General features: G+C 37.8%; 3 protein-coding genes and 1 pseudogene across 3 annotated transcripts; 2 read left to right on the top strand and 2 right to left on the bottom strand.

Moving 5' to 3' along the window:
• The first annotated feature begins 15,107 nt into the window (after positions 1 to 15,107).
• Positions 15,108 to 43,182, top strand: LOC122348259 (meiosis 1 associated protein). The gene is given in 10 exon segments (XM_043243563.1): positions 15,108 to 15,612; positions 16,633 to 16,891; positions 17,011 to 17,193; positions 19,269 to 19,452; positions 37,755 to 37,793; positions 37,796 to 37,907; positions 39,480 to 39,653; positions 40,426 to 40,567; positions 40,663 to 40,860; positions 42,184 to 43,182. Coding segments are annotated over 9 exon segments (1,452 nt in total). The 5' UTR covers positions 15,108 to 15,612; positions 16,633 to 16,639; the 3' UTR covers positions 42,352 to 43,182.
• Positions 43,183 to 45,709: 2,527 nt separating this feature from the next.
• dok1b (docking protein 1b) lies at positions 45,710 to 57,223 on the bottom strand. Its single transcript, XM_043245705.1, is given in 7 exon segments — positions 45,710 to 46,504; positions 46,506 to 46,776; positions 46,779 to 47,247; positions 48,200 to 48,372; positions 50,922 to 51,012; positions 51,251 to 51,544; positions 56,890 to 57,223. Coding segments are annotated over 7 exon segments (1,710 nt in total). The 5' UTR covers positions 56,947 to 57,223; the 3' UTR covers positions 45,710 to 46,149.
• Positions 57,224 to 58,466: 1,243 nt separating this feature from the next.
• nagk (N-acetylglucosamine kinase) lies at positions 58,467 to 61,788 on the top strand. The gene is given in 23 exon segments (XM_043245398.1): positions 58,467 to 58,572; positions 58,765 to 58,799; positions 58,802 to 58,848; positions 58,933 to 58,977; positions 58,979 to 59,032; positions 59,115 to 59,130; positions 59,133 to 59,172; positions 59,174 to 59,234; positions 59,237 to 59,255; positions 59,331 to 59,357; positions 59,360 to 59,401; positions 59,404 to 59,429; positions 59,431 to 59,440; positions 60,099 to 60,155; positions 60,158 to 60,210; positions 60,309 to 60,356; positions 60,359 to 60,411; positions 60,494 to 60,519; positions 60,522 to 60,589; positions 60,666 to 60,698; positions 60,701 to 60,752; positions 61,463 to 61,566; positions 61,568 to 61,788. Coding segments are annotated over 23 exon segments (1,026 nt in total). The 5' UTR covers positions 58,467 to 58,543; the 3' UTR covers positions 61,649 to 61,788.
• A 2,463-nt stretch (positions 61,789 to 64,251) lies between these two features.
• LOC122347974 lies at positions 64,252 to 67,937 on the bottom strand (annotated as a pseudogene).
• Positions 67,938 to 72,089: the final 4,152 nt, after the last annotated feature.

Here is a 72,089-nt window from a genome sequence, read left to right as displayed (position 1 = left end):
AATAATATTGAAATAGCCTGTCAACCAGCTGTGGAAAGAAAAGCGCAAAACAGAAAATGATGAAAACACAAATGAGGCGTCCACAGCTAGATCCACCCAATGCAAGGCTTTTTAATGCACAGATATGGGCACACATTTTCAGAGCTGAATATCTATCCATTTCCATCAGTGTGTGTGTGTGTGTGTGTGTGTGTGTTCCAGTACCCCTCCTCCCCAGCCTTTACCTCTCACCTCCAATAACTCCTCACCTTCCTCTGCCTCATTACTCCAGCACTGTTCATTGACTGGCTGAGGAAGCGTGTTGAGTCATCAGCAGCAGAACTGCAGGTCATTAAGCGCTCCTGCCATTCACCTCCTGGTCTTCTCCACCTGCGTAATAACAGTATTACTCGGACCTTCACCTCGGGCAACTGGACCAGCGGGACACAGGTGGTGTGATACCATCTCTAGCGATATCTGTTCACTATCTCTGGTCCACATCTCCAAATGGACAATCGGGTTTGTGGCCCCAGAGTAGACAGGCATGTCAGATGACTTCTAGCTCTGTGCTGGTGCTTGGTGAGGGGGATGGTTGCATGTATGTTTTCCATCCCCCATCTTTGACAAGAAAAGGAATCGCGAGAATATCAAGAGGAGATTCCATGTCATCTTATTAAATGCAAACCAAGAAAAAGAGATTTTGAGTATTTGATAACAATATTCAGAATTAATAAAGAAAAAAGACATTAATGTAACTAAATGAAAAAATGACCCCATCGTGGAATATTCTGTTATCATCATAATGGCTTCTGCAAATGTAAGATGTCGTAGTCTTGATTTAAGAAGTTAGGAATTGTTTTTCAGCTTGAAAAAAAATCACTCTATTTTAGACAGCAAGCAAAACTCTTATGTGTTTCCAAGCAACACAGAGTGGCAGTATTTCATTGATGAATGAATCAGTGTTTTAAAAGAATCAGCTGAATGATTCATTCATAAAGACGGGCTGCATCTGAATATGCATATAGTAGGTATAAAACAGTATGTGAAAGCAGTATTCAACTTGACCAGTAACACCTTAGAATACCGCTCCATCATTAATCAGTAACTACATAAAACACAGTAGTAATGTAATAGAAGCATGCAATGATACTAATATCTGTATCAAGTAGCTTTGTTTCATGAATTAGTAAGTAATATTGTTTAGCCAAATGTGGCAGTTCACTATTAGCTAATCAGTAACTACTATTTTTTCATACATCCACAAGAACTGAACTGGTTCATAATTATAATATAATTAATGCATAATTTACTCTAAAGTAAAGGTCGTGGTAACCCACCCAAGTATTACCAAATCATCCGAAGGAATTACTAATATTTGGATCAGTATTCTGAAATGAATAATGTAATTAATTCTCTAGTAATACCTAAAATCCTTATAAGCTTTTGAGGTTTCCATAAAGTAATGGATAGTAGTTATTCAGGTGTTACTACGTCCTGTTTAAACTCAGTTCCTGGAGGTCCACGGCTCTGTAGCTCCAAACACACCAGATCCGACTATTAAAGCACTCCGGGATCACTAGAAACGTCCAAGCAGGTGCGAGCTGTTGCCCTCCAGGAGCTGAGTTTGAGACCACTGTAAGGAATTACTCATTTTTTTGGATCAGTATTCTAAAGTGAAGATCATGATAGCTCCCTAGTACTTACTGAAATCATTTTGAACTTTTAAAGGTTTTTGCAAGTTCTGGTTAGCAATTAATTTTGCTGGTGGGTTACCACGGTGTTTATTTGACTATAATTAGTCATTTCCTCAGAAGGATACAGTAACACAAAATTATCCAAATGTTTATCTACAGTAATTATCCAAAACCTTACGTGTATCCTCAAAAGCAGAATTTGTCTCATATTTAATTGTTAAAATCACTAATGTTTGATTTTCCTGTTTATTAATGTAAAGTTGTTTTAAAACAATCTCCATAAAAATGAATGTGGATTGTTCTGATTTGAATGTAGTACATCTGGATTATCTTCATCCTGCTCACATTCATTCTATGTAGAACATACTTTTAAAGGCTGCAAAGTAAATACATATGACCCTGGACCACAAAACTAGTCATAAGATTTATACATAATCTTGAAGTTAATAAATAAGCTTTAGTTTGACAATGGTACAACCAAATTTACAAAATATCTTCATGAAATATGATCTTTACTTAACATCCTAACGATTTTGGCGAAAAAAACAGCTGTGTTATTGAGAATACAACAAGTCTTCCCTTCACTATTTTATCTTGACATAAACAGATAACTGTGACCTTGTTTTAGCAAATCGGCTGAAGTCAGATATGATTCATCAAGCAGTCAAAATAGTGTTAAAAAAGACAACCTTGTACTATTTACTCCTTCAAGCAAATAAAGAAATGTCAAGCCATTCTGTGCCAACACAACTTCACTTCTTATGTCGGTTTATATAATTAATGTTCTACCAGTATGTTCTTGTACTGAAATAACTCTGATTTAATAAGCACCTTCTGAAAGAGCCATTTGCTCAATTATGAAGATGAGCTTTCCATTAAAACTAATTAGCCTTTTACTCAGACAGGTAGTCGCATTCACACCCAAATACAGCACGCACTCGAACACATGCACTCGCGTCTGCTGTGTGTTCTCATAGAAAAACCTCGCTTCTACCCATTGAACATAATACACGTGCATTTGGACAGAAAATAAGACACGCCGAATGAGAAACCTGAGACAATGAAAGTAATGTGGTAATGGATTGAAATAGAAAAGTGATGAGAGAGCAAGAGACAAATTTTGAGGCTAAATTAGATTTTTCTACTTTTCGTGATCGAATTTGTGAAATGAACAAATGCGTAAGCTGGATGATTAAATGAAATTTAAATCCGAGAACCATTGTGACAGCATTAATAATTAGGGCATGGCTCAATATAATAAGGACATAAACTAAAAAAACCAAGACATTTACCTTTACCACAACTTGCAATGCAGAAGTCCGCAGTGGGGGGTGTGATAAGGGGATTGTGGTAATCTCACGCCTCGACTGCCACACAAAATATCAAATCATCCACCAACAAATCACTGTGTGATTATTACTGAGCAAACATCAGGGTCTTACAGGTCTCTCAGGAACTAATAAACATGCCCTCACAAAACAGGGCAGAATATTCATGACTAATCTGCATAACCTAAAAGAATGAAGGGTGACCTACAATAATTAAGGGGGAGGGGGATTTTGTGTACAGCTGTTTATGTCAGGTTGTGGTTGTACTGGAAGATTTGCACATGACCTTTGAATAAAATTGGAACGTTTAGGATATATATATATATATATATATATATATATATATATATATATATATATATATATATATATATATATATATATATATATATATATATATACCGGCCTTATTAAAAGAATAAGAGAAACATTATTCATTTATCATTTCTGCATACTTCATGAAACTTATAGGATTGAATAAGCATGTTTTTAGAAGCCAGAACTGGGTGATGAATATGTACAGGCGAGCAGCAGGCATAGATTAAGCAGCACATTTATAAAAGACAAGATGTCAGTGAGTGGTTTCACCATACATACTCTTTACAATGAGTCATTAGTACTAATCCACCATGAAAGACCTGATCTGGAAATCCAATGAAGGGCAGATATTATGCTTTCAGTTTACGCCCCCACTAATTAAGGAATGAATATGCATGAGGTAGAACAGCTACAGATGCCAGGGAAGAGGGTGGATAAGTTTATGGGAAACGCTGTTTACTTTTATAGAGTCGCTATAGAGGGAATCAATGTCATGAGTAGTAAGGAAGGATGATATATTCTGTATCTTGGATTAAATTTAAATGTGGCAAGAGAGAGCCAGTTAACTAGAGCGCAAGCATGAAATAAATAGGGGTTATAAATATATAATTATGCGTCACATTTTAAAAATAAATAAATAACTTTCAAAAAAAAATGTTTTTCACATAAGGAAGGGATTTAGGCAGATGGTTGCTTTTGGGATCATGTTTCCACAAATACACTCCCCAATGCTGCAAACACAAGATGACAGAACGCTCCGTAAAAAACCATAGTCCTTCCCTGAAGCGGCTTTGGGAATGTTTCTCTCTGATTACAGGTCAAATGAAACCAAACTAGGACTCAGTAAAGTTCTGCAGTTCTTCTCCAATAAACTACTGGTTTATGCATGATGTTATGCTGGTTCTGTGCTAATGATGAATTCTGTATGATGGATAATTATAGAATATGATGCATATGGGATTATGAGGGGATATTTCCTCTGCATTATACTGAAATTAGTATAAATGTCTACATATGTGTTTAAGCCCCGCTGTAGCTTAGACCATAAATACTCCACAAAAAAAGTCTTGTGGTTATCACATATTTATGGTGCATAACTGCTAAAAGGAATAAAAAGGGTATGAATCTGGGTTACAGAGATGAACTTACAATGGAAGTAAATAGGGGCTAATTTATATTTAAAACTATTTAGTGTTTCAATGTAGCCACGCAGCACGAACCATATGCATGTTAACATTTTAGTCTCAAAATTGCTTAATAATCTTTTATGTGTAAAGTTAATGTACATTTTTACAACTTTTGCCCCATTTCACCTCCATTGTAACTGCCTCGCTGTAACCTCACATCATGAAGTACAAGGAAACACCAAATGACATACTGCATTCAGCATGGCTACAGGGACTCTGCCAAATACAGATCACAGAAACCAATGAAATCACAAAGACATCGACTAGGCACACAGCTTCATAATCTCCTGCCACGAGCAACATCTATGCATTTTGGGAAAAGGAGGTGGTGTGAAAAAGGGCTAAAGACAGCAAAATACAGCGATAGGGAGATTGTCAAACTCATACCAGTCCATCTGCTTAACGATACAGCAATTTAACTAAAGTTGAAAACATCTTATGAGACTTCTAGATGCCAGAGAAGCTATGAGTAAATTCATAAAGAAATGCACCAGTTAAACATGTAAAAATGGGAAGCAGATGTACAGTAGTGGCTGCTTCAATATCATACTGACTAAAGCTGCTGGTTTAATTGAGAACATCACCCTTGCCACTTTCTTTAGAGAAATATCCTAACATCTGGTAAAAATACTTTTTATATATGCAGCCTAGATAATTATTTAGGTTTTTTTTCAGTGTGGCTAATGGCTCGGTTGCCATGGCAACTGCATGTACACACACTGTAAACTGGAAGCCGTTTAACCAGAGGCTGCTTGGCCTTGGCTGTGTCAAATAAAATTGGCTTTAGGACCCTGAGGACGGCTGAAGACAAGCCATCTGTCACCATGTTGGCTCTAAGCCAATACTGCAGGCCACCCCCTGCAGAGCCAAGATGGCGGAATTGCACAAAAGGCATAGCAAATGCACAGGTGGGGGCATCAGGTGTTGCGTAGATGTGGCATCATATGGAGACTGTCTGGCTGTGAGCAAGACTGAGAGAGCAAGCTGCCAGTCAGTATGACGGGAGGATTGCATTAGCTATGAGCACATGTGCTAGCTGCTAATTCTTGATTTTATGGGGAATATTTTGGTCATTTTAACCTCAAGCCATATGTTGTAAAATATGACATAACGCATTCAAAGGAATTATAAAATAAGAGTTGACATTTTGTTGGACTAATACTTCGGAATTACATTAAAACTGGGAATATATGTGCACGAGCATAACAACAACCAGCCTTCGTTATAATACTTACCATGTTACATACAATGTCGATTACCTTTATTCTGGCTTTAAAATGTAGGGCCATAAAAAGCAATGAATAGGCAAATGATAATTGTGGCCTAGACGTGTGTGGTCAAATTATACAGCTCCGTAGTGCAGGATACACCGTAAACCATTTCCCGCAGTATATGTTTACATACAAACAAAGATAACAGCCCTATTTTCCCATCAACTTGACCTCATTTTCGTCTTTGTTCTTCTTTGTTCAGATCAAAGCAAAGCACCGTGAGAGCAGAGAACCTGTCTATCTTTCAGCTGCTCAATATGAGCTTCATTTGAACAACTTTTTCAACTTCCCTCAATATTTAAATACTTTTAATTGTAAATAAAATGACAGGTACGCTATTCTGTTCTATGAAGCATCGAATATTGAACAACTATTGACTGAAATTTAAATAGTGGACATTTGATGTGTATTATCAAGTAAAAATATTAAGCAATAATCAGTTGTCGTGGATTAGGATTAGGAGTCGTTTCAAATCATCCCGATATTTCATCGTTAAGGCTGTTGTTTGTGTTAATACTCTCTCAGTCTCTCAGACCCTAAACAGAGCGTGAGGGTTAAATGAGATGTAAACAATAAATGTTATGCATGTTAACAGGATATTAAGGACATCAAAGACAATATTCAGTAAAGCTGTTATCACAGACAGAGATTACAATAACAGACAGATTTTCCACATTAAACCTAGTAAAAGTGTCTTGCTGGAGATCATGCAGCTTAAACTAAGATCTTTCTCAGCAGGGATCACTTAATCCCCATTGTAAAAATTAAGAGATGTCACAGGATGATCGCCAAAGAAAACGGGACAATAGTGTTGACACTGACCACGAGAAGATTTCTGTTTAGTAACTTTTGTATTGACCATTTTTCTTTTAGTTTTCATTTTTTTTCTTAGTCGAAAATGATGAAATGTTGAAGCTGTTGTTGACATCAGACACATCATTGGTGCATGTGATTTGTTGTATTCTCAGTAGCCTGTTGTAAAGCAGATGCTCGCTGTCTCGCTGTTTAACAGAGACGGAAATAAAACCTACAGAGATGAGACACAAAAACAGTCTAGGCCACGTCTAGGCTATCCAGACAGGAGTAATCACTTCTATGTCGAATTAAGACTACTAAATCCTGGATTATAATTTAAACAAGGCTAGATTAAGAAGTTAACCATATGGGCCATTTGTGTAAAGAAAACTGACCTTTAATTAATTTCTAATTTGTAAAAGCAAATCCCATGTGGCGTTTCGGTCAAAAACAAGTATAGGCCTACATTTATGCATGCAATATTTCTACAAAATTCTTAGTGCCGCAGACTGTTTTGAATGGTCACGTGATACAAATCTGTCTGGCATTTAATGCTTTCAGACATTCTGAATATTTTTAGACATAGTGGCTTCCCTGCTGGAGGGAGGACAACGCTCACACTGTATTGAGTGACCTATTCAGCTGATGTGATGGCGGCACCATAGCCTGATCCATAAGTCAGAAATAAAGTCAATAACTCAATAAAATGAAAAACACAGTGAAAGTCAGCTCAGAAAGTATTGACAGACAAGGGAGCGCTGTTTCCTGTTTTAGAGGTTCATTTTTAAAAACATGATAGTGTTTTATGCATTATTGATGCGTTGTTTTGTTTCGCCAGAAGATGGATGTAATGGATTTCTTGACAGTTGTTTTAAGATTTGCATTCTAAAAATAAAGTATATGCATCAGTTCATCAAATGCTTTAGAATCTCTGTCTTCATGTATTTACTTAATTATTTAGTAAAGACATTATCGCTAGGTTACATAGTATGTTTTCTCCCAACAGGATGGGTGCAGGATATAATGTCTGGATCAACATGATAGGACTGTAGTATGCATATTTTCTCCTGAACCTTCTTAAAAGACAAACACAGATGGAACAATCACATATGAATAATGGCATTAAAAAACATAATTGGCATTAAGGCCCACAATATGAGGATGACAGACGTTCATTGAATCACCAAGCATATCTTTTTGTGTATGGTCCTTCAGTGACGAGGGCCAGATTCTCAACCATAAGATCCACGTGAGAAATACGATTCCTTTATGTGGTGATTTACGATATTACCACAACTCATTTTGATGTAATTTTTCCCTCCATTGAACGTGATGTGAACATTTTTGCCTGTATGGAAGTTCAGAGAGAGAACAGAAGAAAGGAATTGCGGCAGAAAGAAAGCAGGAATCTAAAAAACACTTCGCTGGAGAGAAGAAATAATTGAACCGCCCATGGAGGCATAATAATGGAATCTTACCCTCACTCTCTCTGGTTATCAAAAGCATTCCCACTCCTCTGCAACTCATAGGCAGAGATAGAGAAGTGCAGCACTTTTCCCTGAAAAGCTGACCTTCTCTATCTGATGGAGACACAAAGGCGCTCTTTCGTGCTTTCTTCCTCTCTCTTTCACTCCTCTTCTCATACAATAGGATTAATGGCCTGATTCCTATTTCCCTCCTTTTACTCTTCCAAGTAGGGAGGTAACTAATCCACTTAGTCAATGCTGAGTAAACCCCATCTCCATCAGGACCCTAAATTGGGCTCTATAGGTTTTAATTGGTCCAGGTTTTTCCATTGTCACCTATTGCAGCTCCATCCAGGCATCAGTTTGATATTTGCATTACATTTGTGGCATGTAAGACAAAACCGCACACAACCCTAAAAACCGATGCAAATTTAAAGAAAAAGAAAAGACATTTTTTCATTCGGGAAGGATCTATTGTGCAATTTTGAGTGTTAATAGCCAAAGCCTGGGGGTAACTGAAATATTCACACAGGACAATGAAGCCATGGAGACCTATAGCTAGAACAGACACCAAAGCTTGAGCACTGCTGTGACTCTATGATGTCATGTCAGCGAAATTGGCTCCTGGCCATTTAGGCTTAGAGATCCAAGCAACGCAATGCCTTCTTGCTGTTTTGGCACGAACAAGCTAAATTTAATCAAAACTTCCCACTGTTTGCCTCGATCTATTTATAAACATCACATATAATGAAATGGGGAATTTAGTAGGATTAAATCACACAAAACTCACATTTTATGAAAGCGATTTTGAGAAACCAGTAGTTTACACATTTCCCGGTCTTGATTATGGTGCGTTCAGAGAGTAGGTGTTTTCACTTAAGAAGTTCTCCTCACTTTGGGCTTTCTTAGAAAAAGAGTTCTCTTACAAGTGTCCCTCTGCTTTAATGTTAGAGCATAACATGATTAATTGATGTGACTCTACTTATCGCTCGAGACAACACGTGTACCCTTTGGGAAGACTTACCCTGCAAACTTGAAAAGAGCAAAAAATAAGCTATGATACATGTAATTTTTATCTGAGAAAATGAAAAAACTCTCGCTATCTTAAAAAGCACAAGAATATGGATTGCCAGATGCTAATATCTGTTTACTAGCATTACATTTACATCACCACAATGGAATCCAGGCAGAAAAGTGTACATTTCAATGGGTGCCAGAGCAGCACAACCCCGTAGGGTCAGAGAAGGGGGATTTTATAATATTTTATCTTCTCTTAACAATATTGATATGTTTATATATCATTTTGTAGAATGTAGAAAATGAATGTTTATCATACCTTTAATAAATTAGCAGAACAGTCGTAATATTGCAGCAGTCTGTTTCAGCATGGTAATAAAAGGACTATCATTACTTGTCTTGTCACAAAAGATACAGCAATGAGAAACACTCAAATAGTGACATGCTTGGAGTTTTAAAAGCACGCATTTGTTAAAAACACACCATGACCTGGACACTATGACCGATGCACAATGACCCCTCAGACCTGTTTAGGTCTTAATCATGTTCTTATTTTATGGTTATGTTTTCATGGATAGTAACGTGACATTCTATGTGAATATATAATTAATCTGAATCAAAACAATATCTAGTAAACTACTACATGGGAAAAAGGTACTGCAATATTAAAAAGGCCTCTCTAAATATATCTAGGACAGGTAAAGTTGACAGACCCTTACAGGGAGACGTCTCGGTGAGAGTCACTAGAGGAGGAGGAAGGAGAGGAAGCTCGACTGCCTCCCTCATCTGTGCAGCCAAGCCTGACCAGACACGTCCACAGTACCAGCATGCATCTCTCTGAAAGAACCATAAGGCCTCACAGCTTGCTGGCAGAATGGTGCGATGTGACACTGCATTAGAATGCTTAGTACCAGTTGGCAGTCTTTCTCTCTCTGCCATTTCATTTCTGAAAGTGCACATGACAGAAGTGAGGGCATAACTTCTGAAGTCTGTCAGTGTTCCCTGCTTTCAGGTTCATTTCCATAAAAAAAAAACCATCTAATTTTGCCAGGCATGACTGCATCTTTCACTGGTCCAGAGCACCATTTAGGGCCATCTGTAGGCCCTTCATGTAGGTATATGCCTGAAGCACAAACACAAGGCCAGTGAAGAGTCTTTTACATTCATCAGTGTTACTTACTTCCCAGGGGTGAATATACTATATAAATGACAAATGTGTTGCTCTTTGCGAGGGAAAAAAATTACGCCAAGCATAAAAATGAGAGGTGCACAATATATGAGCCATATTGGTTATCTGCTTAAGACTGATTTTTATGTTCCATGTTTTAAAGGGTAAGTTCACGAATGTTTGGCTAGCATTGCATTACAATATCAAAAGTAAATTAATTTGTATTCTCTTTCTTCAGAAAGAACCATCTCTTTAACCTGGCATACATGATCAGCTCAGTGCCATATCCAACCTGCTCTGGTTGACCACAACAGACTCGAATGTCACGATACGACGATACAACTAGACGAGCCACAGAGACAGATCTAATCGACATGACAGCCATCAGCACAGATCCTTACTGAAGACGGCAAGAACCAGACAAGTCCTCTGCACAGCTGTAGCCAGCTACAAATCCTTCAGCAGTCAGAAGGAAATATTCAGAATGATACCAATCCACATGTTCATTCACAGTCTGGTTTCTCCCAAGGAGTTATTTTTCTCTGTTTCTGTCGTCAGTGGAGATTGGGTTCCTTGCCGATGACATCTTTTTGCTCATTGAATATACTGTAAGACGAGAATAATGAAGTAATTAAGTAAGCTGGATGATTACATTAATGTTTTGTACAGAGCTGTTTTACAAATGTATTATATTACATTTATAATTGTTGATCTGCAAACAGTTATTCAACAGAACATATTTTTCAGAGCTGCTTTATGACAGAATTGATCCATGATTATATATTGTTTTGTATTTGTTTATCCATGAAAAGCACTCCACAAATACAGGTGAAACTTGACTTGCTGGACAGCTCCAGGGCTTTTGTAAAAACTACAGATCATAGTTCTGGATTTTGTATCACGCTCATCAAACTAATCAAGCCCATTGCATTGTGGGCGTTGTAGTTTTACTACCTGCTTTTACCTGTGTTCAGCATTCAATTACCTCTATAGTTTATAGTATGCTACAATATTGACTGTTATTGCTTATAATGAAAAATAATTATCTGTAACTTATCATTATCTACCAGGATACCAATATCAGCACTCATTTATAATACTTTTTGAATGAAGTAATAGTAAACGTTATAACGGTGACCTCTGCAGTTTAGTATTGTGTTATAGTTCAGTTCATTAAAAACAGTAGTTTAGTCAAAGGTGACTATATTGACTCAGCATTTATACGCTATCCAATTCAGGATGCTGTGTCGTTCAATCATTTGTGTCCCCATAAATCACAAACACCAACACAGACACAGTCACATTTCCTGTTGGTCTTTTAGAACATCAGAATAACTCAATCATGCTGAGGAAGCAATTAGACAGTTTAGAGAACGCTCTTGAATAAAGCAAATAATACCAATAATAATAAAATTCCCCTCACAGACAGCATGAGAGAAAGAGAGAGAGAGAGAGAGAGAGAGAGAGAGAGAGAGAGAGACTTCCTTTGCATTCCAAAAGACCCCGGTGTGCATGTGGTGCTATGAAATTTTATGAACACATTCTCCATCTCTAGTTTGCATAATGTGCATTTCAAATACACTTTGCATTGTATTTTGTACCTGCAGTGCATTCAACACATGTCATGCCCTATTTCAGAACAGAAATTAGTCATTAGCCATGCCCTGCTGCTCTCATTCTCCATACTTCAATCAGGAACACAGTTTGAACAAAAGAAGGACTTCAGAGGTCAGGTTCTCCAGTCAACATTTTCTTATCTTCTGTTGAAAAAGGCTGGTAGACTCCTCAGGGGACATGACAGATAAGGCTGTGAATTATAGAGAACATTAAAGCAACACTTTTTTTGAGAGGTGATTCAACAGTTGGATCCCACTTTTGTTGGATTTTTGCTTTTAACCAGAATGCATGTCAATTAAGATAAGAAAAGCACATTATAAACCACTGAATTGATGATGCAACTCTGGCAGTATGACTCTCTTAAGAGGAAAAATGAGCAAAGTATTTCCATGAATAAAAACAAACATATCTGTGACTGGTTTAGGCCTGCTTAAAGAGACCAGGTTACAACAAAAAAAAAGTCATTCCACAAAATTGATGCCTTTTCCGTCCTCAAGAAATATTTAAACATAGATTTAATATGCTAACAACAAATAATTTAGCAATTTATAAAAATAACAGTACTATGCATTCCTATATTAATATTACATCAATAAAGTCTAAAGTCTATTTTTATAGCATTTATGCTTATAAGGGTTTTTGGACTGTCCCTCAGTATTTTTCTTTTTCAGCAAATTATATAAAAACCACATTTGCATATTATTTTAAACATAGTCTTATTGTTAAGCAATGTTTTTGTTTGAACTTTATATCACAATAATCATTGTCAATGAAATCAATGAAATCAATGAAACACTTTGTTAGGAAAAACGAAATGTTTATATATATATATTAGAATGAGAACATGGTAATTTAGCACTTTACGTGTCAGGCATTCCCCAACACGGCCCCCCAACCCCCCAGCCCAATCTTTTTCACCTTTACTCGCAGCCATTTATTTCCATATATGAGAAGATTACGACTCAAATCCAGCCCCCTCAAAATCATCTTTCATGCAAGACTTTTCAAAAGCTCTATTTGAGAGGAGCATTTCCATGACAACAGGACTGGATTAGGTTAAAAAAAAATACTTGCACCAATTGCAATTGTGAAGACCCTTGATTCTCAAAGGCACTTGATGATTTCTGAGGGGAGTGAGCAGAGGGTGACTGAAAAAGAAACACAAAGGAAAACTGGAGCACTGCAATTCTGGCATAAATTTTTTTACTGTATCTACATGTGTCTTTTTAAATATGGTTTGCATTTAGAGTTCCTATAAAAAAACACAAACCTCAAATGCCTTGGCTATATAGAAGAACTTTTGTATAGGAAGAGGTGTGAAAATGGTCCATTTTCCTATCAGTTCTGCCTTCTCACCTCCCATTCTCTAACAGTATAATCAGGCAGCATGCAGCAGACTCATAAATAGGATAATGAGGGGAACCTATTTAGCTGGCATTCCTGTGAACACTTCTTTTGACACTTTATAGAGCCATTCAATGCAACTGAGGTTGTAACTGTTGGATATATATTTTAAAACACATGTACACACAATTTTATGATCTATGGATGTCACATTCCATGTGAAATATGGGCACCGCACCACATAAGAGATATTTTAAGCAAAACGTAAAGCATTTCTTTGCCACATATCTTTCGAAAATATGTCTGCCTTTTTTTAACCTGTGAGAAAATTACTGAGATAACAACATGTCAAAAGTACTGCGAATCCACTCCAGACACTTGTACCCACATGGCACTTCTTTGAAAAGGCCTTGACTGTGTCAAAGAGAAACGCAATATGGTTCTGATTCAATCACCCAGAAGGCCATGCAGTGGACTAGAAAATGAGGTCAAGAACAGTAAATCTTAAACTGAAGGGTTAAATAGGAGTCGGCAGAAGACCACGAGAATGAGACAAGCCCTCCAAAGAATCTGAGCTCTGTCGCAGTCACTGCGCTGGTTTCATCTAGCCAGAGGAGAGCTGGTCCTTGACTGAGCCTGGTTTCTCTGTGGTTTTTTTTTTCCATTTCTGACGATGATGGAGCTCTGGATCAACTCTGGTTGTTACAGTGTAATGATAAATTTAAGTGCAGAGTAATATTAATTAACTGCATGCACTTACTATATAGTTAGTGATAGGATTAGTTTTTGGTTTTGGGTTACTTGCATATAATATGTATAATATCAGATGGCATGGGCAAGGCACAAGTCCAGGGAACAAGCAAGGGACAGATTTTAAAAACGATTTTCTTCACTTTTTTTTTTTTTTTTATCTTGTTTTATGAGAGTAAAGTTTATTAAACCAAAAGAAAAGTTAAAAATGACGTTTCAATTAGTCAATTAGTTTCTTGCTGTTAAAGATATCTATTTTGCCTTAGCAGGCAGGAAAATAAAGGAAAGAAAAAATAGGTAGGATGAACAAACCTATGCAATATTTAAATATCTACTTGCTTTCAATCTTTAATAAAAAAAAGTTTTATTGCATGGTTTTACTTTTAACATGAAATATTCTTCTTTAATTATCTTGGTCCACTTTGAAAATATTTGAAGTGAAACATACTTCTTCTTCTTCTTCATACACTTCTTCCCATGATATTAAAAGTAATCTCTGAAACAGTTGCATCAGAAATTAACATTAAAATATTGAAAATATTATATTAACATGGGAGAAGGTTTTATTTTGATGCACTGAAAACAGGTTTTAACTTTACAATTGTCAGATAGTGAGAAATTGTTTGGGTTCTTCAGAAACACTGTAGGGTGGTGTGCATCTGAAAAAGTGAGATGCATGTACATATATAAACAGCATTGGTTAAAGCCATGGGACTCTGAGCTCGGTTGTGGTGGGATTTAAAGCGAGGCTTCTGGAATGCTTAGTGAGATGTTAAATTGTTTCTGGTAATTGTTAACATGTTACAGTGGCAAAGTAAGTCCCACAGTGCAAAACATCTCAACGAACTCCATGTTTAAACATCTTGTGTTCCCATTTCCTTCTTAACTTGCAGGCTACACTGTTTTGAGATGAAATGTCCCCAAGCATTCCAAAGCTTGGATTTCCGTTTTGCCAATTTCTGCAACAACGTCACTGCTGGGATTGAAGCCTCTGCCTGCTTTCCCTTATCTCCAATGAACAGACGTGGGAGCTTCACGCTGATTCCTGCCTATAACGAAGAGGTGATGTGTCTTCATGTGTCAGTACTGATTTCACAACACAGCCTTCAGCTAAAGCCTCTTACGGCTTCAGTAAGTGAGTCTGTAACCATTCCTGTGCAAATCACTGATTTTATTCATGCAGGAAACTGAACAGTACAGATTAGATTTCATAATTTGAAATCTTGGAAGTTGTGAAACAGCATCTGGGGAGTATAGTGATAAGAAACGTAAAGTGACCTCAGTAAATTTAAAGAGAAAGGGGGAAAAATATATTAGTATTATTATTAATATTATTATTATTTTGTTAATTGGCCTCATTGCATGTAAAGAGAAAGCGAATATTGTAATTATAATTGTTATTATTATTAATTTTATTACATATTATACAATTATTTACATCTCCGTGATTACGGGAAAATCGACTTTCAATCAACCGGTTTAAAATTTACGACTCGCTCGAGAACCGTTAGGACCGATTCAGTCAGACCAATTAACCGATTCACTGACAAGATCCGATTCAAAAGAGCCATTTGTTCACGAATGAATTCTGAGCGGGCGCGTGGACTGGATTCAGTGGTGGAAATTTTGCTGTGTATGTTATTTACTTGGTCATTCTGCGGCCTGTTAGACGTTTAAGGTAAATATAACGATCTTGTAGATAACTTAAACGCACCGAGCGTCAGAAATCATATTTTTTTTTATATTTTGGAGCATATAATATCTACGTTTTTAAAACTCAAAAGGTAACTTACCCTGGCTGGAGCGAAAACGGGCAAGTATTTTTAAATACGTCCCTTAAATAATGAACAAATAAACGTATATTTAACTGTAAAACTATTTACCTGAAGTCGCGTCTAACGCTGTCGACAGAGAGCGCGAGGGTATCATACCATTAGCCTACTTCTAGCATCTTACATGAATACTGAAGAAACACCTGCTCTCCACTTTCATCATCCTTCCTCAATTTTCTCATCAGTAGTACTATCATCTGCGCATCTCGGGGCAGCGAGTCTGTGGAGCTGTTTTTAGAGCAGACAAAGTGTCTTTTGTCGCCTGTGTCGTGCTTAAGCGGCGGGAAAGGCCCGAGGCGCAGCATTAGCGCGCTCAAAGAGCTCTCTTGTCAAGTGGGATAGCATTGATGAGTCCTTAGATTGCAGAGTGCTGCTGCCTTATTTAACCAATTTGCCCCATCTGCCCTGGTATGGCCAACAATATCACTCTTTGTGTTATACAGCTCTGGAAAAAGAACTTATAGATAGCCTCTTTTCCCCCCAGTCTTTCTTCTTTTCTCAGAAGAACATTTTTGTCCATGTTGACCATGATTAAGCCTAATTTTCCTTCTTATGTTGTTGCGGTGACGTTATAAGACATTGTGTTATGTTGAATCTTTCCATTTGTGTTCCAGTGTAAAACGACACTTAATTACAGATATTAGTTTTAAAATTTTCCCACAAATAAAGTGACTTCCAACACCGGATTTTGATCTCAGTTGCTAGTGATGGAAGAAATTTTGACTGAGTTTCTCAGCTCTTTAAAACAACAACAAAGGCAATCAGTGAATGAATATGAAACAACTTTTGTATCTTTAATGTGATGTTTCTAGATTAGATTTTAGCTTGCTAGTATAATCTATTTTCATGTTCCTCTCTGTGTGTAGGTGAACCATGAGTGTCAGAAACAGATCCTGCTCGTCCTCCATTCTCCAAGCATGCATTTCATCATCCTTTACCAGACAGCCTTCGCGTGTGCTGATAGTCGATGCTTCTCCACCCTGGTGGTCAGAAACATGTACTCTTCTGTGTCAGGCCCTAGAGAATTTCTTTTTTTTGGCCAGCAGTCTGGCAGGACCTGCTCGTCTGCCACTGCTAAGCGTCTTTGCCATCAGCGTACAGCTGGAGTGTCTCTTACCCTTTGTGGTGAGGATAAGTATGTGTGTATTTACACTAATGTTTCACTTGGTGCCGTAGAGTATAGGTTGATTTTTAATAGACAAGTAAAGCTATGTATTCATATTTGATCTCATTCTCCTCCCTAGCAAGTTAAGGGCAATTTGACACGTCTGCTGTCCTGTATAGAGGAGCTGCGATCTTTGCCTCGAGAGGGCTGCGTTAGGCAACGAGGCGCACTTCTTAAACAGGCAGTGCTGGACAGCCTGCAGCAATTTAAACAATACATGTGTCATACAGCTCATGGGGACTTCAAAAGCAATTGTATGGAGGTGAGAACTTTATTTTGTTTTGGCATGTTCACCGAAGACATTTACTTTTTAATTAGATGTAGATGAATCTCATGAAGAAGTTATAATTGGTCACATTTTATACCAAACATCAAGAACAAAAAATAAATAAATAGTATTTTGAAAAAGAAATGTACTAGTAGAACTCTTAAATGTTTTGTGACATTTTCTGTATAGCTAATTTACAGTCTAGTTTGGGCGAATAAATCAAATGAATGGCTTTACTCTGTGAGTAGTGTATGTAAATAATAGCCCCCCCAAAAGATTATTTGTCTTTATGTAAATGAGCAGTGCAGTTTCATCTATTACATTCAAGCTTGGTGTCTGCTGTGTTAATATGTACACTGCGTTCCAAATTATTAAAGCTAAAATTCTGGTCATATTTTCTTGGTCATACCCATTGGGCAGCGAAATGCTCATTGGGTTAACATAACAGAGAATAAAAAACACATTTTAACTGCAAAAGAATTAAGAATTAATGTCAAGAATTTGGTGAGAAATCATGAGGAACCGTTTAGTCTCCAGTGGCATCATTTTCCAGAACTGCAACCTTCCTGGAATCCCCACAGGTACAAAGGTTCAGGTCCTCAGAGGCTTTGCTTGGGTACAAAATCCTAAAAAATAACCCTCATTTAATAAGAATAACATGCTTGAAGTGTAGTGAAATCCTTTAAGACTGATTTTTATATAGGCTTGAGAGTGAGTTGTGAGTGGCAAGTGACTCTCGAAGGAACAGCATTCACAATATCTGCAAGACAGACATTTCAGGATAGGAGATCTCAAACTTAATGCCAGATTCTGACAAAACTTATTTCGTAGGGCCCTAAGTATTACAGGAATGAGAATCATTAAAAAACGATACCTATTGCGTTACGCAAATGAGAATTGCGAGACAGTAAAGTGCGATCAACTGTCCTGAAAGTAATGTCCCAATTTTTAGTGCTTTTATTTACTCATGAATGTCTTAATTTTCTACACAGTAATCTGTCTTCATAAAGAGCTGCCCTGGTAATTCATCCTTTAGTTCAGCAATCACTGCCTTTCGATCTATGCATCTGCCCCCCGGCTCCGTTTTAGAGTGATTCAAACCCACTGCTATGCTTAAACCTCACATCACAAGTAAAGAAATTGTCTTGTCTGTATTGGGCCTTTTCAAAGCACAGGCATTCACATTCAGATTTCCTACCAATGAATCCAAAGCTCATTTGCCTTCTACTATCAGCCTTGAATGAAGATGTTGGCGCACTAACACAGACCACATGGCCCTCAGCAGCCACTCTCCTCTCAGCAGGCTCCATTAAAACCCAGCACTAATGTCCCCCCACAGGAAGCACAGCAGAGGACAAGTGCGTTTAATCAGATTATACAGAATATTTTTTGTGTCCTAAATGGGATTATATGGTGTATATGGGTTTGGTCTCACTTCGCAGTTACATAGATACAACAGCGCTTTTGTAATTATGCCACAGATGTCTATCATAAGATGAGAGTAACACAGAAGCTTTGATGTATGTGATTGTAGCACTTTCTTTGTGACTCTCTGTTGAAATACGAGACGAATCATGTAGCAGTGATTTGTACTTGCTATTTCTGTGGCACAGGGCACATCTTTGATGACTGATTTATTTTGTATCCTTAGGTATGTTAGGTATGTTCATTCTTCACACAGTTAAACCACACAGAAAGATGTTTTTGTGCTGTGTAGTTCATGAGAGATCTCTCCCTCCCATTCTAAGTTGGTATATACAACAAGAGAGACAGCTAATGACCCTAATCAGCTTTCATCCATGCAGTCATAAAAGCAGGGACATTACAGCGCTTTGGCTTTGAGGCCTTATGGGTACTCTGTGTGATTATTGTTTGGAAATGTCAGAAGAATTCTGGCGAAGGAAATGTAGGGTATTTTCTCAAAATCACTTTCTGCTGGCTGTTGGAATCTTGAATCCATTTAACAAAAACACGGTTGATAAACTATAAAGTGAAGGATTACAAACAAGCCTGCTTAGCTAATTTTGACCTGCATGCTAATGCTGATGAATTTACATTTTTTTTTAAAGGTGACGGTGTTAACCTGTCAGCCAGCACAGACGGTCCTCCAACAGCTGGAACAGGGCCTGAAAAACTCTGATCTGATTAGTCTGCGCAGGCTTCTGGTGGTTCAGATCACATTACAGCAGAGTCTCTCAGACGGATCTCCAGCCTGTAGCATTGAGACACCATCTTCAGAACATGACCAAGAAGGTAGGATAACATATTTAGTCATAACCTGACAGATATTCTTAGTCACTGAGACCTATCATCTAACATGGTCATTATGTTCTGCAAAAAGACATGCTTAATATATTCAATAAATAAAAAGGAGTCAACTACATACCACAACAAATCTTAATTCAAAAGGGGTTTCGCAAGATGCTTTGTACTGTGTACACGAATCTGCCAAAACTCTGAGCCCTCTCTTGTTTTCTGCATAATTTCTTTAATTAAGGTTTTGTGGTTGACACTCTCAGGATTTCACACCACAGACTGAGTGAAATAAGATTATCAGGGTAAAAGAGCAAACCAGGCATTCAGCAATTAAAGAAAACTGAGCCCAACATTGAAGTCTCTGTGTGATCTGATATGTATTAATTTAGAAATTTAAGGGATGTGGGGGGAATGGGGCAAGTTTATATCTGCACATTTATAAACAACATATTTTTCTAATAATTTAATTGCCCAGAGTCAATTATTCCACTTGTACCACGGTTGTCACACCTCAAGACATCTATCAGCTGTTATATTTCAAGGCATTTTTACTTACAAGGTTTTTGTACTTAACACAGTTGTGAGTAGGATTATTTCTTCCGCATCTCATCCAATGCCTCCGTTATTAATTCAAAGCGTAATCTTAAATGTAGTAACAGATGCTTTAGCCGTTGATAGCAGACTAATCCAGTTATTAAGTTATGAGTGTGTGAGTTTCTCTTCTGTATTAATCATGTCATTATGTTTAGGTGTGTTTCATCAGTCAATGTCGTTTCCTTCTCCTTATAAGTTTGTTTCCGTTCAGTGTCAGGTTGTTCGGTCTTTTTTTGATACTACCTTTGTTTAAGTGTGTGTGTGTGTGTGTGTGTGTCCTCCATTGTGGAATTTACTTTATTGTGGATTATTAAAAGACTGTTATCATTACCTGTCATCTTCATGTGCTCCTTCTTATACCACACTGAGACTGAAGACTGAACCATAAAGAAAAAGTAAGCGGTGTGTTTCCCCACATTTTTGTTTTTAATTTTTTGTTCATTTTTTTTCTTCTATGGATTCCCTCCTTTTTCTGGATATCCTCCATTCCTCCAGAATGTAACACTTTGGAGCTTTCGTCAGCCAATTATATTCAAGTATTCAACTTCCCCATAGTATAAGTTTTTTTTAAACAAAACAATTAACCTTTAAAAGGTGTACTTTTGTTTATGCACTTTACAGATAAATGTACTTTAATGTAAATTTTAAATGACGCTTTAATATTTTTTTTATGCTTTAAAGTACTTTTTTGATGGGTTGTGTAACATACTAAAAGACAAATAAAATTTAAGTCAATACTACTATTTAAATTTATATTGTGCTAAATTGCAAGTTTATCATTACAGATAACAATGGTTCCTACATATTTCTTTCAAAACATACAGAGCATTGTAAAGGAATCTCACCTATTTTCATAGCATACTTCAAATACAGCTTACTCCAAAATAAATATTTATCACAGAAAATCAAACCCCCTAACATCCCACATTTTTCCATCTTCCGGTAGAAATTTTTAGGTTTTTAGGCTTGCTTTCAAGGCTTCCTTTGAAGGGAGGGACTCTGTCCTGACTGCTCTATAGACACAGACAGTGCGCTTATCTGACTGGGCTGTTGTAGTCTGACAGATATGTGTAGGAAAGGGAAGTTTGAGGTCATGTAGTCCATTGTGTTTTGCTGGATCAAGTCCATACCAGCTTTATTATTGATTGCTCTCATGAAAGCAGCTAATGGGATAAAAACCTCATGTCAGTTTACCCACCCACATACACACACACATTCTGAAACATACTGGCTCTATTTTGACAGATGGATGCTCCACAAATTCAGGTGTGACCAACTAGAATGACATTAAGGTCTAGTATCCCTCCCTGTCTGACATCCTGTTTTTAACTTCTAACAGACAAACTCAAGTATGAGAAACCTCAAAATCAACATTTGACACTGTGTGCCTGCGGAAGGAAATAAGTCCATGTGTATATGTGTGAGAACTCAACATGAGAGCTCTTTTGGGTGTGTATATGTGTGTGTGTAAGTGAGATACCAGAGATTATGTTATTCTGTTTGTATCTGGGTCATGTTCTAAATTGAATTTAGGCTACTTTATTACTTTGATACTTTGTATTTTCTTAAGAAAATCTGATTGATTTGATTGTTTGAAAAAAACTTTATTTGCTGCTTTTCTCAGTATTGACAGTATAGTGCATTCAAACTTTAAATCTCTCTGAATCACTTAAAGTATGAACATATCATAAATGGTCATAACAATTTTCTTCAGTTTTTCAGAATTTTTAAAACACTAAAACCCATTGGCTGAAAAAAGTTCTCAGTTGTCTGAACTCGTTTAGCTAATTGTGCATCAACCTCTGCATGAACTGTGATTGCTTCCTCTGCTACTGCTTCCTGTTTGTGGACTATATATTCTGAAGCAGGCCTTTCCCTAGCATGTAGCATTGAAATTAGCATAGCCCTTGTTTGTCTCGCGGATAGTCTCTGGACTTGACTCTGCCTGACTTTGCCTTTGATATTCCTGTTTGCTGTGGTTTTGACGTCTGCCTGCTTTGACCTTGCCTTTGCTAAATAAAAGCCTGCGAATGGAGCCGCATGCCTCAGACACCTCATTCATAACAAAATACTACAATGAACCAGGATCCAGCGGCTTTTCATTCGAACTATGGCCAGGTATGTGTCTAGCTAAGTCATTACTAAACCTCAAGCAGAGCACCCGAATGCTTGAGGACTACATCCAGGAATATCTAGACCTTGCTTATCTCTCAGATTTACCGGACTGTGTCTTGATCGACTTCTTTTGTGAGGGGATAAATCAATCACTCAGGGCACAACTTGTTTGTGAGGGTCAATGGGGGTCGCTTGCACAGTTTATGGAGTTTGCCTTAATGACTGTGGGTTCAGTGTTCACGCTGGGAATCGCGGAGGGGAATGATGGCCGCCTTCCCAGAGCCACGGCACAAGATTGCCGCCTTCCCAGAGCCACGGCACAAGATGGCCTTCTTCCCAGAGCCACGGCACAAGATGGCCTTCTTCCCAGAGCCACCGCACAATATTGCCGCCTTCCCAGAGCCACCGCACAAGATGGCCACCAACCTAGACTCACCGCCCAAGTCTGCCGCCAACCTAGAGCCACCGCCCAAGCTGGCCACCACACCAGAGCCTTCAGTTATTGCAGTTATCCAGCCACAGTTCTCAGCCACCACAGATGCCTCTCCAATATTTCCAAGCATTGTAGATGCAGCATTTGAGGACACCAGGGCGCTCCAAGGGTGTTTTGAGGCTGGTGTCCAGTCTGGCAGACTCACCAGTGATATCAGTGAGGGCAGCCGGTGTCCCCAGAGCTTCAGCACAAGTCATCCCTGAGACTGACTCTGTATTCTATCCTGTAATGGCGATTGCCATTTTGTGTGTTTGGGCTACACATTGCTCAATTCCCACACCAGTCTGCAAATCACCTAAGCCCATTCCTGCCCATCAGTTCACTCCAGTGCCCAATCAAATCCACAAGCCTGCTCCAGAGGACTTTCTTGTGCACAGGTCTGCCCTTGAGGCCTTTCCTGACCCTGTGTCTGCTCCTGGGACCTCTCCCGTCCGCCAGCCTGCTTCAGAGGTGTCGGCATCAACCATAGAACCTCTAGAGTTGGTATCATTTACGGAAAAACTCACTGCCTGTCCAGTCTCAGCCACCAGTCAAGGTCTTTGAGGTCACCTATGGATCTTCTTTTGGCCCAGGTATAGCTAGAGAGATTACTAATACCTATGTTCTGTCCAGTTGCAGCTATGGAGGCTGCTTGTGAACTCTTCTGCAGCCCAGCCATGGCTACAGAGGCTGCCTGTGAAGTCTAGGTCCTCTGGGCCATGAATGCCCTGTCTGTGTTGTCTGATTCTTTCAGGCCCTGGTCCCATGTATGCTGCCCTGGCCAGTCCAGTCTGGAGGGTTCCGGTTCCATCTGCTTTGCCTTTCTTAGGTCTTCCGTCCTTTCTTAGGTCTCAGTTACTACCCGGGGTCTCCATTATGCCTGATGTTACGCCAAGCCAGCAGAGGGAGCTCTTACCTCTGCATGAACTGTGATTGCTTCCTCTGCTACTACTTGCTGTTTGTGTCAATCATGAACTGAAACAGAAACAGCTGTGTAGGAGGCTTTGACTGGGTGAGGAACAGCCAAACTCTGCAACCAAGTTGAGGTTGTGAAAGACCGTTTTATGTCATGGCAAGATTGAGCACAGCAACAAGACACAAGGAAGTTATACTGCATCAACAAGGTCTCTCCCAGACAAAGATTTCAAAACAGAGGTGTTTCAAGATGTGCTGTTCAAGAAACAGAGACACAAAGAAACAGGCAATGTTGAGGATTGCAGACGCAGTGGTCGGCCAAGGACACTTAGTGCAGCAGATGAAAGACACATCAAAATCATTCCCCTTGAAATCGGAAAGATACCCAGCAGTGCCATTAGCTCAAACCTGGCAGAAACCAGTGGAACCCAGGTACACCCATCTACTGTCCGGAGAAGTCTGGCTAGAAGTGGTCTTCATGGAAGAGTTGCAGCCAAAAAGCCATACCTTTGACGTGGGAACAAGGCCAAGTGACTCAAGTATGCACAAAAACATAGGAACTAGGTTGCAGAAAAATGGCAGTAGGTTCTCTGGACTGATGAGTCAAAATTTTAAATATTTGTCTGTAGCAGAAGGCAGTTTGTTCATCGACGGGGTGGACAGCGGTACAATAATGGGTGTCTGCAGGCAACAGTGAAGCATGGTGGAGGTTCCTTGAATGTTTGGGGCTGCATTTCTGCAAATAAAGTTGGAGATTTGGTCAGGATTAATGGTGTTCTCAATGCTGAGAAATACAGGCAGATACTTCCATTGTGATCCAGATCCATTGTGCAATACCATCAGGGAGGCGTATGATTGGCCCCAAATTTATTCTGCAGCAGGACAATGGCCCCAAACATACAACCAAAGTCACTAAGGACTATCTTCAACGTAAAGAAGTACTGGAAGTGATGGCATAGAGCCCTGACCTCAACATCATTGAGTGTGTCTGGGATTACATGACGAGACAGAAGGATGTGAGAAATCTTACATCCACAGGAGATCTGTTTTTAGTTCTTCAAGATGTTTGAAACAACCTACCTTCCAAGTTCCTTCAAAAACTGTGTGCAAGTGTACCTACAAGAATTGCTGCTGTTTTGAAAGCAAAGGGTGGTCACACCAAATATTGATTTGATTTAGATTTCTCTTTTGTTTGTTCGCTGCATTTTGTTCATATATGAAAAATGTTTAACAATTCCATTTTTGAAAGCATTCTTTGTTTACAGCATTTTTTCACACCTGCCTAAACTTTTGCATGGTACTGTATATAATTTTGATCACACTGTTTATGATTTAAGAGCAGTGCTTGATTTTGAACACAGGTAAAACTGTTTTGAGGTGTTTTGAAGTTTCATTTTGCAAGTCAGAGGTTTTTTAAATAGAATGTACAGTTGTAAGGTTTTTTTTGCAACCAACTTAGGTTGCTAACACACAATTCACCTTAAACCACCTATTGATAATCCACCTATTGTTACTGTTATGATGAATCCTCTGATAACCAGGCTCTAGAGTCTTTTTACAGTATCTGGTTAAACTGTTGCTGAAGAGATTTCAATTGCTCACTCAAGTGACTACATTACCATAACATTAAAGTTTATGTATATTCAATGAACACACTCTGGGACTGTTGGAGCCAGTGGATACTTGACCTCTGATTGCTGGTACAGGAGATTAAGTGAATAATGTGCAAAAAGAGGAATGTACATTTAATGCATAATATGCTTCTCACAGTGTGGCTAGTGCATTACTATCTTTTTCCAGTTTTACAAAGAAACAAAATAGATTAAGAAATTTTAGAACTTTTGTTAAAACAACATTAAGCATTACTCTCAAAGCTGTGGTATTTCTCTGTAATGGGAATATTAGAGTAGTTCTTGGGAAAATATTTTGTTGCCATATTCATGTTTAGCAGGTACTTTAAGTTATTATTTTTGTGGTATATTGTCCAGATATAAACAGAGAATCCTGGACTACAGTATATCACTGTCAAGTATGTTACCAACCTCACTTCATCTTAGAGGATCTATATTCAATCACTTCTACGTACTCTGTTAAAATAGGTATAGTGCAGGATTTATGATTTGTCCACAGTAAGTTCTAGTGCTGTACCCATGTAACACAGATGAACTACCTTAAATGACTTGTAAAAATAAATTGCATACATTTTACCTCAGGAAAATCCGTTTAAAATCCTTTTAAATACTGCTCCTGGAAAAAAATGACTAGCCTTCTAAATGTTATATAATAATCAAATCTTTATTCTATTATTTTAATCTTATTTTTAATATATGTGCACAGATTTTGTATTTATTTTTAGAACTAATTGATTGTTGACATCATTGATCTGATCTTATTTACCCAACTTTTTGAGTGAAAAGATCAGTGAGGCTCAGTGTTGGGAAGGTTACTTTAAAAAGTAATTATAGTTACTAGTTACTTCTTACAAATAGTAACTGAGTTACCAAATTTAAAAGTAACCTATTGTGTTAAAATAATAAATAAATAATTCAAATAGCAAACTTGGATGTTAAATGTATAAAATGTTAATGAAAAAGGCATTAAATATAATAAACAATTATAATAAAACATTGTACATTCATCTACACTATTTATCTACTGACATATAGCAGTCAGTCAAGAACTATAATACAATATTATTATAATTTAGCATATGATGATAAAACTTAAGTAATCAGAATTACCCAGTATGAATGCATATGTCATGTTGACTGAATTAGGAATGGTGGCGATGCTTGTTTATTATTAGGTATTTGTATAAAAAAATGATAAGAACAAAACTACTACAAATTCTACTACTACTAATAACAATATAAAATGCACTAAGGATTAATAAGCTGCTCTGTTCATGAATATTAATCATGTAGTCAGTGACTTTATGGTATGTCAAATACAGCTACACTGAGCACCCATTCAGATGGACTGAAAAATTGAATTCTAATGATATCATAATAAATTCTAGTAATGGCGTTGTAATGGGGAAAACATTACTTTGTTTGATTAAGCGTTACGTTTTTATAACGCTGTTATTCCCATCACTGGTGAGGCTTATGATTCAATCAGTTCAATAATAAAAATAAAGAACAAAATGTGTTTACAAAAAGATTGCATTTTGATGATAATAATGTAACATAAAACGATCAATCACAAAAAAGTACAATAATTATCCTTTTTTTTGTATTTAGGAGAAGTTTTTAAACCATGTGTGAGCGAAGTCAGGAAATAGTTTTAGAACAACAGAATTTTCAGTATAGTAAAAAATACTGTCCTGGTCAAAATAACAAGGACACAACATGAGGTTTAATGCAAGCCCTAACTCTTCTGAGCATTTAGTTTTTTCTTTCTTCACTAACGAAAAATTTAAATGACGTTTGCAGGATTTTTTGCAGTACTTATTTTCAGTGAGTTGAAGGCAAGAGAAATTGTTGAACTGATGTTTTTTTACTTGCATAACCCTAGCCCACAATACCAGGTGTATCATAAAACACTGACCATTTAACATCTCTTTTCACTTGTCTTGGTTGAAGTCATGGTTTCACCACTGGCTAACTAGAAGACACCATAGCATGTCTAGACAGTCTCTCTGTCTGTCTTTCTGTCTCCCCCTATACTTCATCTGTCCATCTCCCCTTAAATCTCAGTTACTCATTTTCTCATATATTCCATGCCTCTTTTTCCCCCTCCCTGTCTGCAAGCCTGTTTTTATCCATTTCAGAAGTGACAGATTTAGCGATGTGGTTTGGGAGAGTCATGGGAGCAAAAGGGTCCTGTCGTACCACCCATGCCCATCTCTCCCTCTTCAACTCACCCCTCCTCTGGGTCTGTAGTGTTGCCATGGTAATTTCATGGCGTGATTAGGATAACATGCTGATGTGAAAAGCAGGACCTATGTTAATGTCACAGCCTGTTGTTTTGTAAGATAAAGTGTGAGTGGGTGTGAGGGTGTGGAATTTTTGGGATATATTGCCAGTTGTTAGGAAGCTTACAGCAAAATAGGTCTGTAGATTAGCCCCATGTGGCTGGCCTGGCCTCGACAACAGACAGAATGAACCATTTTTCAAATTTGTTAATTGTGCTGAAAGGCTTAGCTCTGTGTTCACAAACCATCTGTTGCCATTGTAAGTTTTCTTATTGTCGGTTTCATCTAGTACATTTTCAATTACGCTAACTCATTCACCGCAATGCCACCAAAATTCAAAGCCTAGAAATTCATAATCTTTATTCTTACGTTTACATTTGTTCATTTAGCAGATGCTTTTACCCAAAGCGACTTCAAACGAGCAATAAAACAAAGCGGTTCATCAAGAAAGCAATAATATAAGAGGTGCTGTGATTATAAAGATTGTTCTTGTAGTACAGACTAGAATAGATATGAAAGGGGATATTTTCTGTCTTTTCCCCTCGGGTTTAAATAGCCTGTAAGTGACACGCATGTTTTACTTTCGCTTGTAAATTTGCAGCAATTGAGCAACAAGCAGTTGTTTGCTTTTTAGTTCATTATAGATTTCCCTCTTTTTCTTTTATCATGATCATTTCACTTTGACTTTTATATTAGTGGGAATTCAGTTCATTAAACAACAAAATACAACATAGAACATAGAACTTTTATTAACAAAATAAATAAAAATACAATGCTTTATGCTATAACGTAAACAAAGTTTGAATAGCCTAGGTCTTTAAGATTAAAAATCAGAGGAACAAATTATGAAATGTATAACATTTATTAGCAAAACGAGTAAGAAAATTAGGAGGCACGGATGGCATATATTTTGATGTAAAATAATAATAAAAAATACAGTTTGAATAAAACAAAAATCAGCTAAAACGGTGGAACCAAATAAATGAGAAACTAATGTAGATTGATGGTAGAAGTCAACATGCTTTTCAAAATCCAAAATATTTTTACAGGTGCTTTTGGAGAAGAATTGTGCTATTCTCTGCGTGTTTCCATCAACTGTGTAATGCAATAAAAATAAACATCAGCCTAATAAAAAAAGAGTTCCGACCAATATACACATCCACACGAGCAATGCTGTCCGGGGATGGTCCTCAAGAGAGCATTGCCACTTACATTGAGTGGGGCTGGTGTCGCTTTCCTCAGGCTGAACAGTCGAATTGCACGACACCAGCCCCACTCCAGATCCAGAGCCCGGTCTACCACTTCACCGAAATGCAGAGCCACAGCCAGTGCCCCACCGCTGACGGAGTTACGGGGTCTGCTGTGACCACAGAGCCATCGCTGGAGAGAGCAACAGAGCTGTGGAGCGCCACCAGACCTGAGTAGACTGCGTCAGACCAGGTGCGTGAGCTGGATACACAGCACGCCACGGTGGAGAATGCTAAGTACTGTGAGAGCTACTTCCACTGCAGCAGAGCTGAGGATGAGCTGATTATACTTCTGGGGCTGCTGGATCTACAGGAAGATCTGGATGATTGTGATCTGGAGTTAGACCTGGCACCTCCCCTGTGTTGTGAGTTCCTGGTTCTGTCCAACCGTCCAGAATCCCAGATGGTTCCGTCCAGCTGTCCACATTCCCCAAGGGCACCCTCAAGAGACTTTTCCCCAAGGGCCCCCTCCAGTGCCGGCACTTCCAGTGCGCCCTCCAGTGCCAGCGCTCCTCCAGAGTCTGCTCTTCAAACAATCTCCGCAAAGCTCCATTGTCCCTCTGGCTCCGCCTTGGTCTGTCGTTGACCATCCTTTGCATTGGGATTCTTCTCCTCCAACTTCACCTCGTCCCTCCATCCCTCCGGCTCTGTCAGGCTCCTCCATCCCCAGGCTCCACATTGGTCCTCTGTTGCTTCGGCTCCACCGTGTCCTTGTGGTTCCCCGTCTCTGCATCGGTCACTCTTGATCCCACGGATCTCCTCCTTCTTCTGACTCTTCCTGTCTCTTCCCTGGCTTCTTTCTCCATCTGTTCCTCCTTGGACTTTTGTTTGTTGTTTGTTTTCTGGACTCTGTTTGCCAACCCCCTCCCACCAGAACCTCCTTTGAGTTCAGTTTGTCCGATCTTCGTCGTTAATATGTGTGGTTTTTATCTTCTGCCTACCTGCCTGCCTGTAGCAGTGTTATTTGCTCCTTTGTGTAAAAATATGAAAAATATTGTCATCTTTTTTCTAAGACGAGAGATGGCGAGATGACACGGATATCATTAGACACTAAAAGTGACAAAATTAACATGCAGTATCATTGACAAAAATAAGACGAGACTAAAATGTAATAAAAATATCATTTTTTCGTAAGCATTCATTTTTGTTACGATTGACTGCAATACTGCATTTAACAAAAATGTTTAACTTTCTAACCATATTTAACATTTTTACAAACTGAGAGTAGTAATTACGACTTTTTGAAATGTATGTTTATCCTTTTGGAAATGGATCTTATCTATTCCTAATCTGTTTTATTAGTTTGCATTTAAGACTCATTTTGACCAAAGTATGTACCAAGTTTTAGGAATGTTTAATATTGTGTTCAAAATAATCCTGAAACTTATTGTGTTATTATACATTATAAAACTATTTTCAGGTTTATACTGATGCTTGCATATCTGATACTTGTAGTTGTAGCACAATTAAAATGAAAATTGTTGTAAAACATAATACACTCTTAGAGAGTCTATTAGCGAAAGCACCTTTCTTCCTGTTTACATATTCTCTTTAATGTACACATGGAGACTCCTGATGCAACTTGCTATCTGTGCCGAGTAATGAAGACAGCCTAGTAATCTTTTATAGACCGTGTAAACACTTCATCCAAGTTCTGGATAGCGTTTCATCAATCAGGTATAATTTCATCAATCCTCTGGGATTGAATGTTGTTTTCATTGCTCTGTCAGGACTGGTCTCAGATATTCTTGTTGGAGATATCCTCATCTGGCCTCATTAGTGGTTAGTTTCATGTAGTTCTCAGTAATGTCTGATATCAATCAGCTGTGTTTTGATTCATCCAGGTTATCTTTGTTGTAACCATTCATTGTTTCTTAATCTCAATTTTTTCCTTACAAGTCCTGGTTTTAAAGTTTAGTTAATTAATATCTAATTTCATATTTAGTCTGCAAACCCCTTATTCCTAGAGCTTAAGTTTGTGACTCCCAGAGAATACAAATACAGAACTTTGTGTGAATAGACTGTAAACTGCTTTAAATAAATGCAAATTGTAATGTTGGATTAATAGGTAGGACAAATCAGATTATTAGGGGTCAAAATGCTTAGAGCAAAATGGCATATAAGGTGAGAAAAAAAACCATGGAGAAAGTGGAGACAAATGAGAGTAGGTAAAAGCTGGATAAAGGGAACCGGAGGAAGAAAGGGTGGGTGAAAAACAGTGCACAATAAGAGAATTACAAGACGTAGGATTGGTAGGAATAAAGAAAGATGTCTCACAGAAAAACGAGAGGCAAAGTGTGAGCGGGAAGGACGGTGACTAACTTAAGACAGCAATAAAAGGAAACAGAATGTGGTAAGGAAGATGATGTCAAAAAACATCTTTTGCCTGAAGCGAATGTGCAGAACAAAGAGTAACCATAAACTCCCATTCATCCATGACAGATTAACTGTGACTCATCAGTAGGAGCCGTTTTTGAGGATGTACACATTCAGTTGGCTCTTCTCTTGGATCATGCAGAATCTGTGTCCTCTGCCCACATGCCAAAGCATCAGAAGGACATTTTCTATGAAGCTCACTACAAGAATTCTTGTAAAACATTGGTAGTCAAAAGATGGGAGTTATTTGTTTGCATTGCCCTGAGAGACCGATTAAAAAGAAACATGCCCTCGAAACTAATTGGGGCTTTTTCTTACATGTTGTTTTTGTGTGCTAGTAACATTCGAAGAATCTAACATTTCATTTTGGTGCTAATGTGCCATGTTGCCCTTGATGCAAGGACATGACACTCTCATTCTAGTATTTTTACAAAGAAAAGAAGCATTTCAGATATTTAGTTTTGTTTTACTTTTTTTCATCTTTTTTTTTATCCCTTTCAAAAATGGAGAGAATTAAGCTCTTTGAAATGAGATGATGGTGTAGAAGTGTGTGTGTGTGTGTGTGTGTGTGTGTGTGTATGGGAGCTGGCATGGTGGTCTGTCCTCACACTCAGTTTCATCACTTAGTGTGCATTTCCCATGAGAATACGACTATGGCGATGATTCTGTTTGTTGAGGATTTAAAAGTAAAATGTTCTCTCTCTCCCTTTTTGCTTTTGATCTCGGCCTGTCTTTGACTCTTTCTCTTAAAAACAGGAGAGCTATTTTCAGTGAGCAGTCTTTCATTTTGCGCCTTACCTGTTTAAAGCAGCGCTCAAAGAATGAGGGGGTTTATGCCTGGCTCTGCTTGTTGACTCTTTCAGTTTGATCTGTACCTGTAATGTAAATTACAATTGATGAAATTGTTACACAACAAAGAGACATCTTTGTTCAATTTGGCAACGTTAATACCATATTTACCCTGAGGTGGCAGTTTATGCCAGTATAGAACTGATTTGTTTAACCCGGATGATAATTTTCCGATCTGTGAAAATAAGTAAATATGTAAAATCGTGAAATGATTTCTAGTATGATGTTTTAGTGTATTTTAAACTGTATTTTTTTTCTTATTTTTTTTGCTGATTTGCTGCTCTAATAACTTGTCCTACTACTGACAATATTGAAAACAGTTTCAGAATTTTTGTTGAAAACAATATGCATTTTTAAAGGTGCCATAGAATGCATCTATATAATATTTAAAATTGGTCTCTGATATCTACATAAAAGGTATGGGGCTTAGGTAAGGGCAGAAATTCTCCACAAGCAGTTTTACATGTGCATTTACAACCCTAGGATTTCTCCCTAGAATAAAATGCTCTCTTATTGGCTTATTTGGAAGGGTCCTGATTAATAATGTTGAGTTGTTCTTTGATTGGCAGTTTTACGTTGTGATTTCAATTTTGAGCTCTTCTGATTGGCTGTTTCACAGTGGGCTCGTTTTAGAAGCTCACAGTAGGAAGGAAATACAGGGAAACACTTTCACAGTTATGTCAGACGGTAATTAAATAAAATGCAGGGCATCCGGGAGCCGCTATTAGTATGCTGGGCACTGAAACTGCTTTCAAATGGATGATCGCTTTTTACTTTCACTTTCGAGATTCGAGATAAAATAAAGAAAACAGATAAGATGTTGCTTTGTGCTATTTGAGTTTTCTTTTTCTGAAAAAATTAAGCACATCACAAAAATTTACTGAAACTCATCATATATAGGCTACGTTACCTGATTTTTTCCCCTTGTTTATCTGTTAACTAAATCAAATATATTTCAAGAATGTATTCCTTGTATGTATTTATATTTTTTTATATTTATATATGAATTTATATTAAAGTTTATATTCAGGACAGATTGCCGTCAACAGCCATTTTAGGACAGTAGTGAGTTGGTCTTACTTAGAAGTCCTCTTCACTACTCATAATGTTTTACAGATTTAGGAACTAGTTTTAGTGCTAAAACATTTTGTGAAATACTATTATGGTAAAATGTACGAGTCCTAAATTTAGGACTCACACGCTACTATTTTTAAGATAAGATAAGATTTTGTCCTAAATCAGCAAGTTAGGAGCTACTTTTAGTGTTAAGATGTTTTGTGAATACAAGCCCAGATACTTGTCAGTGGTACTCAGGATCTTACTATTTATGTTTATGTGGTTAGTGAAATCCTATGTACTGTAATGTAACAGGCTACTGCTAACTAAAAGCTAACCACGTTGCTTTACTGGCTGGAGTTATGTTCAGATTTGCCATTGGTCTTTTTCATTCACACGATTTACAGGAAACATTGGGGTTTGAGGCTCACTGTTTGTCATTTCCATGAACAGAACTGTTATTATTCAGCTATGCCAAGGTCAATACAGTTTTCCATTCTATTGCACCTTTAAGGATTCTTTGATACCTTGATACGAGTAGCTTTAACTGAAAATTAGTTTTTTGCTGTGTACTAAGTTGGAAGAGTATCCATCCTGTTCAAATGCTGAACTCAGCAGTCTGTGTTCAGGAAACTACCCTTGTCCCTGACAGTGGTAAAGGTCACAGAAAATCATAACTGGTATGGTAGTGATTACATCAAAATGTTAGCAGGTGTGTGTACAGATGATGGCTAGTCTTCAACCTTTAACATTCCTTTTGTGCATAATAAAGGTGCATTTTCCCTTATTGTGATATTTTCTTTCTGTTTTTTTTCCTCCCAAAATCTGTTACTCTTAAATGTCATTACATCGAATGCTAAGGTCATTTGTTCAGTTATCACAAAGACTAACTGTACATTATTTTGCCATCCAAATGACCCAAGTCTCTATTCTCATTTGATTTTAAATGATAAATTAACCTGCATTTGTTTTAAGATGGAGGTTGGTTTAAGAATGTTGCACAGTTTGCATAAATGGATTGGAGATTATTTATCTGTTATACACACAAGGGAACGTTGTCTTAACCGAAAAAAATAGTTCCTTAAATATTCCCTAACCTGAAAAAAAAATCAGTTTGAATTAAATTTCTCTTTTAGTTGAAAAACATAAACAAAGGGTTGCTTGGCCAGTGGCATGGTTTAGGGCTTTAGGCTATCGATATATTAGCGCCCTCTAGAACCTGTTAAAGGCATAGCTCATAGACAGCATCACTGCTCACAAAATGATTTAAGCAGAGCTCTTCTAACTGAATGTAAATAAAATGATCTGAAAGATGTAAAGATGAAGAATAAACAGGAAATTCAATGGGACTTCAATAGAACAGAAAAGGGCACTGTTGCAACGATACTTTGTGAATCATAGTTTAATATGAAAAGGATTGAAGATTGAAAAGAAAGACGTGGCATCACTAGATGCACTAGATGTAAGATGTGTCAAATGGAAGTGATACGGGGGATGTGTGTCATTTGCCTTTTACTCTAAGCCATTTACACTCTCCATTCACACTTGCATGTTTCTCACCCTCTCCATCTGGGCCACAGCTATTGGATATGAGCAACAGAGTGCTGAGATGCACATACCGACTATTTATTCAGAACTCAAATTCAAGGAGTGCTGACCTAAACTGTTTTGCACCTCATTAGTGCACATTTGATTCAATGATACAGTAGAAATTGATTCCAATATAGGCTGACAGTTTGTTTGGAGGCATAGGAATAAGCAATTACTTGTAATAAATCGTATCTAATTGATTTAAATGCAAATTTTTCACCCTGAGAGGTTAAGTTTAACTGTTTAGACTCTTTAGAATGTGTGTTCTCCAAAGACATGCCTGTGTTGATAGGTTTGACCTGAATATCGGAGATCATATTCTCAATTTAAAAAAAACGAAAATCATTGATCATGCACTACATTGTTGTCTGTTGTTGGTCTGAAAACGCAACACATCCACAACAGCTATTTTATCACAGTTGAGATAGTTCTCCTTCTCTTACTCAGGGTTTTCTCCCGGTTAGAGTTTGTTTGGGAATGAAACATTAAAGATGTACTGTGAAACCCCATTACCCTCTTAAGGCCCTATAGAGCTGAAAGCAAATTAATAATTTAGAGGGACTTGGGAATCCAGAGAGAGTGGCAATGATTGTTAACATACGTTTAAGTTTCCACTTTAAGCAAGAAATGAACGTTCACCTTATTATGCATTTTTAAATGCATATTTTAGATCTTTTTTTTTATAATTATTTTGACCTCAATACAGGACAAATTTTTTTAGTAACTGATTTATAGAATCCTATCCCCCTACATTTTTTCTTTTCCAATAATTTATTACAGTCAGATGTTTACCACACTACGGAAGAAAACATCTGCACTTCTGTTTCATTATTATTTTAAGATTTATTTGTCTGAATGATTTGATAAAAGTAATAAATATTTACATTTTAGTCTGTTCGCCAGCACTGATCATTAAAACCACTGTCTGGTAAAGTCAATAACATTGGTTATATTGTTATACAGTGGCACCCGTCAAGGAACTGGATATATTAGGCAGCAAGTGGTCAGTCAGTTATGGAGCTTCATGGGTTGGAAGCAGGAAAAATGTGCATGTGAAAAGATCTGAGTGCTTTGGAGACAAAAAGTGATAGCCAGAGCACCTCAATAAAGGCACATCTAGTGGGGTGTTCGAGTAGGCAATGCTTAGTACCCACCAAAAGTGTAGCTAAAAATTGTAGCAGACCAGTTACCCCTGTTCATGCCGAAAGTGTTACCTGACACAGTGGGGCAAATAAATATTTGATTCACTGACGATTCTTCAAGTTTTCCCACTTACAAAGAACGAAGATCTGTAATTTTCTGTGAGAGACAGAAAAAAAAAATCCGGAAAATCGCATTGTACGTATTAATTTCGCATTAATTTCCATTTTATTGCATGAAATAAATTTTGATGCAATAGAAAAATAGAACTTATTTGTTTACAATTACAGAGGTCAGATGTTTCCTGTAGTTCTTGACCAGGTTTGCCCACACTTGCAGCAGGAATTTTGGCTCACTCCTCCATACAGGTCTTCTCCAGATCTTTCAGGTTTTGGAGCTGTCGCTGAGCAACACAGAGTTTCAGCTCCCTCCATAGATTTTCTATTGGGTTCAGGTCTGGAGAAATGTCTTGAAATGCTTCTTACGGAGCCACTCCTTAGTTGCCCTTGCTGTGTGTTTGGGGTCATTGTCATGCTGAAAGACCCAGCCTTGACTCATCTTCAGTGCTCTAACTGAGGGAAGGAGGTTGTTGCCCAAAATCTCAGAATACATGGCCCCATCCATCCTCCCCTCAACACGGTGCAGTTGCCCTGTCCTCTTTGTAGATACCCTCAAAATACCATCAAAGTATCACGCTTTCACCCCCATGCTTCATGGTTGGGATAGTATTCTTGGGATTGTACTCATCCTCCTTCTTCCTCCAAGCATGGCGAGTGTAGTTTGATTCTGGTAGATTCTGTCTCTCACAGTTGAGAGGTATAGCTACGATGAACATTACAGACCTACTCTCCATTCTTTGTAATCCTTTCCATGTTTTACTGAAGAATGTTGACAAGAATAAATAAGTAGAATTAATATTTTTGCCAGAATTTTATGCAAGACAGTAAAGGCATTAACTGACATTAAAGTCAGAATATAAATATATGTATTACAAGACATTAATAATTCAGAATTTACTGTCATAACACTTTATTTTTATTTTAGTTAGATGTTTGAGTCACATACAGTGAAACAGGATTCTTGTTTACTGGATTACTGAGCCTAAAACAACAGCACAATATATGCAAAATACATGTTACATAAGCACAAACACATTTTGAGATTTCAAGCTCTCTTTGAAAATGGTTAGCCTTGATGAGATACATAATTGATTTGACAGCATCCTCTACTGGTTGTTTTTGGGTACCACAACGTTATGTCTGACAGGACATACGTTTAATAAATTTACAACATCATATTAACTCCTGGAAACATGATATTATGTTGTGTGATATTGTGACGATGTGAAATTGTGGCTTTGAGATGCTATGTTGAGGGAACATCATCCAACAACACTTTGTGCATTTTCTTGTTGTTTGTATTATTATAATTATTATTATTATTATTCTCACCATCTTTATTATTAGCCTATTATTCCATTTTATATTCATTTTTTTCCTTCATTTCGATCTCTTTACCTATCATTCTGACAGGTTTTGTAAATAAGCCTAATGTAAATTGACATGACAATTTGCCTGGGATTTACAGCCTACTGGAAAGGTAGTTTAAAGGTTGAATTGAACATATTTAACTTTATTTCTCTGAATTAATAATTATAATAGAGCCTACTGCCTATGTTTCGTTGACAAATAAATCATTCGGAATTTAATTTGAAAATGAATGCTCATTTATCATCAAACACTGGCATAAATTATCTACAATCATAAAGTATTGTTATAATTGTCAGGTGATTACAGTATTTGCAAAATATATGGTTGCAAATCTAGCAAAATTATACAGAACACAATTAGGTAAATAAGTTGTTCCTCAGCGTAGCATATTGTGGCAATGACATAAGGACGTCAAGGTCAAAGTTTAAACACTGCATGCCTGGAAAACTAATTTTTAATGGACCAATGTAGAATAATGCTGCCATGTTACAGGAATGTGGTATTTATTCATATATACTTTCTTTCTTTTCATCCTGTAGAGAGCCTGATGCTAGGTACAGAGATGGATCTGCAGCTGGTGGAGGCACAGTTGTGGCCTTGGAGAACTTTCTGAAAATGTGGCTACATGACCAGGGCGGAGACAGAGAGCATTTGCACTTGTTGTTACCCCCTTCTCTCACATCACAGGGTTCTACATCACACCCGCCAACAACAGGCCAAGCCGGGTAAAAACACACACATGGAATCTGCATGAGCACCCACTAAAATATTCATCCAGAAATCTATTTCTTGCTTAACATATTTGCATAATGAATATTTTGTTTAAGCTTGTGTTGAGTTTTGTGTCTGTTTGGGTATTTAATGTTCAATGTTAGTATTTGAAGCCGATTTTTCAAGTTTTCCCACTTACAAAAGAATTGAGAGATCTGAAATTGTCATCGTAGATACACCTCAACTGTGAGAGACAGAATAAAACAAAAATCCAGAATATCACATTGTATAATTTTTTTAAATATTTAATTTACATTTTCCTGCATGAAATAAATATTTCATATACCAAGAATTCAGGCTCTCACAGACCTGTTAGTTTTTCTTTAAGAAGCCCTCTTGTCCTCCACTCATTAACTGCACTAACTGCACCTGTTTGCCTGCATAAAAGACACCTGTCCACACACTCAGAGTTCAACCTCTTCACTATGGGCAAGACCAAAGAGCTGTCTAAAGACAACAGGAACAAAATTATAGACCTGCACAAGGCTGGTATGGGCTGCAGGACAATAAGCAAACAGTGTGGTGAGAAGGCAACAACTGTCAGGGCAATTATTAGAAAATGGAAGAAATTCAAGATGACTGTCAATCTCCCTCAGATTGAGGCTCCATGCAAGATCTCACCTCATGGAATATGAATGATCCTGAGAAAGGTGAGGGATCAGCCTAGAACTACTCTGGAAGACCTGGTCAGTGACCTGAAGACAATGTTTAACACACTACACTGTCATGGATTAAAATCCTGCAGCCCATGCAAGGTTCCCATGCTCAAGCTAGCACATGTCCAGGCCTGTCTGAAGTTTGCCAAAGACCATCTGGATGATCCAGAGGAGGCATGGAAGAAGGTCATGTGGTCAGATGAGGCCAGAATAGAAACTTTTGGTATAAACTCCACTTCCTGTGTTTGTAGGAGGAAAAAGGATGGGTACACCATCACTAGAACACCATCCCAACCATTGAAGCATGGAGGTGAAAGCAGTCATGCTTTGGAGGTGCTTTTCTGCAAAGGGGACAGGGCAACTGCACCGTATTGAGGGGAGGATGGTTGGGGCCATGTATCCTGAGATTTTGGGCAACAACCTCTTTCCCTGGGTCTTTCAGCATGACATTGACCCCAAACACATAGCCAGGGCAACAACCAGCTCCAAAACCTGAAAGATCTGGAGAAGACCTGTATGGAGGAGTGAGCCAAAATTCCTGCTGCAAGTGTGGGCAAACCTGGTCAAGAACTACAGGAAACATCTGACCTCTGTAATTGTAAACATAGGTTTCTCTACCAAATATTAAGTTCCATTTTTCTATTGCATCAAATACTTATGTCATTTAATAGAATGAAAATTATTTAAAATCATAGAATATGATTTTCTAGATTTTTTTGTTATTCTGTCTCTCACAGTTGAGGTGTTCATATGATGAAAATTCTATTTTTGTAAGTGGGAAAACTTGACAAATCGGTAGTGTATCAAATGCTTATTTGCCCCACTGTGAATGCCCATGTCTCCCTCTGCAGTCTGTTTGAAGTGTGACATGCAGGAGAGACTTCTCAGCCCAGCCCTACTTCCCAGCACTCATGACCTTGGAGTGAAGACTGAGAGCATGCAAGATTTCCAGCCTCCAAACAAGAGTCTGGCCAATCAGAAACTCTCACCGCAGCGTCTGAGAGTTGTCAAGTACAGTCACATCTGTTCATTTCACCTTTTTTGTTAATGGGGTTTAATCACAGAGTTCACAGACTGCTGTGATACTGTATATTTTTTAATATATGACTGATCTAGGGAAGTTCACAATAGTGCTTTTGATGACTGTGTTCATATGCAGTATATTCAACAGGAACACAAAAACTCAGTTTAAGTGTGGCCTCTGTAATATGGGTAATGCACTGTATGCTGTGTGAGGGTGAAAGGGAGAAGAAAAAAACACTATGCAAAAGTCAATATGATAGAGTCAGGTTTTTATCAAACAGACAGCTCTGTGTTTGAGTCTTCTGTTTCCCACACACAGTCATACATTGTATTCCCCTGAGTATTTTGCATATTATTTTCATGAACATGAGGTCATTCTTCCCGGGCACTGTGATACAGTCATACTACTTGTCCCCACCTAGTCATTATGGTCCAATATGACATATACTTGTGTAATTCCCTTTCACACATGTGCATCTTTTTGTCACTTTTACTCACACAGGGTTTGTGAGACGTTTATCCATTTTAAGAAATTCTCAGAGAGCTGTCTTGTGTTTAGCTGGGTCCTGGGATATGAGAGGATGTGGGTCAGTGGTGCATGAGGGCAGAAGTTAAAGTGATTTCAGATTTGATCACATGCTGTCCTTTTCTATACTGCTGATGTCAATAAGAGAATAAGAGCTTTCTTATCGTACCATATTAGCATATTAGAATGATTTCTGAAGGATGTATACAGCGTGTGTTTGTGTGTGTGATATAGAGTTCTTCATGCTGGAGGTGTGTGTCAGTCTGTGCTGTATGGACTACCGCTAATCATCAGACCAACCTCATGCTGGCAGCTGGACTGGGATGAAATGGAGACAAACCAGCAGGCATTTCATGCTCTCTGCCACATTCTAAAAGTCAGCGTCTGACTTTGTGTTCATTTGTTTGTGTGTGTTAACAGATGTGAGGGATCTGAAAATGTTAAAAACCAGAATATGTTTTGTTTACTTAGATCCGTGACTGGTTCCTTTTTGGTGCGTTTAGAGTCGGGGCAGGTTCAGGTTCTGCAGTGTTCTCTTACTATATGCTTCAGTCCTCTGGTTCAGTCTCTCTGCTTCTGAAGCCTGTGCTGACACGAGAACTTATGCTACCCTGCTGCCTGCCTGTCTCAGTGGAGGACCCACCACTTCCTGCACTCGCCTCTGTGGAGGTACCATTTCATTATAGAATACGCATGAATATTGCCCACCTCACAGCTCAATTCTAATATTTAGCATCAACAACTGAACTCTATAATTAGAATACTTAGTATTATTAAAGGGACAGTTCATCCTAAAATGACAACTCTGTCATAATTTACTATTCCTCATGTCACTCTAAACATGTATGAAATAAGTCATACAGATTTGAAAGTAAATGTAAATGAGATTACTTACACCTTACGCTTTGATCATATTAATCTTTGATATTACACCTCTATGATGATCATGTGACCGCTGTTTCCAGAGCTCCCTGGATCAGCTTGAGAAAGACCCCGTCTTTAACCCTCTCTGTCTGGACACCAACCTTTACTCAAACCTTAGAATTAGAGGTTTGCTCACGCGCTCATCACAACCATTCGGAGCACAAGGCCAGGGCAGTGTCCATCGCAGGGGGCCAGTCGACCACCAGAGGGCTCCACACAGCGTCAGGTCAGAGGAGTGGAATGGATCAAAATGTTAAAGAAAAGATTTTGCTCTGCAGTTTGCTATAATTGCCGTTTTAGACAGTAATTTGGATTTGAAAGCTGTAGAAGTATCGGTATCATTATCTTTTGGTTGCTGGCAAATTTAACGAAATAATGGAGTTTTATCATACCTTCATTATAAAAAACCGAGATATGAAAAGCTCTGTGATAAGGTGTCGGTAATGTTGTACATAAGTTGGCCCAAATAGATTAGATGTAATCAGAATAAAGCGGTGTTTGTCAAGCACTAGAAACTTTCAAACACTACTCTCTACATTGTGCTATTTTAGTTGAGCTCTACATCTGAATACATATTTTAGAAAAACTCAAATGAAAATAAATAAAGAGAAAATTTGAGTGTGTGTGATGTTGAAAGGGGAAACTATTGTCCCAGAGAGCAAAACGAAACCAAGCACTGACCTAATATCGAAACACCCACGCAAGAGGAAGACAAATAGAACGAAAGGGAGAATGAAAACGATAAAGAGCAGTTAAAATAAACGGATTCCATATTTTGGAACTCTTCACAATCAGAGTCAGCAATGACCGATTTGCATTTTGTGATATATAACACTGTCATATATATATATATATATATATATATATATATATATATATATACACACACACAGAGGAGTGTTAGAAGTTCATCTTGACATCTAGGCTTGGAGGAAGAGCTGCAGTAAATAGACATTCAAGTCCTTCTAGACTTTGATTGCAGTCGAAAACAAAGTGAATCCTGCAATAGAGTTGGGTTTTTGTATGTTTTTCTGTTCCTTACTCTCATTTGTCATTTTTGGTTGACAGGCTCGGCAATCTCAGAGTCGCGTGCGAGTCACAGTGGCCCCACTGCCTTCCATCCCTTTAAACAAGATGCCTCGCCGTTTACTAACCTTCAGCCAATCACGACCCTGTGCTTCTGCCCTCTTTTCCCAAGACAACTATGAGGAGGATGACCCTGTGCTGATCCAGTAAGGAGAAAGAGAGAAAGCATAAAACTTTCACTACAAGAGGAAATTGCACATTTAAATTCACACTTACACTGACTGACACCAACAGTTTCTAAACTCCCACAGACAGGATGCTACGTACTTGCACATGACCATATACACATTTAGATGTATAGCTATTTTAAACTCATTTATTTGCTTTAGTGTTTGGAGAACACTGTATTGTGCAAAGGAGAGCAGTACTAATTTAGATTCTCTCATCTAATTCAAAGCCAGTTTTAAACACCCAATAAACACCTTAAGCTAGCTATACAGACCATTCCTTATTTCCAACAAGACTAGGACTGGTTAGGTTAAGTTAATTGTTCGGTTTTAAGAGTAGTTTGGTAGTGCAACATCACAGCCCCATTTATCTTCTTACATCTGAAAAACATTACAGCACAGATTAAATAACCTCATTTTTTTCTCCAAATTAAAACTTCAGCAACTTTGAGACTGACACTGCAAAATCAGCCCTCATATTTCAGACACTCGGTACGCAAAAAAAACAAGCTGTTTTGTTACCCTGATGTTTGCAATTAAACCAGTCCTCATAGTAACTAGCATGATTTCACTCTTGGAGACGCAATTAAACTAACTGTTGTTCCATACGGTTTAACAAAGCCTGCACCGCAACTGGGAAAAAAAATATAATTGTGAACTGCTGAGGCTGCTAAAAGAAATCAAATACAAAACCACAGAATAGTAAAAGGACAAGAAAAAAGGCTGTTTAAAGAGAGAGAACGGTCTTCTCGGTTTAAAAGCTGTGTTTAGAAGGCTCTGTAGAGTTTAGGAGGAAGAAGGCCAGAGTAGTGGAAAAGTAGAGGCATTGTCTTCCTTTATGGAAGCCTCAGTGCGGCCCCAAGGAGACAAACTGTACTCAGATGAGCAGGAATTCAAGGCCTTCAATGAGTTACAGAAAGAAGAGAGGGAAAAGAAAGAAAGAGGTCGCTCTGTGTGGCCCCGTGACCTCTCAGAACAAGGTTCAGCTTTGGAGGCGCTGGTTTAGAGTTGCGAGAGCTGAGGACACGATTCTGAATGCAGACTGAGGTCAGAGCTCTAATATTACTCAATGGGCCTCTCTTACTAGATCCCATCAGTATTGCTTCATTAAGTTTTCCCGCCATTCCACCCACCTGGCACCGCCTACGCCTCGTCTTTATGACATCATGCTGAGGTTTGGCATTGTGCAAAACGCCACAAAAAGCAGACATAGAGAGAGGATCTCGCGTCATTTTACCCCCTTTTTCATATTTTACGTTCATGATTTCCTAGCCTTTTCAGCTGTTACGAAAGATATTCAATGGGAGTTTTTCTTATTTTTAAATTGTTTTTCAAATGTCTCTTTACTTCTGTTTAAGTAACGATTTAAGCATGGGTTAAGAATTATAATAGTTTTTTATTCTTCTAAATCTTTGTAAATTTTTATTTAAATTTTAGCTCTATATTAAATCTTTATTAACACTGTGTTATACGTGGTTTTAAAATTATCACTGCTATTTGTTTTGTTTTTGCCTGTTAAGAATAAAATAAAATGTAATAAAAATTTGACATTTTTGCTAACTCTTTAGAATAATGATATAATAATATAGTTGTTTGGGTTTTGGGTAGGATTATGGATGTAGAACAAGTCATTAATATGTGCTTAATTACTACTAATAAATGGCTAATATTCTAGCAATATACATGCTAATAAGCAACTAGTTTAGAGACTTTAAAATAAAGTAAATTGACATTTTACATGGGAATAAAATTAAATAGGCAAGCCTAAAAGTTGGAAAAACTGGCTTGAGAAAATAATTGGTTATCTTTTAAAAAGAAAAAAAAATCTGTCATTTTGTTGATTTTTTTAAAGTCAGTATATTACTACATAATATACAGTAGATTAACAGTATAATTTATATTTACTATACATTAATGCTGTCTAACCATATTGATTATATTAAATTACACCAAGATTCAGTAATAAGGGTTATCAAGAAAATGTTTGAATAAATGTAACCTTCAATGGAATACATAACGCACATGAATGCAAATATGCTCACTGATGTGTTCTTCAAGTACAGTGCAGATTTTATTTGATCCTACTATGAGATTCTTTTGGTTGAAAGACAGCAACGAATGCACTTCCCCATCATTTGCTTCATACATCAGAGAACAACAGCTCAGTTCTGTTTTCCGTTGGTTATCCAAGCATCAAGCGGCCAGCGGAACGAAAACATAAACGGAACATTCAACAAAACAGGAACTAGCACAACACGAGAAGTTCATCCAAACTGAACCAAAGCATGAACCAAACTGAACTTTTTTTATTCACATGATGCTAAAACTGAAACTGTTAACTTGACGTCCTTAAAAACACACAAGCTATTTAAAGCTCTAGTGGTATCACAGGTCTCTAAATAGAAAGCATCCGTTTAGCACCATGAACCAAGTTTATAAAAAACGTTGCTTGTCTCCAATAATTAGTCAGTATGATTGTATTACATCCAACAACAAGTAACTGTCTTATTAAATTAAATAACCTACTGCAAATGACAATGGTAAAAGAGTGGAAAAAGAGATATTGTCAGTCCACTTCCTTTTTAATACCTATGAGTAATCCGCTGTTAAAAATGAAACACTGCAGCCCAGTACGATGGTAAACAAGTCAAACCTTGGACCACGTGAATGCATTCTTTTTAGATGAAGGACTCTGCTCTGTCAACACATTCACTGCTTTTCTGCTTAAGAGCACAAAACTTTGAGAAAATACAGCAGAATGTGATGAATAGATCAGATTTTGGCAGTCCGCTCAAAGAAAAAAATCCTAAAAAGAAAGACTTGGGGAGACTGGAGAGAGGACAAAAAGGAAATGAGTGAGGGGCGAAGGAGAAAGAAAACAGGACAGGGAACAGTCTGTACCTTCACACATTGCCAGGCAGACACATATTAACTCAGCCAACATTTAACTCCCATTTGAAGCAAGGCCCTATTTTACACAGATGGTTAATATTCACTTTGCATCAGGATTATCCTCAGATGTCAGACACTGTTCAGGACAACGGAGGACTAGATGAATAAGGGACTGAGAATGAGGCCCGGTCATTCAGGGTGATTTCATGCCCTCGTAACAAACCCAAGTCCAGATTTTTCCTTCGATATGCATGTACTTGCACATTTTGGAAACGGAAAAGTAAGAATAACTAGAGAATTCCGTTATACTATAATTTTTATTATCATCGTCATCATGTTAAACAACAGCACAGCTGCTGACTCATTCACATACGCACATATATATAAAACAGACACGCACGCACGCGCACACACACACATTTAGAGCAGTGGATTAGTATCCTTTTTGCTACAATCCCCATGCAAAACAATGCAAGGTTTGTACGTACAAAAACGGCTTTGCACTTTAACCGTTAAATTGCTTCTGGCAGATAACATTCACACAACAACACTCAAATTCTCCAGGGAGCAGAGTGTTATGACAAGTGCTTTATAATCTCTTCCGATACAAAAGTCACAGACTCAAATTTACAAAACAGGATTACTTTGCCCAAGAAGTGCAAAAATCTGGCATGTGCCAGTACAAGCCCTTTCAGAGGGCATTATCCACATAAAAGTTTTGCATAGTCTCAGCTCTCAATCATTCGGACTGTCATTGACTACATGACTGAGGTTTCGATCCGAGCACTGGCGCTGAGGACTCCCTTGTTAACCATAAACGCCTTTCCTTCAATGAAACATCTGAAGGTTAAGGAAAAGAAGACCAGACTGACTAAATGAAAAGGTTAGGTCAAATGTCACCCAAGTTGTCATAGATGATGTCTGGAGGCTGCATGGTAGGATGCCACGCATTCGGAGGCAACTGATGTCTAGATACTTTACTGTAAAGCTCCACACTGTTTCCCGCACCAGCACCTCTTCTGTCACTTTCCTTGTTGTTATGGCTGTTGCTACTGTTATTGTTGTTCAGGTTAGCACTGCCTTTAATTTGAGGCAGCGGAGGAGGGTCTTTCTTGGGAGTGCTACTTTACCTGGTTTTGGGTGCTGTAACAGGTTTGGGGCCTTTTGGTCTGGGCACTGGCACTGGTTGTTGAGCCACCTCGTGACCTTGAGGCTCCTCCATTCCCCTGGTTCTCCAGGGATGTGCTTAAATCATAAAGCATGATGATAGGCTGAGCAGATACGGCACGTCCCTCTGGCTCATCGTAGATGTGCTCTGTTGGACCTCCATCTGCAGGATACCTGCTTCGCCCATTGAGTCCCAATCCCACCGTCCTCTGCACCAAGTCCAAACTGATCTGATCATAGATGTCTGAATAGAATGGATCAGGCTTAATGCCTGGGAGGCGGCTAGCCCCATCGTCACCAGTGGGTCTGAGGCGTGGGTTAGGAGTGGGCATGACTTTAATACTGTCCACGGGTCTGAGTATAAACAGTCTCCTGGACTGGGCTGGCGGACAGAGTCGGCAGGCTCCGAGTATAGACTCCCTTGGTCCTCCAAGAGGTTTTTGGACCCACGTGGCATGGGAGATCGCGGTGGGGTCCCACCAACGGGAGGTGGCGGCTCTGGAAGGCTTCGGCCCTTTAAATTTTTCCCATCGTTCTCCTTTCTACCAAAGACACCATCCGCAGACCCAGGCTTGCTACCGCCAGAATCTCCGTCTGGTTCACGACTGCTTGCTTCTGAGATGGCAGCACGGATCTGCTGGAGAGCTGGGCAGTCAGAGTCTAATGATGGACAACTTTGATGTCGTTCTTCAGCTTGGGCTTTCTGCTCCCGAATGGATTTCTCAACAATGTGGAATATTTCATTTCCCTGCTTTGTCTCGAAGGTGAAGTTCCCTGGCCCAGATTCACATCTTCTCCCGGCTTCAAAAGAGAACATAACCTGCAGAGAATGTGACAAAGATTTAGGGATATTTTATTACTTTTGTTTTATTTATTTATTTATGCACATGGACATTCAACTTGCTTTTTGAATGAACCTCCAATAGATGTCATCACGTTATTGTAATTTCAATATTATTTAAATATGTTTTAAATGTAAAGTCGGCAACAACAAAGCTCTAAAAGGATACAAAAATGAATGAAATTCAAGCGTGCAGGTTCTTCATCAGACAAAAACGTCCTCTCATTATTATTTATATACTATTACAGATTTAATTATAAAGATTTTTATTAGATTGTGTTTTAGATTGATATATTTTATAGTAATTTTAGTAATTGTATCAGTAGTGTTTGTTCCATTTATATATTTTATTTAATAGAAGTACTAATAATTGCTAGTAACATGCATGCTAGTAAGCAACTAGTTAACATTGAAAATGGGTTGCTCCACTAAAGTGTTACAGTCTTTTCAACCATCATGACCTGCATTCATTTCACCACATTAGCTCTGCCTTCAACCCACTCATAAAGAGAGAGGAAGGCCAGCTTCCTGTACCAAGGCAGTTTCTATAGTAATGACAGGAAGCAGAGTTGGAAACAACAGTGGCTTAAGTTCCTGCTTTATATGTCATCTGTAGCATGAGGCCAGCTGTTCGCAACTATGCTGTGTTAATGCAAACAGCCGTTAGATTAATTTAGACACACTGTAATCAGACTACATTATAAGGAGTGACTGTCTGAGAGCGGCATATTTACAAAGTCAAGGCTATGACTGAATGCAGTCAGCGTTGAATGTCATCTATCACCTGTTACCATCCCACAGAGGAAATTCAATCGGCATTAAATATCATGCAATTGATCACCGTTAGCGATTCACGTTGATTTTTATTGGTTTGAAACCCAAGTATGCTTTAATTGAGGACATTTCAAAAACAGAAGTGACTAAAACTCACCCTGTCTCTTCCGTAGCGCCGGAGAAGCTTGTAGGGCCATACGAGTAAATCCTTTTTAGTCTTGGGGTCCTTCAGGATAAGGTTGTCCACATTAGCCCTGAGCCAGTAATTACCAGAGAGACCACAGCGCTCTGATGCTTCTGTCCTCTGGACACTCACCCAAAACTCATTAACTGCAAAACAGAACAGTTTCAACTGAAAGTGTGTATTTGATTTACATTTTACGCTATTACCAATGGTGAGGTATCATTTGTATGCCTCAATGACAAGAACAAAAAAAGCACGATAAAGAACAGAAAAATCGTATCAACTTTACAGCTGAAGTGCGTAAGTCTTGTCTCTTTATTGCAATCTCTATTTGAAACCTCCAATTACAGTTATGTGAGAAATGATCATCTTCACGAGGGTTCTGCATCAGCACCGATCCTCAGCGTGGCTGATTGCACCTAATCGCACCACTGCACCGGTGTGGACATTCATGGTGCCGGGAATCACAGATTCTACGTCTTGTCAGAAGCACGATCCGAATAAGTAACATGTCTGCCACTTTTGTTCTGACCAACTGATGTTCTGGTACTTAACACTGTAACACTTAGCTTATATCACATTAAACCATGCTAATTGTTATTATTGTTATACTTTGTTCTCAAAATGTTAATGTCACCATTGCATGACTGTGTATAGTGTGTATTAGTGTTACCTGTAAACTACTGTTGACTAGGAGGGAATTGTCACAGAAGATGGACCTTTCTGGATTACAATGCACCACCAAAATGATCAATTTAAATACTCCAGCTGCTGTCAGAAAAGACCGGCAGCATCTCCACGCGTGTGATATAGCTTACTAACCAACCAGGACAACAAAATGTACTTTGCTGCACATGTGGAAAGAACAAATAGAACCAAATGCCATGCCTTGCACTACTACAGTACAGTACATACAGTATTTAAATGTGAATATAAACTGTAAAAGTAAAAATGGCTAACCTACTAAAAGAAGTAATCTGTACATATACTTTATAAATATTTTGGACATGTATTTTGGGTTTTGCATGTAAAAGTGTTACAAAGAATCTTCTAAGATCTTAGATCTTCTATTCATCATCAAAATATTACTCAAATGTATTTTTTCTTAAAGTAAAAAGTATTTTATGGTTTTATTAAAAGGTTAAATCTGATATTTCTACTGACTTCTTGACCTTGACACAGTCCTGAGGGTCTGGAGTCCTCTGTGATTTCATTTACATGTTGTGTGTTTGGTTCTGCATGTTGGTTGCCAAACAATAACTGAATTGGTGTACAAAAGTTTATCAAATATGATATTTATAAGATATTTTTTCTAAAAACCTCAAAGATGAAAGAACATTTTTTTCTGTAATTCAAGTCTTTATGTCACTCCCTTTCCGAGATACCAACAGGTTTATCAGTAACTAAAATGGAGTCAAAATATATGTAGCTACATTTCCCCCAGGTGAGTAAGACAAAATTATTTATTTGCATACCACTTTTTACAATACACGTCATTTCAAAGCAGCTTTATAGCATTTATAATTTTAATACCTAAATGTCCACGTTTAACAGTCTAGGCTTGGCTGGTCATATAATTTACATCTGACAATATAAAGCCGAAATTTGTTCTATATAATTTATAACAATTTTGCGCGTGGCTTCTAAGTAAAACCGAAAGTTCTTTGAATCTCAGGAAATTAGCCAACGCTGGTCTTTATCAAATCACATGGCAGCAATCCACGATGTAAAAACAAAAGTACAACCAGGATGTTTTTCATATGATGGGTCCCGCATGCTATTTCCCTGCTAAGTTCAGCAAAGATATACTTCTGCTTATCAGAGACTACAGGCCAAGAGCTGATTACCCTACTTTCCTCTGCCTCTAAAAAATACTAAACCAGTTGCTCCATTCTAATCCTCTTTCATTTTCCTGTCTATCTTTGGATTGGATTTCAAATAAAACACCAGCAGACACTGGACGGGGCACCGACATGCGTTATACTAATATCCACCAGAAATGCTCTATACAAATGAGATCATTTAGTGCTAAGGCTGTGTTGCTGCAAGCCTTTTAAATGTCAGCTCCAACTCTGTTTGAGGAAGTCAGTGCTGCCCTTACTAAAAACAGAAGTGATCACAAACTATTTCCCTAGAAACACTTGAGAATGCACTGCAGGAGCAGGAGGTAGTTTGTGAGTGGACTTCTTGACTGTTTACCTAGCATTGCACTGGATGAAGTGAGTGCCAGCCTTAAAGGAGGGGGCAGAGGAAATGCTTGAGATTTTGCTCCACTTTCTGTCCTCCATTTCATTTCTTAGCTCTTTGCGCTGTTTACTCTGGGACTATTAAAATAAAATGAGTGTGACACAGCCGACTAGGTCTTTCTGGAAACGACAAAGTGCAACCACGTTCAAGAGCTCTAATATTTCAGACGTTATGACTAACATGAGCAAGGAATTTGCGTGCAGTCCATTTGCATCTGACAGAACATTTCTGACTACTCACTCAGAGCAGTATTGTGTGTCTAGGTGTGCATTAAAAGTTCAGTCTAGCAATTGAATTGATTGTGGCTGTGACATCAAGTTCTACGCTGTATTAATGAATGTGCACTTGGACCTGTATAGCTCAAAAAAACCCCAGCTAGCTCACACAAGTTGGTGGAAACACTTAAAAGCATGATTAAATTCATACTGTGCCACATGTTGCTTCTTACCTTCCTCTCTGGAGAAATAAATTAGATTTTCTGCCATTTGAAGCTCTTGCTGTCCATTTGAGTCAATACTAACAAGAGAACCAGTTCCTCCCTAAGACCAATAAAGACAGAAAGAAAGTGAGACAGAACGAGAGAGAGATGCAGATGTAGTATAGAGGCAGCTGTTTCCTTCCTTTTGGAAATTCTCAAGCCTTAATGGTTGAATCACATGAAGAAAAATCCAGGCTATATAAAATGCTAATTGTATTTTTATAATTATTTACTTATTGTGCTGGAATTATGCCCTCAAAGTGAACAAAACCGTTAAAAAGTCCATGATGTCATCTTACCTGAAAAGCAATCTCGCACATCTTCTCCACCCACTCGTTGGTCACGTTTTTCTCAGCTGCAAAGACATAAGTCTTGTCATTGGTCTCCACACAGAAGGCGGCCATGTTTTCTTTGGGACAGGTTTCAGTGACAGCAGGAAGTATGCTGATGCACTCAGACAGACGAATGATCTTCTTGTCCATTTTCTTAGTGCTAGGTTTATCAGTGGAGCTGCCCGAGCAATCATAAAACTCCAGCCGTGCAATGCCGTTTTGACTCGCAGGGTAGAGCACAAACCAGTTTTTCTTCCATTTCTACGAGAGAAGGAAAAGAGAACGTTTTTAATTTACGATGAATTCAACCGCTATTTACATTTGGGTCTAAAGATATCTGAAAATACATGGGTACTTGACAAATAAACACTGTCTTCAATGCATCTTCGTTCTTAGAGTTACAAATAGCATGAGAGAGGTTTATACTAAATGTTAAAGGTTTTTTTGGTTGCTGTCACACCATTGGACACATTGGCATTGTTGACATGTTGTCTCAGGTTGATAACCACGTTAAAGGTTCTTTGTGAATTGGAAAAATCACTCCATCCGTTTTCTTTTACTGTATCATGTAATCATTTATTGTTTTGTTTTTTGAGCCGGTCAAAATGTCAACTACACAATGGCTAATATGTGCTGGGTTTCTCCAACGGTAACCTTAAAATCGATTTCACGATCACTTTCAAATCTGCCATCCAATCAACAAGATCAAGTCACGCACCCTGTTTCAATCATTTGTTTATGGAAGAAAACTCTTTAGACATATTTAGTTGTAGGCCGTAAAATCTCTGCAAGAAGAAAACCACATTTGTGTCACTTTCTTTATTTAGCATCTGGATCATAATGCTAAGGTCAACAAGAGGAACTTGACAATGACTTTAAAGCCCCTTCTCTTCCTCCAGATGGACAGCGAAAAGCTAATTCTGCAGCAAACAAAAGACATCTATGTGTATATGGGTGTGTGTGAGAGAGAGGAGGAGTGTGGGTCAGTTCCTCACATTGTTTGTAACATAACAAGAAAAAATAAAGACCATAAAAAAGTTGATTCACTATTCATATGCAGATTGTTGTATTCACTGATGCAGTGTACACGTTTCCAAAGCCAGGCTAATACGTAAAATGGAAGAAAGCATTGTGACATCTTACAGGGTCACGTTACATCAACAGCAGTCATAATTGACTTTTTTTTAAAAAACTAAAAACTTTTGGGTTTCTTTCTGCTTTCTGCTATCATTGAGAAACCTCTTTACATATAAAATAAGATTCATCCAAGTACAACTATTAAAATGCTCTCATTGTAGCTAAATATGAGATTCACCACGCAGTGTAGACAGATTCAGCGATAATGGAAATTTTGGCAAAAGAGCAGTACTTGCATTTAGCTAAAATGATTTATAGCTAAAGTTTTCAAAGGAGCAATTTTAATAAAAATATGAATGTTTTTATTCTAAAAGGAAAAATGTGAATATATATACACACACACACGCACGCGCACCTAGATGCATCAGTTTCTATGGGCCTTCTATGGGCCATCCGCCATATTGTAGCAGTTTGATTTGACGTCATTTACCATAGTAATCAATGAATATTTGAAAGATGCCACAGTCCTGCACTCAGTGGCTCTGTATGGTGAATGACATCAAGTTCACAGTTCCAGCATCACAGTTATGCACATTTTGACACGTAGCATGTATATCTGTTCATAGTTTCATAGTAAAATATTCAAAAGTAGCATTTGCTCATCATGTCTCTTCAAAACAGTTGGACAAAACTTCTAGAATCATTTTATGAGCGTCAGAGTTTATGTGGAATGGACTTTAATCTGTAACCTGATGAACATAAGTTTGCAGTAAGTGATTTGCTGTGAAACTCTGTGAAATGTTATACTTTCACTTTAATGGCGATCCAACCTCACCACAATTCTATTCACAAGTCTACATTCCTCAGTAGTAACTTTCAGCGTACTGAATAGGAGTCTTGTTGGTTCATTCAAGCGTCCATCTGCCTTAATCAAGCCCTTGTGCACAACAAGACAGTCATGAGAGTTCAACCATCAAGTGAAGGGTTAATGTTCTGCAAGTGACCGAATCCAAGGAGAAGCTGAAAGATAAAACAGTGTAATAAATCAGTGTATACATTTTAGACAGCATCCAACACCTGACCATTGCGCAATGCCAAAAGCTACTGTAGAGACAGCGGATGTCGTAATGCATGAGATCACCCAGCATGCACTGTTTCCTCCACACGCCGCAGGTGTTTGTGCATCCATGTTCCTTTTAAAAACTGCCCCTTTTATTTAACTTTGCACTCAGTGAGGACTGTACCAACACGACTAAACCAATACCTATGGATACAAACCTCGGTTTAACTAAACTCTACATGAAATAAATCATGCAGATCGCATCGCAGATCCCTTAAACCAATGCAAAACTTGGGGCTAAATTATTTATTACAAAGCATCTTTTTATAGCCATATAAGGCATCACTTGAAGAATGCGCAGTGCAGGATGGAAATTATACAAATGATCAGAAAGAAAGAAAGAGACTGATAACTTCCTTAAATCAGCAACCAAAAGTAATCTGAAAGTTCTGCTCTGCTGCATTTTGTGGCCAACCGTGATTATGTAAAAGTATGTAACATACAGCTTATGTGAAAATATTGTAGCAGTAAAATACCTTTAACCTCAAAGTACTAGAAATTTAAAAAAAGTCTTCTAGCAAAGCATACAGATGTAAAACAGTAAACTGCACAGGGCATGCAGTGACTATCCTGTGAATATGTAGCTAATGTCACAAATGTGAATGATTCAGTAACTTCAAAAAGTTCATCCAGTATATATATATATATATATATATATATATATATATATATATATATATATATATTTATATTTATATTTATATATATATATATATATATATATATATATATATATATATATATATATATATATATTTATTTATTTATTTATTTATTTATTTTCATAGATAAAACATTAACTTTATCTCTAACACGGCACCAAATTAATGATCCCTTCAGCAAATATTTAGTTATCGCTAAAAGGGTATTCTGACACATTTACATTTATGAAAATAGAAATGAACATGGACAATCTGGATCAAACTTCAACTGTTTTCCAAAGACCAGCATTAGAAAGGTTACATTCAACAGTATGAATTACATATTAATTCTCAAATAATTAGCAAAAGCTCAAACTCCTGAAGCTCTGTGAAATATAACTCTTTGTTCACGGCGGAAAATGCAAGAATTAGCAAGTGTTTGGTGGCTTGACGGACTATGAGTTAAAAACTCACATTGTGTATTCAGTACTGCTTCTTACAAGAGCAGCCTGGACAAACAGTGAATACCTAAGGCTTAAAATATTTACTTTAAATAAGTTAACGTTTCAATTTACCACAGCAACCCAACACTACAAGTTGCAATTCGAATGCGTCTTAAATTCTTCAGTTCTAAACATTCACTCACGCTTTTAACCCAACAAGTCCTTGGGTTTTTATTCTGGTCAAATGCTGTAAACGCATGTAGCACGCTCACTGAGGTGCATCGTGAACCAAAAATGTCTGTCCATCAATCACAAGAGCGATAGGGCTGTTAGATAAAGAGGAAGAGACTGTCAAACTCAAGACGTTGTTCTGTCGGTGGATGCAAAAACACCGTATCTCTAAAAACTTTGCACAGCCTTTCTTTCAAACATATCATTGTTTGATTGTTGAAAAAACTACAACCTGCACTATACAATAAAGCAACTAAATTCATTAGTGCTTAACATTTCTTGTACGCTATGTCTTTGATTATTTATTAAACAGAGTACTCGGTTACTAAACCTTGGGCCGTGGGAAACAGTCATGAGCCTATGGCTGTAAAAGTAACATGCTTTTTCCAGCCTCCAGCGAAACTATCCAAACTCATTTGACTTTCATCACCGAACAAAACTCTACAACAGCAATGAAGGCCATTTTAGGGTTTCCTAAAGTGCAACCTTGTTTTTTTTTAATGATGCCAGGGACCGCTTGCATGCTTGACCATCAATAGAACATCTCCTCCACAACATCTCTCGCTCACTCTGTTGCATTTGTTATGTTGGTCATATTTAATCAGTTTCAGCTGCAAGTATAGAACAATTTATCTTTCAGGCCTTCATGTAAAACGTTCTCCCAGCGTGAGTCTGCCCATCACACCGCGAGTCTGTCTTCAGCCTCCGAGCTCCTAAAGAAGTGTCATAACGCACACAAGATTATTTTTAGCCGCGTTACTGTTGACGAGATATCTTGTACTTGCTATTAAACTATGCCAAAACCTTCACGGGCCCCCGATCTGAGCGAAACCTACGCGAATGAACGGCGGCATTAAAGTCCATTAACGCTAGATTTGAATTTGCGCTGTGGCCTCAGGGCGAAGACATGTAGCTGTGCTCGTAATTTGCTTACTTCCACATAACAAAGAACTTTCAGACAGAGGCAGACAGAGGAAGTGAACGATAAATTAATGACGAGCCGCGGCCCCGGCAAAATGTTTGATCCGACGCAGGTCTGACTGAAGACATGTGACTCTAAAGAATGACAAAAATACATGCCTCGCTTATTCAATCGAGAGAAAACAAACAGAAGCTTCTGTGGTCATGCGTCTGTGATGCAGCATTTTCCACTGCACATGGACGCTCAAGAGAGTGGAAATCATTTGGACATGTAACCTGCTCTTGGTTAGATATCACTCACGAGAAAGAAAAGCTTGTTTGTCGGTCTTAACTCTGTGTTTATGTTGTTAGTGGCACAAAAGCACAGAATACGCACGCTGAGAGCTTATTCACTCATTCATGTGACCATCTCATGCTGCAGAGGAGGAAGAGGAGTCTTTAAATGTTACGTTTATATTTAAATCATTAATCATTTTTGGTAGATGTTGTAGGACTCTCTGTACGATTGGATACATTTTCACTGTAAGTTCTATAAATTTGGAATTTTTAAAAAATTAAATATTAAATCATTCATGCATGCGTCTATGTAAATATGTATGTGCATCTTAAATTATGTCATTAATATGCTGATATTTTTAGGGGGAGGATGCATTCAGCGTTCATTTTTATTGTATTTCTCACTTTAAAAATAAGCAGTCATGCAATTAAGTTTCAGTATATTGTCATGTGACATAATCACAACACTTCATCAGACTCTCATGACTGTGTGTCAAGGTCATTATTTATTTATTTCATGTCACATGATATCTTGGTAGTAATGTTTCAGACGTAAGATAATAGATAATAAAAATTAGGTTACATTTGTTATAACCATACTTTCAGCTTAAAGAAATACCTGATATGTGCATTGCAGCCTTGCACGTTTCCGTGTATTAAAGGTGCTAGAAAAGCATTGCATTTTAATTTATGGTTTTTTTACTTAATGGTTACACCATATGCCATTACCGAGTCACTAAATAAAACTAGTGACAAAATATAGAACTTTTTTCAAACGTGAATACGAAGATGACATATCTAAGACTTGGCACATGCGTTTTGTAAGATCCTCCAGTTTATTATGTCACGCATCTTGATCTGTCAAAGCCTCTTCAATAAAACCCTACAAGCACTTACCTTTCCAAACTTCTGATGCTGGACGTACAGTTGTCCCTCCTTAACGTGAGTGTCCATTTTCAAAATGCTCTCTCGCTCTCACAGCAAGATCAACGATTATTATATAGTTCTCAATCTTTCGACTTTTTCCGATTTCCTACCGCGCGAACTTCCGCTTGGCTAAGTTTTACTTTCAGGGGCGTTTCGACGGGAATTCATTAAGACTCTTCTAGAAGTCAAAGTGATGTTTGGAGGGAAAAGGAGAATTGTTAGAACGAAAAGTTTTCATGCTGCTGGTCCTGGCTTTTGAGACGCTGCTCTGTTGCTGATCTCTCTCTCTCTCTCTCACAGAGAGGAAGCGCGCCCACAGTCTTTCCTCCCACCTCCTCCTCAGCCCAAACACAGGCAAAGCGTGACGCCTCAAACCTTTTCACTTGAAATTATAACACTTTTCTAAATACATGATATCATATTAGTGAGAAATAACAAGACAGGTGCAGTCACCGAATGTACGTCCATTCATTTAGTCTGTAATTGCATCCATTATGTAGTTTTTCCCACATTAGCAAAACATTTAGCATTGCGTTAATTATGGTTCTATTAGTGTTCTTCGTCTTTTTTATTTTGAAAGGATTCATTCATTGGGCTGTTTCTCATATTTCTCATTTTCTTTCATCCTCGATCTTGTACTCTACATACTTTGCAAACATAAACATTTGGTTTTCCGTTAGAAAAAAAATTTAATTGTGAAAAAAAAAATGGAAAGGGGGTATGAAGTATAATGGGTTGAAGAAATAGGTTTTTTAGGCGTAAAGTTATTAAATCAGAAAGTAGAGTAAATAAGTAAAATGCAGTGAATAAATAGCGAGACCTGGATGATTCTGAGAGTGAATCATCTGCACTACTAAGATAAAGTTGGTGTCTGTGATTCAGAGATTTCTGCAAAACTTTATACAACCGCATATCAGCAATTTGTGGTGGTGCGTTTTCATTGTAAAATATTATTTCATCCTCAGACGGACATGTCATGTGGGTCAGCAAAGAGTGAATCACAAACGCAGGGAGGCAAGGAAGTAACAGAATCACTGCTCACTGACACAAAAAGTCAGCTTGACATTCACGTTAGACTTTCCGCTGTCGTTTTCCGTTATTGTTTTGATTTTAATTATTCTTATTAATATTATTATTTCTTTAAAAATATTTCATATTATATAACAGTATTTTTAGTTTGTTGTTGCGGTTTTTTAAGGATGAAAATGGCGATAATTAATAATAGTTAATAAAAAATTAATAGTAAATCTAGTCACGTGATCTACATTCGTTTAGTCATGCTGCCATCTGCCGATCAGAATGTGTAATGCTTGCGTGTATGTTTATTTTATTTTTAGATATATTTTGATTTTATAGTTTAAATGTTTCAAATTATTTGTTTTTTACAAACAAAGAATTCTTGTAATAATATGTAAAAATTTAATAAAATATCATAAAAACGAATCACATTATCTTATCTCCTTTTAAATATGGACGGATGATAAAAATGGGTGTGAATCGAGATTTTATGTGAATTTGAGTAATAAAAACTGCTTTTCTGTCAAAGTCCGTGTGTCGTTCACTGAAAGACGACTCTAAGCAGCTGACTGAGTCTGGTCATGTGACTAAAGAGGAAGCAGGCGAGATGAGCGCGGTCTACGGAGGAGTGGAGGGGTGAGTTTATAACAAAAAAACATTATTATTAAAGAAATTTATAATGCATAATTTAATGACATTTCAGTATATACACGCTTATCGAAATCCATATTTCCGTAAACGTTTCGCTGTAAGCGCGTGCCTCATGGCGGCTTGAGAGAAAGTAAGTGGCTTGAAATGAAAGCTTCCCAATACTCTGCTCTCTTCCAGCGGCGGGACGCATTCTACAGCGGTACTGCTTTCTGCTGAGGAAACATCCTCGCTGAGACAGATGGGCCGTGTACCAATCACTGGGTGAGACCGATAAACGTACTTTAATATGTGTTTGTGTGTACGTAAGAGTGTATGTTCGTGTAACTCTTTTCTATTGGTTTATAGCTGGTTGGTGTTGATAATTGTATTAATGGAATCAATGACATGGTCAGAGGAGGCTAAAATCAAGGCAGGGCTGGACCCAAACACACCAGTTCGTTCACTGGTGAGGCTTTTCATCTGTCAGTCATCCTCAACATTCACCTTCATCCGCTTGCTATAAAGCCGTGCACATTGTGTGCTGACAGGGTATGTCTTTGAGTGGAGAGAGCAGAAAGCTGCTATCCAGAAGCTGATCGATGACATGAGAGCGATACACCAAGCTGAGCCAAACTTACTTCATTACAACAGGCGCCATCGGGCGCTTATAGCTACCGCCAGCGACTGTGGTTGGTGCAGTGTTTTGCAACTGTCTTTGGTATCTAATGGGTATCTAATTTGGTATCTGAATGTTTTTGTCACAGGAGGTATAGTGGTGATATCAGGCACTGGGTGAACTGTAAGCTTGTCAATCCAGGCGGGGCACAAGTTGGCTGTGGGGTTGGGGTCACATGATGGGAGACAGAAGGCTCAGGTAATAATACGGAAGAGAAACTGATAGGCATAACAGCGCTGTGATCACACACACCCAGTCTTATCTTAAAAGATGTTATCTTATCTTACAAAGGCTTACGTCCCATCAGCTGCTTAGGTCGTGAATCATTATTTTGTCACTAAAAAGTGCTCTGGTAAGAACTCTGGCCCTCTAAACACTGGATAACTGATCTTATTTTATTGTGATCGCTAATGAAGTAAAAAGTTTTTTTAGAATTGTATTTATTATGTGATGGCAAAAGCTATATTTTTAGCAGCCATTACTCCAGTCTTCTTTGTGACATACATCATAAATCATTACAATATGCTTAGTAACATTTCTAGCTGTAAGTATTGAAAACAGCGCTGCTTTGTGTGTGAAAATAATCTTTGGCATGGAATCTTTGATGCAAGTTCAGAAACAAAAGTATTTCATTGAATAGAATTCTTTACTGTCACTGTATCAAATGAGCGTGTCTTTAAAAAAAAAAAGTATTCATTTGTTTCCCAGACTTTTAGTGTACATTCACGTGACTTTAATGAAGCATTTTCACTTTATCTGTTGTCAAACTATCTGTATTGACTATTTCTGCTCTGATCCCCCGATGTTAATACTAGACGTGAAAGCTTTTACATTCTCTCTGTCTGTCTTTCTGTAGCATATTGGATTTCTCACTTGGCTATAAAAGCGGTTTTTGATGCCAGTGATAACCTCGTCGCACCCCTCATGATATCACCTATGTGAAGAAGGCCATGGAAGAGTATTTCCAGGTTAGGAATCACTGTTCTTTGGATTTCATCTTCTGCTTTATCTGATACCTGAATAGAAGCGATAGCACATTGTTTATTGTTTTTTTGTTCATCCCCAGGTATCGGATTTGATGGGAATGCTTCCTCATTTGTACAGAAACTTTCTTAGAAGTCACATTTTGCAGGGTTCTGTAGGAAATTAGCTGAAGGTTTGCTTCAAATGTGTGCTGTGAGGTTGTGTGCATGTTAATACCACACATTATGACTTTTTTGTGATTTTTATTTTTATTTTTTTGTGCATCAGGTGTAATGCTGGTGATGCTCTATGCCAACTGCGTGTTATGAAGCTGGAAAAGTGCTTGCACGCCACATTGTAGCTATCCTTCCTAAAGTACATAAGGTAAAACAAACTCACTCCCAGCCTCCATCACTCCGTTTCTTGTTTTATTTCACGTTTTCATTTCTTGGTCATTTAGGATCTGTTTTGTGGTGAGCTGGGCTTGCCTACACTGTTCTGTGTGTCGGTTCTGTGTGGCACAGCTGGGATCTGATGAAAGCGGTGAGTTCAGCTTCCCGTGTTGAATTTCACAAGAGACAGATTAGTTCAAATTAGTGATGCAGAAATGATGTAGTAATAAACAAAAATAAGGGCTGGTCATTTTTTCTTCTTTAAAATGTGCACGCTGTACAGTATGAAAAATATAGTGTAAGTATAATGTAAAATATGAAAAAATATCAATATGAAAAAATAATTATATATTATAGCACAATATATGAGGAACACTACAATAAATATTTTTTAAAATATATATTTATTTATTTATTTGTCGTATGTACACAGGTCTTGTTTCTGGACCAAACAAGACAGATGTGTTAAAGAGCCACATTAACATAAGAGCTTTTAAAATCATAATCTTGGTTATGTCAATACGAGAAATCATGATTATGTAACAAAATTTTAAGTATAATTCAGTCAAAAAACTCTAAAGTCATATGAATTATATAAATAAAATATTAATTATATAAAAACAATTAATACAAATATATTAAATTAAATATATCGTTGCAATGCGCTTTGAAAAAATACTAAGGGAAGAGTGAAAGCTGAAAGGAGTGCGCTGGATTCATAACAAAATATAAATTGAAAATGCAGTTATATTTATTATCTTGTATTCATAGTCTTTGGAATCCAAAATCTTTATTGCAAATAGTATTTGATTAATTGCACAGCTTAGATTCATTGTGATGTGGATGTGGTATTTTTGTGCTGCAGGTTTCACTCAGGTCCTCTCAGAAGCTCATGGTTCCAGTCACTTCCTAAAGTACAGTCTGCTTACTCTCCGTCAGTCGTCTGCTCTGGGTGGAGCCAAAATGGGAGGCCCAGAATGCAGGAGCCAGCCTTCCTCTGGACTACTCAGCCAACGTCAGCGTGTTTTTCAGCCATACCTTCAGTCAGTGATTTGGAAGAGACGGACCTTTGAGCTTGAATTGAGAACTTCCTGTTTTTAAACCGTTAGAGATGCGGTTCAAGATTTTCCTTTTGTTTGTGGTGTTTCTCAAAAACTCCTATCATATTAAACAACAATCAAACCGTACATTTGGGGGAAAAAAACTTTTTGTAATTTTTGGTATTTTTTTAATGTTATCAAATATTTTCTTTAAATAAACATTGCAAAACATAAAAAAAAAAATTTATATAGATTTTTTATATTGTTATTTTAAATTTGGTGCTGCAATGAAATGATAGTTTCTTTTGTGTTCTGTTAGTCTTGTGGATGAAGAAAGATTATTTACAGGGTAATGTCTAAAACACTTTGTATCTCCCAATTGCTCAAAAAAGCTTAAAAAATAGCTTTGTCTCCATTTAGGAGGCATTACTACTAACTGATGAGCTACCTGATTAATAGATTTAGTTTATACCACCCCCACCCTTCCTCATTACAACATCCTGTGTGCAAACAGTAGTCAAAGGCCCACCTCTATTTGTCCTTTACAAGTACTGAGCACAAGATCGTGTGGATTGTCAACAGATGTGTTTTGGGTATTTTTCCATCTAATTTTTGTATTATTGAAATGACACACCCCGTTAGAATTTGAAAAAGTCCTGGACATGGCTGTCTGTTTACAGTCAGGATACAAACACCCAAGTCTTTTCATACATAACATTCAAATACTACGTATCTACCAGTACATTAAACTAGTTGAGGTATTGGCCATGTATTAGATGGCTGAAGCAGTGTGATATTGATGTGCAGTTTGGTGCATCTTTAACCTCAGGCTTAACGCGATGGCTAGCGATCTGATGATTTGAATCAGTGCGTTTGATTAGAAATACATAAAATGTGCAGCACTGAGGGCTCTCCAGGACCAGAATTGATAATCATTGCCTTACGATAAAGGACTCGTTTGTTAACATTAATGTATTAACTAGCAATGAACGGTTTTTGTGTTACTAAAAAAAATGTAAGTGTAATGAAAGGTCTAAATACAACCAAACAACAATTTAATACAAACTTTTCTTCTTTATTTTGCCATTCTTTCATATTTTATAAATGAAATTCAGTCCTGCATGTATGTAATTCAATTCAAAAATCAAAAGTTGAATTCGTAGAATTCCCAACACCTTTTCCTCAGCATTCAACCTCAACCGAGGAGGCTCCGCCCACCACCAGCCACACCCCAGTCTTCTGGCCTACACCCTTGAACTCAGGAATGTGAACAGATGCATCGAAAAGAACAATAACAAAAGATAAAGAAGAAAAAAAACAACAACAAACGACAACAGCAACAGGAGGAGAAGCAAAGACCCGATCAGGCACAAACTGTGAAACAATGAAAGCTGACAAGAACAGCCCTTTCAACAAGGGTAGAGGAAAATAAAACAGCCTGGTAATGAGTATGATATTATCTCACAGCACCTCCCTAGGAGTCATGTTTCAACAGTAATACCCTTGGTTTATACACAAGCAGAAACATAAAAGCTTATAGATGATCACCCCACCTCCCTCCACTCAAAAACAACAACAACAAAAACCTTATTCCTGCCTTCAAAAATGTGGAGAAGAGTGCATTTGTGTGACCATCCTAAACATGGGCACAACAGTCTCTGCATAAATGATCAGGTGTGTGTGTGTGTGTGTGTGTGTGTGTGAGAGAGGAGGACAGTGATGATCCCTAGTACTTCACCCCCGGCACAAACTCCTTGGCTCAGGGTTTAAGATGCTCTTTCGGCTGGAAAACAAAGTAAAAGTAAAAATCAATGAATACATATCTGACAGAAAATATTGGACTTTTATGCATATGAATTAAAACAATCCAGCTGTAGGGTGAATCACAATACTACAAACTTTTATTTCAAGTAAAAAAAAATAAAACAATTCTTGATTACTATGTGTATGCAAATAGTATGCACACATATACAAATTATACACACACACACATACATACACACACATATTATATATATATATACACACACACACATATTTTATATATATACACACACACATACATATATACACATACATATATATATATATATATACACATATATACATACATACACACACACATATACACACACATATATATATATATACTATATATATATATATATATATATATATATATATATATATATATAAAGAATGACCTTTGTCAACATTCACTTTTTGTGATTGATGGAGAATCCTTTTCAAAATCATAGGTAATGTAGTTTTTAATCAAGAACTTCTGCTGTTAAATGATTGCTTTCATATATTTGAAAAAAATGCAACTGGCCAGGTTGCAACAAAAGCATATAACATCCATCACCAGTCTGAATGTGTTTGAAAGTGTTTGTATGATATTGCTAATAAGCAAATGAACACATACAGTTTTTACTTGTTACTGTAACACAGTTTCAGTTCTATCACTTTCATTGTAAAAAAAAAAAAAAAAAATGCAACAAAAAAATGTCTTACAGGTTCAACTAAATGTGAGGGTGAGTAAATAATTTTCATTTTCGGGTGACAAGTTGTTTTTTCCTAGCATATGCCCTGAATGCCTATGAGGACTTAAAACTTACAAAGATTTCTTCTGCGTTTCCATCACTGACAGAAAGTCCATTGAGCTGCTGTTGTATCTGACTGCGACTGAGGGGAGTCCCTCTCTGGAATGAGACCAATCCTGATCCTCCTCATCCAACATCTCTTGAAAACAGCGCTCCAAAAACTCCTGCTCAAGCAATTCCTCCTCCACCTTGGTATAAACAAACAAGACTAAAGTTCCCGTCCAAGTTTATTTCACAAAGAACAACACCTAACATGGAGCGGCACTGGATTCAAAAATGTAAGCGTCTCAAGAGCCACGGAGTGCCAGTGAAAAGCTGTGGGCTTTAAAGGTCTTTAGGAGGGCGGTGTTAGCACAGACCTGCCGGTTGTATTCCTCCTCGTTCTCCATCCACATGTACTCGGCGAAGGTTCGATTTGTTCTCTGCATGCCCATTGGCTACTGGATCTTTCCCTCACTCCCTGGAACTCCGCTGCCCGGCGTCTTTCCTATGTCAGCCCGTTCATTTCTGCTGGCTCTATTAAAAGAAAAATACAGAAAGCGGGGATGTATAATACAGAAATCATGTCTGATATTGATAAGCGATAACAAATGACAAAAATGTATATTATTTTAGTTTGGTTTTTCCCCCAATAACCTATAAAGCAATATTAAAGTCTGTAAATAACTTTATACATCAAAACAATAAACCAAAATACAACCTAAAAATCAATCCTATCTTATATATTCATCAGTTTGAATCAGATTATTTAAACCCTGTACCTGCAAAATAAATCTGAACAATCAAAACTCAAAATGCCCGGGCATGTTTGTATCAGATGCTCATGTTTTCAGTAATACCTGCTGTGAACACTAGAGGAACAGTGCCCTGATGCTTTAGGACAACAGATCAAACACTTCATTTTAGATCATATTTAAGAAGATCATGTATTATTCATGTGCAATAGGTAGACACTAGCCTGCTGCATGTTTTTCCCCACAGACGGACAATTTAAGCATAAATATTTGCATAAACTGCTCACTAACAGCATTTTTATTGTTGCATGTGCATACGATACACGCGTGCAATACGTTACACTTGACTTTCCTTCACCAATGAGATGGAAAGCGCCAAATAAAAATCAGTCATGCTTCTAAAAAATTTACTTTGACAGAATTTTAAATTTGATCATACTGACAAAAGGTTTGATCAAAATAGTAGTTTTACACAATTAAATCAGCAAATCAGCCATTTCTATTATAAGTGAAAGCACTTCACTGGAAATAAACATGGACTATTACTATTCATGATGGGAAATAATGCCCATACCATTAAAAGAGAGCGAGTAATATGCAGTGTGCCAGGTTCATTTCCAACAACCGCACACTCAGAAAATGTGTGGCTGTCTGGCTAATGTGTGTTAAGTTGGTGTGTATGAGATCAGAGATTTAAAAAACTTAATAATAGCAGTGACATCACTGGAGGAAATGAGCTCATCTGTGAGTGATGACATGAGAGGATGAGAGAGAGATCTACAGGGCTTTAAACTCTCCCTCTCTACACACACACACACCTGACAGGTAATAGCATACCGAGACCTTAGCAAACAAGCACATATGAGGTTTCTGGCAAAATATTTAGCGTAATTCTGCACCCATACATTTGTAATTTTGTAACTTGACTTTTAGGTTAAACAATTAACATTTGGCGGTTTAAATCACTTGATTATAAAAGAAAAGAACCCAGAACATCATATGACAATCTGCCACCTGTTCAACTACTGGTTCAGACAGACAAGCGGGCCACTGGGTAGCACAGAGGGCTAGTGATCGTGGCTGTATCACGGAGTATTCTCAAGTGCATGCATTGCTTCGCGGTGTACAGGACAAAACAAATCAATCCTGCAATCTCTAATGTTTTGACAAACATTTCAACATTGTTTCAATGCATGACTTACGTGGTTACTAATCAACAAGCAAACTGAAATTTATAGAATTAAATAAAGTCAAATAAACTTTCAGATCTTGTTCATTGCACGAATTATTTTTGCGTTATTGCACCTGTAGAATGAGTCCTTTAAACAACAGTTGGTAGGTCATTAAGAGCAGCGTTTACAGTAACAAAAAGAGCTATTTCTACTCTCTTAACTGGCAGATTGCCAGTGCGTCTTGTAGAAGCGCAATTTCAGAGCTTCTCCCATTATATTTTGTAGACTGCAAGAAATTGAAATCCTGCTTTCTCCAACCGTGAAGATCTGACCTTACGTGAACCGAGGTCTTGATTGGACTTGTCTGTTGCATCAAATCAAATGACATGGATCTCTGACATCCTTCTGTCAGTGTTCAAATAATAGTCATTTTTAATAGATTTTTAAGCGTTACATGAGAAAACTGGGTGTTGCGTTTTTGCAAAAGTGTCTTAGAAAATTGAAAGCTAAGCCAAAGGCATTAGAGTATGGTTTAGCAGATTTGGGGTCTGGTTCTGGTATTTGAGTGTCAGGTTGCAGAAATTGTTACATTAAGTATTTAAATTTCTTCCAATTTTTTTGAGCGGACCAGATACAATGACAACAAGGCGTTCAATTCAATTTTTGTGTAAGCAGGTGAAGACTTGCACTGCAGAAAACTGTGCTACAGTTTGTTTTGAATCTCAGCATGCCCTCATTTTCAAAATATAGGATGAGGCCTAAGTCCCAAGCATCCATGTACCATGCCATAGTCCACAGTCAAAGCTAGTGTCCTACTATCTACCGTTTTACTTGGCTGTTGTTTTACCAAGAAATACAGTATTCCAGCGATATTAAGAGTCACCGTATCCAAGCCTCCAATAACTACTGGGTTCAAGATTCCTCCTCTCACCTACAGTACAAGAAAAACAGCTAGAGTCTGGACAACCAGGGTGGATATGAGGAGCTGGCCACGGCAGTGGTTTCCTTCAAAACACACAGATGAGACTGCAGAACAACACGATATTATGCGTGTTTATACAAATAATACTGTCAGAAGTATCGAAGAACAGACACAGCTAGTCCTCCTTCCTAGACGACCATTCTGATGCTGGTATACAAGAGATAAACAGAAAAAAGTAAACAACAAATACCAATAAAAAGCGTCAGAGTATAGCAAGTTCACTGAAACAACCCGAGAACTAGACTATCCATTACTGCCGTCACTCCGCACGCGCTTTATAAACCTCCAAGCCAATTATGTAATCCACTTTTGCAGCATTACACGGAGAAAAGCAGGATAATTTAGGAGGACGAAACAAATAGCTCTGAGCAACGCGAATGTACCTTCAAGACAGGACAGAGCACACGACGGTTAACTGACGAGAAAGGTCGCCGACAGCCCAAGCAGGGCCACAACGACCTCAGACACGACATTAGAGTTATCGGTTTATCTGGAGGCTTCATACACAAATACAAGTAGCAGAATAAAGCGGTGTCAAACGCGCAGGAGCAAAAGCCATCCAAATTCAACGTGCAGCCGAACAAGAACGACTTTGCGCGCCAACGTTCTCCGTCGCTTTTAGACGTTAAGACAGCGTCTAAGTCAATGAGACACGGAGACGCGGTGAATTCTGGTCGAGACTGATACAAACACACACACACACACGCACACACACACCGAGAGAAAAGCCGTGCAGGCGAAACCGATCCGATGCTTACTGCAAATATCTTTACCTGGCATTGCTGGTGCTTATAATGTTCTTCAGATCTGGCGGCAAGCTTCGAGTTAACACTGTACGGAATGAATTCGTCCCTGATTTGCAAGGGTAGTTGAGCCGAGATAGAGATGGCTGACTGCCATTAGAAACACAACACATTACGAGCAAGATGGTCGTGCTTGGTTCCTGCTTAAACAAACATTGCATCAACCCTCCTCCCTCTGTCTCTTTTCAAACACAACGCGTTTATGAAGAAAAATGCAGTCACTATCGTTTTGATCAATCCAGCATATTTATGACAGTATGCACGAACAGCGTCTGGGAACATGAATTTTTAAGACATGCTAATTGACATTTTAGAAGCCAAACAACAACAAAAACACCGACCTATTCGGTAAAATTCACAGGCTACTCCGAACAATAGCTTGAAAGCGTGTCTAAGTTTTGTTTATTTGATCAGGAAAGCGCACAAAACATGTTTGATAAAGTACTAAGAGTGAGCCTGAATCATTCCGTCACGAATCGGTTCCTTCTGGAGTAGTTTGTTTTCAAAGAGCTGGTGAAAAAACAAAGCACACAATACAGATTCAGTTGAGCGGCTAGTTACGTAAGTGCGTCATAACCTGACTCCCTGACAAGCCAGCCTGTGCAGGCGAGGACGGACGCGCTTCACATTACTTTTATTGTTCTTGTTGTTATAATAATCAATTATTATTATTACTAGCTAATGAAGTAAATGGCCTTTTTCACCCATACACAATTTTAGGACGATAATGAATAAACGATATAATCAAATCCTACACATGAAATGCCGTTTTCGAATCACAATGAATCGTAAACGAATCGCTTTGTGAAGGTTCATCGAAAAGATTCAAACCAAACAGATTCTGTGTATTATGTGCGCAATTGGAAAACATGAATCAGGCTTCCTTTTTGATGTCTTTACACGCTGTAGCCGCATAATCAAACAATTCTCAATTTATTCATTTTGAAGCGCCATATTTTGTTTTCGTGATATTTATGCGCAGGGATGTTTTTGTTAAAGAACTGCTTGAAAAAACAGGTTTATTTGTTTTCCAAAATGTCAATGTGAAGCTAAGCTAAGGAAAATTATCATTCCCCCTTCTCATAAAATGTCATATGAAATTACTTAATAAAAAGGAGTAATGTAACACTGTAATACTGGTTTCTAATATAGGTATATATTGCCTATTTCCACCTCTGATTATGTAATGTTTTAATAACTACTTATTCTCTACTTACTTTTAGTCAGTCCAATCCTCCGATGACGTTGATAACTACATCAAACAAAGGCGGACCTGAGGAAATATTTCTATAGGAAAGACAGTCAAGGCGGGGGCCTATCTGATTGGATGACTTCAGAATTTGAGCCACGGCTGAAGAGGCTGACAGATAGGCGTTTCTTGATGTTTCAAGCGTGCTCGTCATGTGACACAGCTGATCACACTCACAGCTCACTGATTGGACATGTCTGCGTTTGAATTTGCATTTATCACTTCAATGTTAAAACTTATTTTTCAATTGGGCGTAGGCGTTTGTAAACTATATTATTATTATTCATATCTATTTTTTACGATTCATTGATGAGCCTGTGAAATGTATTTTAAATTTGTATATATTTGCTCTATTTTGTGATTTTTTCAAGCACACACACACACACACACACACACACACACACACACACACACACACACACACACACACACACACACACAATATGGGTATTAAAAATATATAAAAAGTAAAAAAAAATACTTCGCGTCCTAAAATAAACTATGGCTAAATCTGGTTTAGGGCTAAGCCACCACTTACGTGAAATCGGGCCTTGGTGTAGATCAGCGTTACATTTTGGCCCTGGAGGTTCAAATCCACCTACCTGTGACTTTCTGATGATCCTGAAGACACTGATTAGCATGCTCAGGTGTGTATGATCAGGGTTAGAGCTAAACTCTGCAGTGCACTGGACTCTGGGAATTAGCTTTGGGGATCCTGATTTCATAGTTTAAGAGGAGTTATGTTGGTGTCAGCAGGTGGCGTAAAGCTGTTTATAATTATACTCCTCTATCTTGTATTAAGAACGTTTAACAAAATGATCTCTGCTGGGAGGAAGGCGTAGTTGTTAATACTTTATGTTATAGCAACATGGGATAGTATTTTTGTAGTTTCATGCATTTAAAATGGCATGCACGGTCACTTTCAAACTTACAGAAACTAAATATAGAGAGTCCACAAACAAATGCTTCGCTCGCTAAACAACTCTCGATTGCTAAGCATTCGCATTAGGACTCTTTACAGGCCTAGTACATAGGTGCATTTACATCTGAAACAGTTGTCTTGATTATTTCCGGATTGCTAAAACCTGCTTAAACTAATACAACCCTCAAAGATCAAAGCACCGCTTCTCCATGCTGCTGGAAGAGGCCATGCGCTTTACATAGCTAAGTTATTTAATGGAGATTTTGTTGCATTATGAATCCTTAAATTGAATGATTCTCATCACAACTGTATTTTCTTCTCCAAAACTCTTAATGACAAAATCAGTTCACCAATGCTGCTTCCCCAGGGATTGTTGCTATTCTGCTGTTATTTCCTTACAATATTAGAATGTCATTACTTAGAACCACCGTGGCGTGGGTTACTGCGTCCCAGGTCCTCAGCTATCCCAGTCTGCTCTATGAGTCTCATGTGAATGGATGGATTTTGATGATGTGGCTGTAGTCATTTAGTAAAATCTAGCAATACAATAGAGTTAGCAGGAGTCTCAATGAAAACAACAGTGTGTGTGTGTGTGTGTGTGTGTGTGTGTGTGTGTGTGTGTGTGTGTGTGTGTGACTGAGGTCAGAGGAGTGGACCCACCTTTTCCTCAAGTACAGACCTTGGAGTCACAGGAAAGGCCGGGGTGGAAGGCATATATACTCATGTAGTTTTAGTACTTACACACACATGACATTCATGCATTCAAGCTCTCATTAAAATAGGTCTGTCGGTGAATAATACAAGCGTAGATGAGTTATAGAACTAATTACTACAATTAACTGAACTTTTTCAACGGATGAAATGGTGAAAATGACATATTGTCATTCTGACTGCTACAAAGAAAGTCAACGTTTAGCAAGGTTATGGGCAGCCCTTTTGGCGGAAGGGTGGTGTATAAAGAGGCTTTAGAGGTGTGTTTGTGATCAGGGCCAAAGCACTTCCTGGTTCAGTGTGCAGCACGACCTTGTAACAGTCAGGGTTGTTCACTTCCCTCTCCACTCACTTGGTTGCTTCCCGTCCTGACCAGAAAATGTGTGTGGTCTGGAGTGTTTTATCACAGCCTGGCCAGAATATGCCGGAATGAGTCAGCTGTTAGTTATGAATGAATACTCCAAATTACAGTCAATTATGGAACAGAGAACATGTGGTGTCTGTCAGTAAAAAAAAAAAAGTATCAGTCTGCTGGTCCCTGACCTTTGTCAGAGAGTGGGCCTAGTGGCTTATGAAGGTAAATGCCATTGTGTGTGGTGCAGACTCAGTATATTTGAGAAAACAGAAAAACTATGGTTTCATAAAAAAGTTTTCTTTGTTAGAGAGAAAGGCTGAGGAGAGTACTGTGAGCATATCTGAGCAACTCTGTTAAAATGTACTCATTTTCACAGAAGTATTAATAAGGTACATATTTTGACTTTAGTATTTGACACAATGTTATCTAGTAAAATAAATATATTTTATAAATAATATAATGTATTTTAAATACATTTATTTTGGCATTAAGTGTAGACTACTAAAATATAGATTTACATGTGGTTATTAAAATGCCCTTCATCTGTTTTAGGTATAAAGTCAGCTAAATACATTTTAATTGTGCTGATGCTGGCTTAACTATATACTAAAGTATATTTGATTGTGCTACATTAAAATGACATAAAAATACATTTTAAGCAGAATATTAAACATTTGCATTTTACACTGGTAGTAAAAATAGTTGCAATTAAATTTTTATTTTATTGAACAATATGTATGTTGATATATTTGAACAATGTGCATAGTGTATTTGACCACAGGAACTAGTTCAGATTACAGGGCGATTTTCAAAAACCTAGGAATTAATGCTGACCTACGCCACCTTTAGTAAGGAACTAAGTGTTTAAATTGAGACACACAGGTTCGTGACCATGGAGGGCAGAGACAAGGACATTAGTAT

This window comes from Puntigrus tetrazona, chromosome 7, assembly GCF_018831695.1.
Source record: "Puntigrus tetrazona isolate hp1 chromosome 7, ASM1883169v1, whole genome shotgun sequence".
NCBI classification, from domain to species: domain Eukaryota; kingdom Metazoa; phylum Chordata; class Actinopteri; order Cypriniformes; family Cyprinidae; genus Puntigrus; species Puntigrus tetrazona.
Note: the sequence above shows the minus strand (reverse complement) of the source record. Positions and strands in the feature narration are given on the sequence as shown.